The sequence below is a fragment of the Lissotriton vulgaris genome, chromosome 7 (assembly GCF_964263255.1).
Source record: "Lissotriton vulgaris chromosome 7, aLisVul1.2, whole genome shotgun sequence".
Lineage (NCBI taxonomy): Eukaryota > Metazoa > Chordata > Amphibia > Caudata > Salamandridae > Lissotriton > Lissotriton vulgaris.
The window spans coordinates 1013052164-1013124252 of NC_141695.1; positions in this window are offsets into that span (position 1 = coordinate 1013052164).

Genomic DNA, 72089 nt, shown 5'->3' on the forward strand with positions numbered 1-72089 from the left:
ACCAGCCCTGGCACACTCAGTGCACTTTACATGGGACTTCTTGGTGATACAAATATGCCAATCATGGATAACCAATTACAATATTAATTTAAACAGGCTGCACTTGCACTTTGACACTGATCAGCAGTGGCAAAGTACGCAAAGCATCTAAACCAGCAAAAACGAAATCCAGCACAGTGTCAAAAATAATGGAGGCAGGGGCAAAAAGACAGGGAAACCACACTAAAGATGCCAGGTCTAACATAAGTGCTATATAAATACAATTACAACTACAATATATGTATGGAATTTGTATGGATTTTCTGACTACATTTGACTGGCAAGATTACTACACCTTTCTCTAGGTCAATGCTAATAATTCAACATTCCTGCATTTAAAGTGCACATTAATTAATAGGTGGTGCAGTGTGTGACATTTCATGACTGATTTGGTAGTTCTTTTAAGATGGTTTTAAAAATTAGGACTATTGTTCCTCTTTTTCGTCTGGGCTTGTATGTGTCCGTAAAAAAGTTCTTATAAATAATATGACAATCCCATCCCTAGGACAGACCCTAAACAACAGAGCAGGACCGCTCAGACCTGACCCATCAAATATGTTGTGCGACCCGAAGTTCTCTCAGTTTAATAAAATTGTATTCAATATAAATTTAAATTTTAATAAATACAAACTAAATGACATATACAGTATTGCCAAACGTAACAGGTACACTTACTTGATAATGAAAGAAACTTTTATGATTGCACTACAAATAAGCCCAATTTAGTGATGAAATATTGTAAAAGAAAATATAAAATAATTCATATAACTCTTCGCTACGACTGGGAAAAGTGAATGAAATCTATTGAGGGGATAGAGAAGAGGAATTCTACAGGAGGTTCTATAATTTCCTTTACTTTAATTACGAACTTTGCGGAAGACCCTAGATCATGAGATATGATTATGCTTTATGTGCTTTTGATTAAAATAAGAAGGAAGAACAGAAATACTTGTGTAAAAGTCTACTTGACAGTGGTTTACATAGCTCAACATGAAATAATCTGTAACTGTTTATATCTTTTTTTCGGGTTTTCTTTTAATTTCTTCAATTTATAATTAGGTTTTATAACTTGTCCAATGTCAATGTAAATATATTTCCTGCATTATTGCAACAATATCTGTAACTAATGTGTTACATATTTTCCACTCTAAAGTAATCCGTGTGGAAAAAAATGCAATACATTTTTGCCTGATCACTAAATATTCAGCAATTTACAAAACAATTAACCATCATCAACGTGAATATGATAAAAACGTTGTCAGTTCTCCTAACTGTTTTGACATTCAATTAACATAGTTGCTCTTTGATGACATTTGGACATTTTTATTGCTGGTTTGTGGAAGGTTTTCACGTTCACATTTGAATGCAAAGTTAATCTTATGCCTCCTTTTCATAACACTCTCTTTTTTTATGGTGTTGTATGGTGTTTTAGGATCCGAGCGAAATTTCCCGATTCATGCCCTTATATAAGTACAATACACATTGCCCTAATATAGGCATAGTAATCATACCCACGGTGCTGGGAGATCTTAATCTCCATTTTGATTCTCCTAAGGAATCAGGGACAATAAATTTCATGGACATCATTAACATTCTTGGCCTTACCCTGATAACGTTGGAACCCACTCACACAGCAGGCCATGTTCTAGACTGCATTTGCTCTAACACTGATTGTCTGATAGTCAAACCCCCATGTGCTCAAACCTGGTCAGACCATAAACTCATCCCATTTGACCTCCTTGTAAAACATATGGCCCCGGTGAAATGTACGAAAATAGGTTCTGTCAACCGTAAACCAGACTGGATAAACTCCCTCACTCGGCCCGATCTCTTGTTGAAACTAAGAGTCAGTAAACCCGTACTAACGGGCTACACTTTGACAGATAACTAGCTATTTTGTGAGTGGTTGGCGACTTTTGATTCGTCCTTGGACCCAATGAAGAAGAATAAAAACTCAAGCTGTACTAAAAATAGAAAGAGTGCCCCATGGTTCTCATTAGCCTTAAAAATGGAGCTAGGCGAAGTGAGGTCACTTGAGTGGAGGTGGCGAAGAAATTACAAGGCGGCTGCCCATGATACATATAAATTTGCACGAAGGAAGTACCACGCCGCAATCAAGTTGGCCAAAAAATCACATTACTTAGAGGCCATTTCTTCCTCTGGCAAGGGACAGAAGGAGATTTTCAAGATTGTTAATAGCTTCACCAATCCCACAGCACTCTCTCAGAAAATTCTCCCCTCTGCAATACCATCGCTAACTATTTTGAGAAGAAAATTTTAGACATCGTAAAGGACTTCCCTCCTGTGTCATCTACCTTGACAAACTCTGAAAAGATGAGGACGGGCTATGAGATAATTAACACCACTCGCTTTGACTCATTCGCGCCCATTTCTCTAGAGGATTCACACCAGGCCATTTTAGCAATTAAATCTGGATCCCCATGTGATCCTTGTCCGCCCATGGCTTTACGGGCGTTGGTTGAGGAGATTAACCCAATCATTAACAGCATTATCAACTCATCATTGGCCACGGCAGAAATCCCATGCGACTGGAAGCGCGCAGGGGTCATCCCACTTCAGAAAAAAGCTCTACCAGACCCAACCACTCTGTCCAACCTGCTTCCTATTTCCCTGCTCCCTGCAGTGTTTAAGCTGACGGAAAAATTCGTTAATAACCAACTTACAAATGTTCTTGAGGAGAATAACATCCTGCAAACCAACCAATCAGGGTTTCGACTTAAACATTCGACTGAATTTGCACTTTTGTTTGCGGCAGAGATTCTACGAATGGCAATGGACCAAGGAAAGAAGGCCGTCTTGATTTTACTCGATCTATCGGCGGCCTTCGATACGGTCTCACACACAATCTTGGTTAACCGTTTGTGTAACGCAGGTATTGGAGGAGTGGTATTGGCGTGGTTTAAAATTTTTCTCAACCAGAGATGTCAGGTCACGGTATTAGGCAAATTTAAATCTGAAAAAAAAGTCATCAGCTCAGGGGTCCCCCAGGGCTCTAGTTTGAGCCCTGTACTTTTTAATCTTTATATCGTACCCCTGATTGAGCTAATCGCCTCCTATCAGATTAGCACTATATCATATGCTGATGACACGCAGCTGATCCTGGTGTTGGATAGGGAGCTGCCTGGTGCAGAGGAAAACCTGAAAAACTGTCTTACGGCTACATTTGAGTGTATGTATAACAATCACCTCAAATGTAACTCAGGGAAGACGGAAATATTGCCCTTTGGCCTTCAAAACCTGTTCTCCCCTAAACAATGGTGGCCTGAGGATGCTGAAGCTCCTCCTAACACTATTTCCTCTGTGCGTAACCTGGGCATCAAGTTTGATGACCAATTGTCATTTAAGCAGCAAGCGGTAGGCGTGGCTAGCACGTGCTTCCATATCATTAAATCACATAGGAAGTTTTTGACCTTCTTCCACTTGCTTATATTTTCAAAAACAAGGGGGACCCAAATAAGTACCTAAGGACCTTGGGCAATCATTTATTACGAGAAACAGAGGTCCGTAGGATTAGGTTATCAAAAAGACAAATGCAAATATAGACTCCAATCAGTACTATATTGATTCTTGTTTTCAGTACCCAGCCGGGCCTGAAATTTTATTTCAAAATATAAACAAGTTTAAAAGACCATCAGAGAGGTCTAATGCAAACGTTGATAGGGTACAAGCCTGTACCTATCCAAAATTACACTCCAAAAGGATTGAAAAAAATAGGCAAGAAAGCAAGGAAAAGAGGGTAAAGAATATCAGGCAAAAAGAACATGGGAGCCAATTGTCCCTTGCATCAGTAGCATATTTGCATGGCAAGTTCAGACAACAAATTCATGTAACAGTTTCAACACGATGGTAAGGTTACAGAATTTGGCAAAGTGTCGACGACGTTTCGATCCCCGGCTCCTAGTGAACTGGGATCATCATCAGGACATAAACAATGTTTTGCCTGTATGTGCTTTTTCTGATAAAAGTAACATTGAACAAGAATGGGAGAGAAGAGGAAAAAAAGAAATATGTTTAAATATGGCACTAATTAAAGTTGTTCTTTACAGGTATATTGCACAAATTATACATTGATCTCAAGCCATTGTGACGTTGATTTCAAACAACCTGTCTTCCAATGTGCCAATCTCATGCTTTACGGACTGGTGAGAGCCGTTTGTCCTATGCCGGTTCGGTTTTATGGCACCGTGAGTTTTTAGGCGCTAATGTGGTAGTGACTGCTGGTGTCGCTTTTGACCAGTTGTGCCGTGGTGAAGGCTCATGTGAAATTGTAGCAATTCAGGACATGCCGGTAGGAGTGCCTAATAAAACGAGACCGACCATTAGGGCTGTGGTCAAGATATTATAAGACAATCTAAAAGTGTCGGAATCATGCATTGTGTGGGCGGGCGAGGCGGAACGCTATGGGGTGGAAGTAGTGACATACGCAGACGACACACAGCTGGTGGTCGCTCTGACCCAACCTGCTGAACAAGCCGCCGCGAACTTCTCAGCATGCCTCCAGGAGCTGGCTGGATGGATGGCGAAGAACTGCCTCCGTCTTAACGGTGACAAGACTGAGGTGCTGATTGTTGGAAAACCCCCCCTCAGTCTGGTCATCTGCCTGGTGGCCGCAGACCTTGGGGCCCCTCCCTACCCCCAGTGATCAGGTCAAGAATCTTGGAGTATGGGTGGACTCAAAGTTGGACTACGACTACCACACCAGACGGGTAGCTGGTACGTGCTTTTCGATTCTACGGAAACTCCGCAAAACCATGGACCTGCTCCCAGAATCATCAAGGAAGACCTTGGTCCATGCCCTTGTCACGTCAAGACTGGACTACGGCAATGCCCTGTATCTAGGCGCCAACGCCACCAGTCGGCGGCGACTGCAGACAATCCAGAATGCTGCCGCTCGCCTGGTCCTCCGGCTGCCCAGAAGAGCCGCCTCAAAAAAATCCCTACAAACATTACATTGGCTTCCGATCAATGAAAGAATCGACTTCAAGGTCCTATGTATTGGTCACAGGATCGTACATGGCAAGGGTCCGGTCTTCCTTCGGAACCTTCTCTGCCCCTATACGCCCACCCGACAACTCCGCTCATTAGGAGCAGGCCTTCTCGCTGTTCCCAGACACAAGAAAGCCAGAATGGGAGGTAGATCCTTTCGTACTTTGGCGGCACACAAATGGAACTCTCTCCCCCTGAGCTTAAGAGTGGAAACATCGGAGCTCATCTTCCGCAGGAAACTTAAAACATTCCTCTTTCCTAAAGATTAGCCCGCCTTGTTCTGACTGACGGAGTAACTGGCTCTTCTGATAGCGCGGGGACACACTGACAGTGTAACCAGGCGCTTTACAAATTCAGAAATTAAATTAGAATATGCCTCATGAAATTAGAAGTAATAAAGGTGAGTTGCACACCTTTGCAAACGATCCTCACGAGTCTCCTATGATGCTGGGAGAGATTGTGGGGTAGAGGCTGGTGCCTAGATAAGAAAGAATAAAATAAGTCTCAGGGCTTGAGTGAGTGTGCCCGTGGAATTGTGGCGAGTGGGACCAGAATGTTACCTCGATGTCCTGTTATAATGCATATAACATGGTGGCCATTGGTTCCTTAACCAGCTATGTGATTCCGCTGGAATTGGCCGGTATATTTAAGTTAGACCGCTTGTGGTTCTGCGTTTGAAATAATTTCTGAAAATAAATAGTGGATAATTGAGGTTGAGAGGGAAGGCACCACGGGTTCGTGGCAGGAAGAGCAGACGCGATGACAGGAACCCTTACCTTCACGTCGAGACAGTGCTCCTTCACTCGCGATCCGAGCGAAGAACGGGCGGTGTGCTCAATGGCAATCCGCCGGCTTCCCGAAATTGTGGAAGTAAGCGTCAACGCAGAGACGCGTGTAATAACCATTCTCGGTCAACGAGGCAGGAGTGGGAGTGGCGAGAGATCGGAATGGGAGTGGCGAGGGGGTGGTTTCCCGGTGGCGGCCATCTTAGAGTGGTTTCATTTGCGTGAATGTTGTGGGCATGCTTTTTCCAATAACCCTAATTCGTTTGTGCGGACATTACCATTTGGCACACAGTAACACGGCATTAACAACGCGTGAATTAAGTACCAAGGCACACAGTTACATGGCATTATCAGCGCGTGAAATAAGCATAGAGGAGGGATTGCGAGGTACATCAAGGTTGTCCAGGCAAAGGCCATCTTAGAATGGTGTTGTTTGAATAAGCCTGCTGATCTCGTTGTATCCCAAGCAATTCCAGTACAGATTGCGATGAAAGGACAAAAGAATTTGGCACATATTCACATGGTTATTAAACCAGGTTCAGTTTTTCTGTTCATTTTTAGACAAGGACGAGCAGTGGCAGATAAGATGTTAATAAACCCATTACATCTGATCAGCAAGCAGAATTAACTTTTGACCCCATTGTGCTTTTTAGAAAAGTCATTAACAGTTTACAGCAATCCTGCCCAGTCCTCAGTCCGATTAAGACCATTCTGTATTGTATCCAGCAATATAATGCATGTTAGTTCCTCCTTGTTGAGAAGCTGAGCCATGCATCCTCCTCTGGGTGGTAACTTTAAAGCCTTCAGCACAGTCCACTTTAAATCATTTTCTGTGTGCTTTGCACTGGTGAAATGTTCCACAAGTGGGGCATTCTGGATTTGGCAGCGAATGCGGCTCTTATGCTGGCAGATCCTTGTTTTCACCTTCTGTGAGGTTTGGCCTACATACAATTTCAGACATGGACATTGGACCAAATATATCACATTGCAAGTGTTACAGTTTGACAGTGAGGAACTGGTAAAAGTGATGTTATTAAATACCCTGGTCTTTCCTTCAATAGTTATGTCACATACACTGCAGTTGCCACATTTCACATGTCCTACAATGGGGGACAGACCCCATATAGTTTCAAGTGTAGATGGTTGACTGGTACTAGGTAATGCGGCCCGGACTAAATGGTCCTTCAAATTTTTGCTTTTTTTGAAAGCGGATAGGGGACGCTCAATCTCTAGTGCGCCCGCATTAATAACAGGCCAGTGGCGGAGTATCATTTTTCTCAGTTTGTTTGACACTGGGGAGAACGTAGTAACACAAGCTATTCTTTCCTGTGGGGTTTTTTGATTTGGAGTCAGCAACGTTTCTCTCGGTCTGTACCATGCTCTTTTAAGGGCATTCTTGACAATGCGTCTAGGGTAGCCCCTGTTTTTAAGTTTGGCTGCTAAGATGGCACTTTCCTTAAAGTAGTCCTGCCTACATGAGCAGTTTCTCCTAATTCGCAGGAACTGTGAGAATGGTAGTGAGTCCCGTAAGGCTCTGGGGTGGCTGCTGGAATAATCTAATAGTGTATTCCGCTCTGTGGTTTTTCTAAACAGGCGCGTCAAGAGAACTCCATCCTGGTGGAAAATGGAGAGATCCAGGAAGTCAATGGAGGTTTTATTTGATGTGAGGGTAAAGTGGAGGCCACAACAATTATTGTTCATCCAGTGTTGGAAATGGCTCAGATCACTGACTTCACATTTCCAAATCATGAAGATGTCGTCAATGTATCTGCGCCATAATCCAATTCCCGAGTGGAAGGGATTGGAGGGCGAGAGTATAACCTCAGTTTCAATTTCATTCATGAAGAGTATAGCCAAGTAAGGAGCAAAAATTGCTCCCATACTTGTCCCCTTAATCTGTTGGTAGAAGAGGCCATTAAAGGTAAAGAAGTTTCTCGTCAAACAGATTTCAAGTAACTGTAAAATGAATGATGTTGGTATTGCATGAGGGCGTGGGCGTGTGTCTAGAGTTTTTTTAATCACCTTCAAGGCCGCTACCTGGGGAAAATTTCCTACGGACCTCTGTTTCTCGTAATAAATGATTGCCCAAGGTCCTTAGGTACTTATTTGGGTCCCCCTTGTTTTTGAAAATATACTTGAGCGCAAACGCTGGTTTGCAAGGGCTCTCGATTGTCCAAACCCCTAGTGGTTTTGGGTCCCCTAGTACCCCATCCTTCTTTATATCTTGCCATCCCTCACCCTGCCATTCTCTTATCCTCTCCCTTCCTTTCACTCTGCTGCACTATGTCAGGTCATGCACCACTGTATACAGATGAATACCTAAAACAACTCTGCTCTGGTCCATCCCTCCTGTCAGACAATTCAGAAATCCCCAGTCAAGAGAACACCACAATCCCGGAGCAATTAGAAAAACTCCGCAAAAAGCAAGTCCGGTTGCAACTAATGATATTAATGCTAACGGACTACCTGAAGGCAGAGGTAATTCCTGTAGGATTACAAGTCCGCAACGTGCCAGGAATCTTCACAGATAACCCCAAGTATATAACTAGCTTTAGCTACATTGGAACTACTTGTTCACGTCATTGGCTTGCACTAGGAATCGATACTGCTGTTGAGACACTGAGATCACTTGAAACTGAGATCTCGGATATTCTAAAACAGATCCAAGACTCAGGCTCTACTGAGGATAGTAAGAAACTCCTAGAACAAGTTGATAAAACGATCGCAGAGTATCAGAGAATAGAACATAATAAAAAGTCAAACAAAATCAAAAAAGATATAAAATCATACAATATAGAAGTGACATGTCCTTATTTACAAAAGGACTTTTATACCAACCGAACATATTCTAACCCTCAACAGTACAGACCCTGGGGCAGGTACAATAGACGGAGAAATTTGGTAAATTTCTCAGAAACCTCAGCCGAATCCTCCGACAACTCGGACGCAGGCGAGGGCAGTAGTACAGCTCGAAGGGGCGGGTCACACCAGTCCGGTGGCACAAATCATTTTTTACAGAGAGGCCAACAAGGCACACCTCAAAGAGGAAAAGTCAAGAAAACCCAGAGATGGGTCAACCCACCGGGGGAACGCCGGACGAGGAACAATTTCTATCAATGGTAGAGTCTCCGTCCGCAGCCATAGAAGCAATTCCAATTTTTAACATTTCCAATTACTCCTTAGGAGAAGACAAACTTTCTCTTCTCAAAAAAGGACTGACTTTTGTGCCCACTACCCCTCCCAACTATTTAGAACTACAAACTGAACTAATGAGGTTCTTTAGACGGATCCGGTTAAAAGCATTCTTTCAACTACATCCTGGCCAAGAGAGTAATGCCCTAACCCCTTTCCGTCCACCATCTACTTTCTCTCCCACTTCAGGGATGATTCCCCCTGAAATAATCACCTTCGAGAAGTTGATATTGAAAGATTTTTCAATACTACAAAACACTCATGCCTTCATTCCATACAATATTACGCTTAAAGAAAAACAGGCCATTACCACACTCAAAATGAACAACTCTCTGATCATAAAGAGTGCAGATAAAGGTGGAGGAATTGTTCTCCAAGATCTAGATTCCTACACTTCAGAAATACTAAGACAGTTGGATAATAAGGAACACTATCAAAGGTTAGCGTCCAACCCTACAAAGGAAATTCAAGAATTGATAAAGAAAATCACTATGGACGCACTGACTGAAGGGTTTCTATCCAAAAAAGAGTATAACTACTTGAACATAAAAAGCCCCAGAACTCCGGTGATATATACTCTTCCGAAAATCCATAAGAGTCTCACTGCACCACCTGGACGTCCCATTGTGTCAGCTTGTGGTTCCATTTTAGAGCCATTGGGAGCCTTCATAGACTTCTTCATAAAGGAGTTTGTCCCCTCCACTCCTTGTTATGTTAGAGACTCCATGTCCATGATTTCACTGGTAGAGAATTTACCCTTTGACCCAGCAACAGACACTCTCTGCACCATGGACGTGGAGTCCCTTTATACAAATATTCCCCAGGTAGCGGCCTTGAAGGTGATTAAAAAAACTCTAGACACACGCCCACGCCCTCATGCAATACCAACATCATTCATTTTACAGTTACTTGAAATCTGTTTGACGAGAAACTTCTTTACCTTTAATGGCCTCTTCTACCAACAGATTAAGGGGACAAGTATGGGAGCAATTTTTGCTCCTAACTTGGCTATACTCTTCATGAATGAAATTGAAACTGAGGTTATACTCTCGCCCTCCAATCCCTTCCACTCGGGAATTGGATTATGGCGCAGATACATTGACGACATCTTCATGATTTGGAAATGTGAAGTCAGTGATCTGCGCCATTTCCAACACTGGATGAACAATAATTGTTGTGGCCTCCACTTTACCCTCACATCAAATAAAACCTCCATTGACTTCCTGGATCTCTCCATTTTCCACCAGGATGGAGTTCTCTTGACGCTCCTGTTTAGAAAAACCACAGAGCGGAATACACTATTAGATTATTCCAGCAGCCACCCCAGAGCCTTACGGGACTCACTACCATTCTCACAGTTCCTGCGAATTAGGAGAAACTGCTCATGTAGGCAGGACTACTTTAAAGAAAGTGCCATCTTAGCAGCCAAACTTAAAAACAGGGGCTACCCTAGACGCATTGTCAAGAATGCCCTTAAAAGAGCACAGTGGCGGCTGGTCTATAGGGGCGCCGGGGCGGTGCCCCAATAGGCAGAATCAGCAACAGAATCACGGGCAGCAAGAAATGTAAGCAGACGCAAATCGTCTATTTACATTTCTGGCCTGTGCTTCACAGCAGTGCGTGCTCACCGCGCAGGCACGCAGGCGACGGCAGAGCAGCAGGAGTCCAGCAGACTCTGACTGCGCAAGTGTGAGCTGAGGGCGGTTTAATTTCTGCTCGGCCACTCCATTGACATTACACTAGGTATGCTGCGCATGCACAGTGTAATGCAGGAGTTTAAAGATAGGATCCTGTCGGGCGGTGACGTACTTTCGCCCGATGCCCTGTCAAATGGCAGGATCTAGCCATGTAGCCACCCTCAGTCACATCCAGTCTTTTGATTTGCTAACGTGACGTCACTGTGAGAGGAGGACTCGGACTAGAAGACGTGATGCAACGCGGTACCGGCGGTAAGTTTAAAGTTTTACTTTTTTTCATACCCTTCTCTGTTACATTATGGTTCTTTCTTTTGGGGTCAGACGAAGTTTTGTTCACGGGGCTCCGAGCCTCCGAAGAGTCTTCTGGTTTCAAAGTCTGCCCCCCTGTGACAGGTTAGGGACGGGTGCAATGGGGGTGAAGATTATCGGGAAGTATGAAGCCATAATTCCTTGATTTTATACAGCGCTACTCTGTCATTGTTGGGGCCTCGAGGCGATGGCTGCTGTCTGAAGGCAGGGTGCGTTTCTGCTAAAGATAAGAACTAGTGCAGGCACCGCCAAGCAAAAGGAAGGAGTAAGAGCTCTTTGGGAGTAGAAGGGGAGTAGGTAGGTAATGCCTATGAAGAAGATGGGGGGGGAACGATAGGGGAGACATGGCTGGACATACCGAGAAAGAGAGAGAGAGAGAGAGCTGGGAAAAGATTAAGATATGGCAGCGGAGAAGCATGAGGCTGACGGGGCGAGCAGGAGAAAGAAGTGTAGATACAAGGTGGGGGGTGAGTGGCAGATAAAGGGCACCGGAATACGGAAAGAGACACAGAAACTCAGAGAATTAGAAAAGGGAGGGAAATGGGGCAGGAGATGGGCATCAAGAAAGTAGCTGACGAGGGGGCACATTGTGGTTAAAGAGGGAATTAAACGGACAGAGATGGGTGAGACAAAGGGAGACATGAGTAGAAGAGGTGGGGATAAAGGAGAGACATGTGAAGGAGAAAAGCAAAAGGAGGAGAGAGATGGGAAGAGATGAAGAGAGGCAGACAAGGGGTGAATAAAAGAGGGGAGAGGAGGCATAGGGCAGTGACGAGGAGGACATTCATGTAAAGGGACACAGAATGAAGAGCTACATGTTGGGGCGATGAAAGGGGAGAGTGAAAACATAGGAACAAATGCAAACATTGCCGAGCAGTGAAAACTAGGAAAAGGAGAGATGTCGCTTGCATCTGCGTCACTGATACACAATACATTTTAAAGAAGAAAGATAAGACGGAGATACAGGAAACGAATGAATGATACGAGGAGACAGGCAAGAAAGTAGAGATCCGGCACAGATACGGGACAGGAGAAGAGAAAACAGGCAAGGTGAGGCGATGGCTAAGAAGCACATAAAGAAACAGAAAGGATTTAGAGGAGAGAACAAAGAGGGGCAGATGTTACGAGCAGAGTGAAAGCATGTACAGAGGGAAGAAATATGGAAAATATAAAGAACACCAAGATAGGGACACAGATGGAGGGTGATATGGAGGGGACTAAATATGCATATTTTCTCTATTAGGGGAAGAATAAGCTCAGCTCATTTTATTTTCAATAAATAAAGTTATTGTTGTATGTGCAGGTTATTTGCCAAGTATCAGGATTTATTTCGGCACTATCAATTCCATACTTCATTTTTACAGTAAATATTTGACTGGTCAAAGTAACAGTGAATATTGAACTTGGTGATCCAGAGCCTGTATCAAGAACATGTTCTAACTAAATTTAGGCTCAGAACTGCCCAGGCACTGGTTTCTAATCAAATTATGCTATTTGCAGTACCTACTAGGAAACACTGAGCAAGGGCTGCTTCTTCAGGTTTCTAAGATGCACTGTTTGCAGCTCATATACTAACTTGTGGATTTTCTGTGTCAATGTATGTGTTGCATCTTCAAAGTACGTAGGTGTGGAGTTAAGATTAGTAACTTTTACCTCTCTGTGCATCTACATAACCACATGCACTTTACTAGTCATAGTCAAAAAGGAGGTGAGCATTGGTCTAGATAAATGTTTGAAAATGCACTATTTGCCGACTAATTTTTCAAAATTTTCTCGGGGGGACAATCCCCCCTGAACCCGCCTTAAGACGCTCAATCCACGCGGTGTGCTCAACCACCAATTTTACGCCCTACCACTTTCAAATGCCACCAGCCGCCACTGAAAGAGCATGGTACAGACCGAGAGAAACGTTGCTGACTCCAAATCAAAAAACCCCACAGGAAAGAATAGCTTGTGTTACTACATTCTCCCCAGTGTCAAACAAACTGAGAAAAATGATACTCCGCCACTGGCCTGTTATTAATGCGGGCGCACTAGAGATTGAGCGTCCCCTATTCGCTTTCAAAAAAAGCAAAGATTTGAAGGACCATTTAGTCCGGGCCGCATTACCTAGTACCAGTCAACCATCTACACTTGAAACTATATGGGGTCTGTCCCCCATTGTAGGACATGTGAAATGTGGCAACTGCAGTGTATGTGACATAACTATTGAAGGAAAGACCAGGGTATTTAATAACATCACTTTTACCAGTTCCTCACTGTCAAACTGTAACACTTGCAATGTGATATATTTGGTCCAATGTCCATGTCTGAAATTGTATGTAGGCCAAACCTCACAGAAGGTGAAAACAAGGATCTGCCAGCATAAGAGCCGCATTCGCTGCCAAATCCAGAATTCCCCACTTGTGGAACATTTCACCAGTGCAAAGCACACAGAAAATGATTTAAAGTTACCACCCAGAGGAGGATGCATGGCTCAGCTTCTCAACAAGGAGGAACTAAAATGCATTATATTGCTGGATACAATACAGAATGGTCTTAATCGGACTGAGGACTGGGCAGGATTGCTGTAAACTGTTAATGACTTTTCTAAAAAGCACAATGGGGTCAAAAGTTAATTCTGCTTGCTGATCAGATGTAATGGGTTTATTAACATCTTATCTGCCACTGCTCGTCCTTGTCTAAAAATGAACAGAAAAACTGAACCTGGTTTAATAACCATGTGAATATGTGCGAAATTCTTTTGTCCTTTCATCGCAATCTGTACTGGAATTGCATGGGATACAACGAGATCAGCAGGCTTATTCAAACAACACCATTCTAAGATGGCCGTTGCCTGGACAACCTTGATGTACCTCGCAATCCCTCCTCCATGCTTATTTCACGCGCTGATAATGTCATGTAACTGTGCGCCTTGGTACTTAATTCACGCGTTGTTAATGCCGTGTTACTGTGTGCCAAATGGTAATGTCCGCACAAACGAATTAGGGTTATTGGAAAAAGCATGCCCACAACATTCACGCAAATGAAACCACTCTAAGATGGCCGCCACCGGGAAACCACCCCCTCGCCACTCCCATTCCGATCTCTCGCCACTCCCACTCCTGCCTCGTTGACCGAGAATGGTTATTACACGCGTCTCTGCGTTGACGCTTACTTCCACAATTTCGGGAAGCCGGCGGATTGCCATTGAGCACACCGCCCGTTCTTCGCTCGGATCGCGAGTGAAGGAGCACTGTCTCGACGTGAAGGTAAGGGTTCCTGTCATCGCGTCTGCTCTTCCTGCCACGAACCCGTGGTGCCTTCCCTCTCAACCTCAATTATCCACTATTTATTTTCAGAAAATATTTCAAACGCAGAACCACAAGCGGTCTAACTTAAATATACCGGCCAATTCCAGCGGAATCACATAGCTGGTTAAGGAACCAATGGCCACCATGTTATATGCATTATAACAGGACATCGAGGTAACATTCTGGTCCCACTCGCCACAATTCCACGGGCACACTCACTCAAGCCCTGAGACTTATTTTATTCTTTCTTATCTAGGCACCAGCCTCTACCCCACAATCTCTCCCAGCATCATAGGAGACTCGTGAGGATCGTTTGCAAAGGTGTGCAACTCACCTTTATTACTTCTAATTTCATGAGGCATAGAGAGACCTTCGCCACGCCCGCCCACACAATGCATGATTCCGACACTTTTAGATTGTCTTATAATATCTTGACCACAGCCCTAATGGTCGGTCTTGTTTTATTAGGCACTCCTACCGGCATGTCCTGAATTGCTACAATTTCACATGAGCCTTCACCACGGCACAACTGGTCAAAAGCGACACCAGCAGTCACTACCACATTAGCGCCTAAAAACTCACGGTGCCATAAAACCGAACCGGCATAGGACAAACGGCTCTCAACAGTCCGTAAATCATGAGATTGGCACATTGGAAGACAGGTTGTTTGAAATCAACGTCACAATGGCATGAGATCAATGTATAATTTGTGCAATACACCTGTAAAGAACAACTTTAATTAGTGCCATATTTAAACATATTTCTTTTTTTCCTCTTCTCTCCCATTCTTGTTCAATGTTACTTTTATCAGAAAAAGCACATACAGGCAAAACATTGTTTATGTCCTGATGATGATCCCAGTTCACTAGGAGCCGGGGATCGAAACGTCGTCGACACTTTGCCAAATTCTGTAACCTTACCATCGTGTTGAAACTGTTACATGAATTTGTTGTCTGAACTTGCCATGCAAATATGCTACTGATGCAAGGGACAATTGGCTCCCATGTTCTTTTTGCCTGATATTCTTTACCCTCTTTTCCTTGCTTTCTTGCCTATTTTTTTCAATCCTTTTGGAGTGTAATTTTGGATAGGTACAGGCTTGTACCCTATCAACGTTTGCATTAGACCTCTCTGATGGTCTTTTAAACTTGTTTATCTTTTGAAATAAAATTTCAGGCCCGGCTGGGTACTGAAAACAAGAATCAATATAGTACTGATTGGAGTCTATATTTGCATTTGTCTTTTTGATAACCTAATCCTACGGACCTCTGTTTCTCGTAATAAACTTCTTCCACTTGCAGCAAGGAAAACAGTGGCAGTAGCATTGATAACATCTAGTCTGGACTACTGCAACAGCCTGTACGCAGGTACCAACAAAGCAGTGCTCCACAGGCTGCAGTTAGTCCAGCATGCTACTGCCCGTCTAGTACTTCGCTGGCCAAGAAGGTCATCTGCTTCGGCCGCGCTCAAGACCCTACATTGGTTACCCATTCACAAGCGTGTCTTATTTAAGGTCCTTGTTATTACCTTTAGAGCTTTCCAGTCACAAGGACCTAAATACTTGTCTAATGGCTTTAAACGCTATCTGCCAGCACGTTGCTTGAGGTCCGCAAATCCAAATCTTTTGATAACCCCCAGATTTAGATTGGCCACTAAAGGGGGGAAATCTCTCTTTGTTTTAGGCTCTAGGGCCTGGAACAAACTGCCACCCCAGCTTTAGCTTATATCTAAGGAGAGTCACTTCAGGAAATCCCTGAAGACATGGATTTTCTCCCTCACTGACGCGGCCTGTAGGGCACTGGTGTAAAGTTTGTAACGTGTTCTGAGTTGCCTCCAGTCCACCAACCTATTCCAGCTGGGTTGGTCTTGAGCGCCAAGATGCTCCTTGGAGTGGTAGTAGCGCTATATAAGTGTGACCTTACATTACATTACATTACATTACCCATATTTGGACATGAGCAGTACAAAAGGGGGTGGTGATGGATGGAGCATCTGAACCAATCAAACACTCACACCCAGTCAAAAGATCTGGGTTTGATCCATCACCGTTCTTTAGTCCACTCTGCCACCCCAGTTCAGACATGGCTATATGCAAATCAGTCTGCCCCTGTGCCTCATGGGAACAGTCCAGCCCGAACTGCCAAGCCATGCCTTCCCTGGACCGGAAACAAGCTTCCGAGGACCGGTTTCTGGCATTCCAGCCGTCTTCAGCCCGGCTTGCTTGAATCCAGTGGCAAAGTGAACAAGGGACTCACGTCTGAGCATACCCTGCCACACTTATGGCAGCCAAAAGCAGTACAAAAGGGGGTAGTGATGGACGGAGCATCTGAACCAATCAAACACTCACACCCAGTCAAAAGATCTGGGTTTGATCCATCACCGTTCTTTAGCCCACTCTGCCACCCCAGTTCAGACATGGCTATATGCAAATCAGTCTGACCCTGTGCCTCATGGGAACAGTCCAGCCCGAACTGCCAAGCCATGCCTTCCCTGGACCGGAAACAAGCTTCCGAGGACCGGTTTCTGGCATTCCAGCCGTCTTCAGCCCGGCTTGCTTGAATCCAGTGGCAAAGTGAACAAGGGACTCACGTCTGAGCATACCCTGCCACACTTATGGCAGCCAAAAGCAGTACAAAAGGGGGTAGTGATGGACGGAGCATCTGAACCAATCAAACATTCACACCCAGTCAAAAGATCTGGGTTTGATCCATCAGCGTTCTTTAGCCCACTCTGCCACCCCAGTTCAGACATGGCTATATGCAAATCAGTCTGACCCTGTGCCTCATGGGAACAGTCCAGCCCGAACTGCCAAGCCATGCCTTCCCTGGACCGGAAACAAGCTTCCGAGGACCGGTTTCTGGCATTCCAGCCGTCTTCAGCCCGGCTTGCTTGAATCCAGTGGCAAAGTGAACAAGGGACTCACGTCTGAGCATACCCTGCCACACTTATGGTGGCCAAAAGCAGTACAAAATGGGGTGGTGATGGACGGAGCATCTGAACAAATCAAACACTCACACCCAGTCAAAAGATCTGGGTTTGATCCATCACCGTTCTTTAGCCCACTCTGCCACCCCAGTTCAGACATGGCTATATGCAAATCAGTCTGACCCTGTACCTCATGGGAACAGTCCAGCCCGAACTGCCAAGCCATGCCTTCCCTGGACCGGAAACAAGCTTCCGAGGACCGGTTTCTGGCATTCCAGCCGTCTTCAGCCCGGCTTGCTTGAATCCAGTGGCAAAGTGAACAAGGGACTCACGTCTGAGCATACCCTGCCACACTTATGGTCGCCAAAAGCAGTACAAAATGGGGTGGTGATGGACGGAGCATCTGAACCAATCAAACACTCACACCCAGTCAAAAGATCTGGGTTTGATCCATCACCGTTCTTTAGCCCACTCTGCCACCCCAGTTCAGACATGGCTATATGCTATATTTGGACATGGCCCATGCAGTCCAAATACAGGCATGGCAACTTCCACCTGTACCAAAATGTCACAACGATTTCTTGGAAAATCGGCTTAAGCAGTCAGGGACCTCCCCTTGCTTGAATATTGATTTGTCCAAGAACTCATGAAGTTTACAAAGAACTACCATTCCCTTGGGGTTGTTTACTGACATTATTATGCCTGACTTTACGTCAAACTAGGCACCTTTAAGGTATAAATATGCCTTCACTTGTTCTAGCAAACTACAGTGGTTCAGAGCAGTACGACTATCTACTTGCCCGACGCACAGGCCCAGACTGGCCATAGTGGGCACCGGGCTATCCCCCGGTGCGCCGCACGGGTGGGGGCCGGTTTTGGGCTCCTGGGGCCGGTTTTGGGCCCCTGGTGGCAGTTTTGGCAGCATAGCTGCAAAATCGGCCCTGTAACAAAATCGGCCGAACACCGGCCCCGGCAAAGAGCTCAGCAGTACCTCCAACCCCCTGTGGGGAGGGGGGGGGGCGGCCAAGCACTTTGCCAGGGCCGGTTTTGGTTCTCTGTTGGCCCTGCCGACGCAGCTCGCTACAGCAAGACTAGACTTAGGTTAGGTACATTGGGGTAGGCATATTTTAGAAGCACCAGTTGAGTACTTTTAGCCTTTGTTATTTATATATGGTTTAGAAACCATACAATGCTTTTACAGTATTATTTAATCATTCTATTCTCGCTGTACGCATTATACTTTGCAGCCTGTATTACGATTGTAGCAGTTCACTTTACTTGCATGAGAAAGAAGACTGTTCAATAAATCCTTTTAATGTAAACGCCTGTCTCACTATTTCTCTGCACCTCTGATGAAACGAAGCATGCACAATTGACTGAGTAAAATATTTATCTATTGTTTCCACAACTCAGAAGATACGTTTATTCTTGGGGAAACAAAGTTGTCATGTTTATGCGGTTGTCAGAAACTAATCCCTTCTTGTGAATTCGAGAAAGTTTCTAGTGACCTCTGAGCTAGCTGGCACTCACAATTAAGTTTAGTATATTCGATAGAGACCTAGTCGACATAAGTCCTACATCAAATCTATAGGATATATTATTCCAATGTGCAGAGCCTATTGGGAATATAGGAACTACACTACAATGGTACACCTTGCTTCTGCTAATACAGTCGGTTTATGAAAAGGAGTCCTACTTCCAGCTTTCATGTTTGTAAATCCATGATATTGCTTCTTTATGGGAATTTTCTTTCTAGGACATCTGGGGATAGCACCAGGGTGGGACTGGCCTATAGGGCAATCTGGCAGTGCCAAAAATGATGGTTTGACAAGTGAGTGTGTTGGCCGGTTTTTTGACTTGTATTTTCTGATCGGCCAGTTTTTAATGTTGATTAAACTGATATTACCAATAATGTTGCCTGCAGAAAGTACAAACGCATGCAGCACCCCATGTCTTACAAACTACCTATACAGTGTGTCTTTTCAAGTTTACAACTGTCCCAGTTTGCAGAGTGTGTGCCACTTTTTCAGATAATACAGTAATGGTAGGCCCTTTTAATTTGGTGTCAGGTCTATTTTATGTCCTAGCCTGAGTCTGGAAAGCAGAGAGAATGCTACCCAAGTATTATCAACAACTTACCATGAAAAAAGCTAGACCTGTAATCTATTGTTTTGTTTACCTTTTGAGCACATTTTCAAGGCTAGCCCTATTAGGGGGTAGAGTATGCTTAATGCCACCTTAACGTCTGAGCATCTCTCTTTTCACACTGGGGTTTGTGGAGTTCAGTTCTGATCTGTTGGGTGGTTGAGCAGAAATGAAATTGAAATGGTCGGCTTAGATTCAAAGTTTGGGTCTGCGGGCACTTCTGCGCACCCAGCGCTAAAACTTCTCTAGTCCTTCCCTTTTGTTTTGGACTTTTTTTGGCTACAAACCTCTGCTTGGATTACAACAACTAAGAAGAACTGTCTTTAGACACAAATTCTATCTTATGGCAAGTGTATAATCATTCCAAAATGTTCTGCAGTGTCGGTGAGCAAAACGTTGCTATGGACTTTTAAATGAACAAAGTTCCCCTTATAAATGTATTTAACTCCACCAAACTACATTAAACATTACAGAATGAAACATTGTTTCGGGGAATATTTTGTGCAGATTTGGGAAACAGCCGAAGTTATGCCCAATACGAGAAAAAACTCTCCCTAAATGCAAAGATGCTGTCGACGTCATCGCGATATGTATTTACCACCAGATGCTACACATTCAAATTCACGTTATTCAGCAGAACAAACAAAATACGAAGATCAGGTCCAACAATGTATAAACCTTCTGTGCAAAAAAAGTATGTTCCCACAAATGCGTCTGCATTTACATGCAGGCGCGCGCTACCCACAAACATGCCCTTTCTTGTGGAAGTAATTCCTGTCAGAAAGAGACTGTTTATGATGCAGAATATGAAGAATGTCTACGTATGCAACTGTTCCGGGATCTCTGAATGCGCAGTCATTTAATTGGAGTTGTTTGTGTGCAGGAGCATTATAATAATGCACTACTTAAACAGACTTGTCACCCTGATGGGCAGGATGTCACATCGCATTTAAATGTGCAGAATTGGAAAGCTGCCGAAACACGAGTGGACTCAATTATCCGACGGTGTCAGAAGGAGCGCTTGGGTCAGAGTGAGCAGATTTGACCTACAGTCCTCGCTTCGAAACAAATGGCACAGATGACATCTCAGACGTCTATCTTGCCCTGGGGGTTATCTAGTAGTATATCAATATGACATCTTAATGTACAGGCCATCATAGGCAGCACGAGGAGAGAGACGGATCAAGATGGCGCTCCATCAGGTGCTTCCTTCCAGGAAAATAATGCATTTGCAATTCAAATGGCAGAACAAATCGTGCCATGTTGAAATTGATAAAATGTATGCATGTCAGCGCTCCGCCGACGCAGAAAGGTTTCCTGGAAACACACGAACAGGGGCTAGGTACAAGCAGCACTCTTCCGGTTGGGCTGCGTATTGTTGCTTGCTAGAAATAAAAGACGTACACAGCATGTCCGTCCAGCACGTGCCACCCATGCCACGAAGATTTTGCTTATCTGTGCACCTAACAGTTAATCCCACCTCGATGTTGACATATCAGACCCAAGTCCCATTATTAGTGGTTAATCACTGTCCTTTTTCTTACGATTGTTCCCATCATTAATTCCTTAATGAAGTAGTCAGGCATCCATCTTTATATATAATGATGCAAAGACAAAGAGATGAGGAAATGAAAGGCGAACCCAAATATATTCAACAGCAAGGAGGATGTCTGCTGCTTGGCTGGTATTGGTTCCGGGTGGCATCAGAAGGCGCATCTGCATTTAATTTATTTATACATTTTCTTTTTTATATATATCACAGAACCCGGCCAGTAGATTGTAATGCTCCAAGGTATTTTAAAAAAAGTTTTCTGTGGTAGCTCCTCCTGAGTTTGTGGATATTTCTTGAGGAATAATTTCGTGCAGGCCTATACTGTAAAAGTAGCATTTCCTTTGAGTCTAAGTGCTGTTCCTTGTAGTCTCTCTCCTCGAAATGGTTTTTTAAAAGCTTTGGCAAAAGCGTTACCAAGTCTAATAGATGAGCACATTTTGTAGCCTAGAAGGACGTAGATGGCTACTCAGTGACCTAGAGAGAAAGGCAGTCAGTACAGAGAAAGAATAATCCGGGTGCCTAAGTACTGTTTGATCTTCCTTTTAAATGCAGTGTATGAAGAGGCATTCATGAGCTCTGAAGGGACGTTTATCCAGATTGTGGGAGCTGCTCTAGAAAAAGAGCAATTGAGGGGTTCTCCCTGGCAAATGTTTGACATTTCTAGTACCAGACCTGCTTACCTTTCTCCCCTGAAGAATTATATTTTTTTCCAGTGTTCTTAAAACTCTTCTGAGATTCTACTTGTCTGAGCTGCTGGTGTCCCCAATGCATCAGATCTAGCAATTCAGCTCCACACCATAATGGGAATTGTGCATCTTGATGTACTACACTGAGCGTTGTTGTACTCACTGAGTGTAAGATCTCTTAATATTAACCTGATTCTAAGGTTTTGGATTTGGAAAAGAGGTGGCTTTGCCATTCTGGCTGTAAGCTGTATTAACATCCTGGAAGGAAGGTTGCAAACTTGCCAGTTTTTTTTGCAGGCAATAGCTACTCTAACAGTCCTGCAAAAGAAGGATTCTGGGTTGCTAGCTCTGTCATCCAGCGTGTTGTGGGCTTCACCCCCTTTTACTCCCAAAATTCCTCCTTGGGTAACGGTAAGCATTGGAGGGATTAGGGTTCGTAGTGGGAGTGGTAGTAAGAATAGTAGGAGCTGGCTGTTAACTGAAACACAAGGTGAACAACTTCTTCATTCCCTGTGGCACCCCTTCAGCCTCAGGAACGTTTTAAGGATTTTTGGGGGCCCCGGGCCAAACGTATTTTAGGGCCCCTTGCTTTGAACAGCTTTGAATTTATGATCCAGTTTCAGCTCTTTTAAGCCCTCTTTGGCCAAGTCTCTGACAGTGCACAGGCACACTGGCCCAAATTCTAAATTTGTTCACATCTAATATCCAGGCATAGTGATGTGTGTTTTAAATATTGTAACACCGCAGCAGCTCACTAATAATATAGCAAATAATCTCTGAGAACCCCCCCACCCCAGATTTCTCATAGGTGAGATACTGTTTTGATCTATAAGAAACTTTTTATGGATGTTGCATGAAACAAACACATTTGTCTGAAAAATGTCTCAAGTAGACTCTCACACATTACCCACATTAAAATTAAATTAATGGAAAACGCTATTGCCAACAATCTTTTCAAGAATTATTCAAGGTCACCAGGGCACCAGGGCAAGACTCTCTCAAAGGGAGCTCCCTGAAAGGCTGGGGTCCTGGGCCAGAGCCCACTTTTCCCATGCCATAAAACGTCTCTGTTCAGCCTACCTCAATGAGGCAGTCATTTCAGACATGGCTGTCTGAGTTCCTCCCCTTGCTGTGATGATGGGGGAGCCTAATCAATCAAAGAAAAGTAGAAAAAAACGTAAGGAGCAGCTTACTATGCACCCTATTTTGTATTAGGGTGGTTGCTCATGCCCACAGGGCAATATAGATGCTAATTGTTCGCCTTGTCTTGCAGCCACACCTGTGGCTGAGGCCAATCACTACAGGGAAGGTAATTAACAGCTGTCATTGCTGTCAGCGAAGCCAAGAATGCTTAACTACATTTTTCCTATAAGATGATTTATGTTGCTATTGTCTTATTTTCTAGTTTAGTTAAGTTGCTATGTGTCAAGAAAGATTTTAATTTCTTTATATGAAAACAGATACATGAAACATCAGTCAAAACTGATTGCTGTAAATTTTAAGGTGACTTTTAAAAAAAAGTTAATATTAGGTCATGGGGCTAGCCAGGCTCTTGGATAGATGCTTCTGTTATACGTTGCACAGGGGAGAGGCAGTTTCTGATTGCTTTGGAAGAGTGATTGGGTTGATGGTCAAAACCTTTTTATGCAATAAAATTCACTGGATCCAGGAAGAAAAACAATGAAGAATGAAAGTTGAAATCGCTTCCAATTTCAGGTTGACATTTATTGCAGTTACCATCTGGAATGGTGTCGCATCTCTCTTCTGTCCTTATACTCAGGCCAAGTTATCACCGTGGGCAGTTGTAGCTGGTTTCAATATATGGGGTGTGACCCTCCAGTCTTTTATTGATTAGCTATTAGGGCTCCACCATGATAGTGTAGAATTTACTCAACATTTAAATTGGCACACCTACCCGGTGGCCCATAAACATGATTTAATCTTAGCTCCAGTAATCTCATTGTTGTAAACATATTTATCATTTCATTAGTAAGATTGTTGCAAATGTATGAATGGTGTCTTTATTCTTGTAGCTCTTCTCAAATGTCTGTGAACTCTCCTGCTACTGAAACATAACTGCATTGCATCTGGAAAATAAATCCGCATTAATCACTATTTTTCCTCATCTCACTGCCACCGAATGTTCACTAGAAACCTGCAGCAAAAATGGGAAAGATACAACATCAATCCTGACAGACATTAAAAACTACTATAAACAAGCATTGGCATGCAAATTGCTCGAACTTGCATGTAAAGGTAAGTGAGAACGACTGGCAATTCCCATGCTTGTCACTTTCATCTGCCTCATGAAAGAGCTCAACGATCACCTTTGCATGTTTGTTGACAAAAGATCACAAAATCAGGTGGAACAATTAGATCTGCCTCATTCCTCTTGAACTATGAAGCGCATCTCGTGTTGTCCCTGGCATCTTCTCTTGTTCTCCTACTGGCTTGAATCATCAACCTTAGAAACGTATCTGTGTCTTAAATCAGGCGCTTCCACAGATTCATGTACAACAACGTGGCTCTTCCTCGCTCAATGTTCCGAGAATGTCTTTCTCGTCAAGACTGGCTCATGCTTCCTTTAAGCAACAAGTTGTCAACTTTACATTTTGAGACTTTCTGAACCTATTCCCCTCTCTTGGCACTGTGAACAATGGCTACAGCAGGTGTCAGTGCTGCAAATGCAATGATAACTTGCAAACCATAATTATCCTGATTGTTTCTAATTAGGCTGCCATATTCAATATCAAATGGATTTCTTTTACACTCAGTCCTCGATGAACACTGTTGTAGCTTGAGTCTTCTTGGGACTAGTGGAAGTTACTGACATTGTCATCAATAAATGTTTGTTAATTTACCCCAGTCATACGTTGTGGGCAAACCAGACTTTGTGTGGATTATGAAAATATTTTCTGATCCTCTCTAAGTATGTCTGGTCCAATTAATATCAGAACAGTGCACGGATGTATGTTGGTCCGCAATGTTTTTAAAGGTAACCCTAACTTTTCAGCATCTAACTGTTGCCTGTGAAGTGCTTTCTCCATAAACACAGATTTAAAACCTGCATTTACACTAAGAGACTTAGAACGCAAGGTTTTTCACCTGATATTATCTTGCTTGCCTTTAAGCAGGTACGTGTTCATGATCGTCCGTTTGCTCCAGTTTGGGTAAATTATACCACACGGTATTCCAAAAATACAAACTCCTTCCTAATCATCCCAAAGTAAAGTTGTCCCCAAAAGAAGAGCCCACAGCAGGAAGGTAAGTTCATGGCATATAATGGTGCAGGCTGCAACCTCTCAGTTAAAGCAAATCACCTCAATGTTCGAGTCTTGAAGCCGACGCGTTTCGTGCGCCTCGCGCACTTCTTCAAAGGCAGACTCTGGAAGGGCGGACACCATACAAGGCCCCAGCGCTGAAAACATCTGAAATACTCGCTGCGGTGGGTGGAGCAAACCCGTTGCCTTCTGATCTTGGTGGTTCTTGTTGCGCCGGGCAATCTTTATTCAAGTGAATTTGCATGTGTGCAGCCTTAATCAAGTTCCACATTAAAACCCCAGTGGGCTGGCGAGATGTCTCATACATGAGAGGTTGCACAATATACCTCGCATCACGCAGCTCCCTGCTCCTTAAATGTTGACGTCGGTTGGCGCCAACAAAGACAGTGTTCCTACGGCGGAGTTTCATCCGCGGCCGGACTAGCCGCTGCAAATCCCAACATACAGTTGTCCCCAAAAGGAGAGCCCACAGCAGGAGGGTTAGTTCATGGCGTTTATTGGTGCAAGATGCAGCCTCTCAGTAAAAGAAAATCACCTCAATGTTCGAGTCTTGAAGCCGACGCGTTTCGTGCGCCTCGCGCACTTCTTCAAAGGCAGACTCTGGAAGGGTGGACACCATACAAGGCCCCAGCGCTGAAAACACCTGAAATACTCGCTGCGGTTGGTGGAGCAAACCCGTTGCCTTCTGATCTTGGTGGTTCTTGTTGCGCTGGGCAATCTTTATTCAAGTGAATTTGCATGTGTGCAGCCTTAATCAATGTTCCACATTAAAACCCCAGTGGGCTGGCGAGATGTCTCATACATGAGGGGTTGCACAATATACCTCGCAACACGCAGCTCCCTGCTCCTTAAATGTTGACGTCGGTTGGCGCCAACAAAGATCGTGTTCCCACGGTGGGGTTTCATCCGCGGCCGGACTAGCCGCTGCAAATCCCAACATAAAGTTGTCCCCAAAAGGAGAGCCCTTCTTAATCATCTTCATAATATTCAAAACACAGGGCATCCCAGTTACTGGTGGGATTACTATGGCATTCCATCATATTTCTGAAAACTTTCATCAATTTCTTGAAGTGACCATTCGTCTGCTCATTTCTTCATCCTTCCTTCCCCTTTTGATTTGGTCTGCATTGTTCTGTGTGCTTTGAGTTCCCCATTTTCCAAAAGCTGAAAGCCTTCACTTTCTTATTCAAGCCATCAGTGTCTGGAATAGAATCATCTAATCCTTTAACTAACTCTTACACCTGGCATCCTTGGTGTGGCTTCCCCATTACATTTTGCCTTAAGACCTCCTGTTTTTTCTGACTCCGTTTTCACTGGCCATAGGACTCTGAACACTTTACTTCTACTAACCAGTAATAAAGTGCTTGTGCACTTTCCCTAAAACAGGGTAACATTGGATTATACCCAATTGTCATATATTAATAGAGTTGTAAATCTCTATTACCATGTCACTACATGTGCCCGGGGACTGTAAATTATATGCTATTAGTAGCCCTGCAGCACTGGTTGTGCTACTCACTTAAGAAGCCCTTTAAACATGTATCATGCCTGCCATTGCAGAGCCTGTGTGTGTTCAGTTTAAACTGCCAATTTAACATTTTTCCAGGCCCAAACCTTCCTTTTTAATACATTTAAGTCACCCCTAGGGTAGGCCCTAGACAGCACAGAGAGCAGGGTGCAATGTATTTAAAAAGCAGGACATGTAATTTTAAGTTTTGTCATGTCTTGTTAATGAAAAATTCTTACATTCATTTTTCACTACTGTAAGACTTATCTCTCCACAAGAATAATATTGGAGTAGCCTTCTTACATATGATGAAAGTATTTTCCAAATCAGAAGAGATAACCGATTCAAGCTGATGTCTCTGGGATCACATTTTAAAATCCTAACTTATGGTGAATTGAGATCTTAAAATTATAATTCTGAAAATGCCACTTTTAGAAAATTGGCATTTTCTTACCTTAGCCATTTGGTACATGCAGCCTGTCTCTGGGTCAAACGACTGGTTGTGGGTGGCAGTTGGGCTTTGAATATTCCTCTTAGACAGCTACACACAATGTGAGTTTAGGTGTGACTAGATGGGCCATCAATGGCAGGATGGTAGTGAGGAGATGAGCACAGCCTCACCTACACTTGAATAGGCTGTGTCTTGCCTCCACACAAAGAGATGCATTCCCTCTGTAATTAGTCTGATGCCAGGACAGGGAGGGCAAGGCATCTGCACACTTCAAAGGCATGCCTATAGAAGCTTTTCCCCACTTCAAACCCACGACTGTGCATACAAGAAGGACTTCAGACGCCAAAACTTCAGTACACTTCTGGACCTGTGGACAATCTGCCAGGAAGGATTGCGGAGCTGCTGCAAGGGCTGCCACTGTGCTGGACTACTACTCTAAAGGAACTGTTGCTGAGCTGATCTGCTGCCTGCTGTCGTCTTGCCGGGGTAAGAAGAACTGGACCTGCAACTTCATCTTCAACCCAGGACTCCAGAGTAACTCAAAGGGCTTTTCTGTTGGCTTCCTGATCCAAGCCTCAGGAAAATAAAAGCCTTCCCAACCAGCTCCTGGACCCAGATGCAGTGAGTTCCTGACCCCCAAGTGGTGCCTCCTAGGTCCTGGACCCTTAGTGTGGCTCATGACCTATTGAAATCAAGCTTTTGCGCTCTTTGCCAATGGGCCAGTTCACACTGGAACTGGGCCGGTCACACTGAAATTCAGCGTGTGTCGCCACAAGCCTGTCTCTTCGTACTTCAAGCCTTGATCACCTGTGAAGGAACTCCAACGTGCAGCACAAGCCAGCTCATCTGCGACGCACGGCATGCTCTTTGAGCAATGCCAACCACCGCCTGCGATGCTCTCCTTGCTCCCCAAGACCCTCTCCAACTCGAACTGGACTCTTGGCACAAAACTTGAAAAGGTAAAATTTCAAAGGAACTAATCTGGGTCGGTATCTGACCTGTGCTCCATCGTGGGCTGCCCAAACTTTTGACTTTGAATTGGTCCAGCACGGTCAGGTAGCCATGGTTGGTGCTTTAAGCAATAGGAGCTATTTTTCATTTGATTGTTTAAAAATTCATAGCTACTTTTATACTGATTGTATTTTTGTCGTTTTGGTCTTGCTTTATTTAATAGATTCTGCTCTATTTTTCTAACATAACGTGAGATGTTTTGGTGTGGTGTTTTTACTGTTTGAAGTGTTGCACAAATACTTTACACATTGCCTCTACGTTGGGCCTGACTGCTGATTGTCAAGCTACACGGGCGCTGAGCACAGATTAATTTGGGGTTTGCTTGTGCCTTACCATGACTACACCTGTGGTTGTTGCTTCACTAGTGCTCATAACCCAGACAACCAGTAACCCGAATTCGCACACTAACTGATAATCATCTCCGTTTTTTTTAAACAGCTTAAAGGTGGTTCTTCAACAGTGAAGTGATATTTTTAGTAGATTTGCAACTTAATCTGTTAGCAGCAAGACCCCCTACCGTGATGATAATCTACCATTCATACATATGTACATACATACACACATACATACATATACACACACAATGATAAAAAGACAGATGACAAAATCAAAAGAGCATTAGGAAATGCAGAGGTTTGGTTTCTGGTAATGTGTCAAGATTTGTCCACTTAGATTGCCAAAAGGCAGAACCGGAAGGCAATCTTCTAGTAACATCATTGGCAACACAGGATTAATTGCTGGCACAATAAAAAGGGCTAAACAACTAAAGGCACTCTGGGCTAGCTCCACAAGGGCATTTTTATGGTTTCAAATGGCCTCGTTCGCAGAATCGAGCCGTTTAGAATTGAAAAAATACCTTTTCTTCTTTACAAACCACAAATTGCAATTCAGTAGTAAGTTACTGAAACACAACTTGGGTTTGCGATCCGATACCAATTTGGAATTTGTAAGAGGCATGTTTAGGACATCCCTTCCAAATAGCGAATCACAGTGGTATGCAATAACGTTTTCAGACCTAATTCCAGTTGCAAAACATCAGTATGTTACCACTTCCTCAAAGGAGATCTGCTGTCCTCAGCAGGCCACCATCTATGTGATGGTTGAAATTCCTAATTGGTTGCAATTTGCGACCCACCTCATCAATATTCATGAGGTAAGTCGAATTGTTTCCCACTAGGCATCAATACTTTGTAAACTAACCAATCAATGCATAGATGTTTTTGCAAATTACCACACTGGTCACAAAACTTCTGGTCTCACATTGCAACAACTATCTTGAGGCCAGTTCTCAGTCCCCCTTCTAATATCCCTATTTATTCACCTACTATTTATCTCTGTCCACAACTTTAAGTTTCATTTGAAGACAGTAGCTAACTGTATCATACTTTTGATATCATGACGGAAGGGGAATATTACTACTGTGACTAGCGTGCATCTTAAAGATATTTGCTTTGCTATTCCCTAATGTTATCCATCCTATTATTCTGCTTACTTATCATGCTGTTCTTATGAAATAAACAATTCTTTCATGTCAATTACAGCCAAATTGTTTCTATGAATATGCTGTGCCTTTTCAGGACTGTATATAGTTAACTATGTTTAAATATTCATAGAATTTGCCATAAAACTGTGGCCAGGCAGTAGACCCCTGGAAAAAGAGGGCGGAGAACTGTGATAACATTTCTTTGCAACCTGACTCTGTGCTGTGATAACCTAAATACTGAACGCCATGCCTCATTGTCTTTCTAAAATGAATACATTCATACTTTTTTAAACTTCTCTGAAGGTGGTTTGATTAAAATCATTTTTCAGCATACATAGATCTCTGTACCCAATCTCTAAATAATGCAAATGGCTTTTGTGATAGCTTTTGTTCTGAAAATTTATTTAAACTAACCTATACCTTTGCAATTGCCAATACATGTTCCCTGGTTGGGATATGTGTCGGCAAACATTTCTATGCTAATAGCTGCCAACCATTGAGTACAAAGGGCTGCATTTATTTGATTTCAAAGGGCCAATAAAAGCAGCAGGTACAGACATTTTAGGCTTCCAGCAGGCAGGTTTAGCCAGAGCTTGTGTCATCACCACCACAACATACCCAAAGAGAAACATTGGGAAAGCCCCCTCAGCAAATGGTTCACTTCGGTCACCACTGCTTGTAGAAAATGCTATTCAGATGTTGAATCAAGCTCGAGGAGTACTTCAGTCTAACCTTTAGTTATTGGTTATAAGGTGTGCTAGTTCACCAGCGTAATTAGTGCCTCCTATTGTAATGCATTGATAGTATGATGATGACTTGTGCTGAGCCTGAAAAAAGTTGCCTTGTGAGAAAACACTTGTCGGATGCCACCTGTTGTATTCAAGTTCGCAATCATGGTCCATATGAAATGTTTTATATTTGTGGAAGAACATTTCTGGACACTATGAATTGAATCTCTACAACTGTTTATATACTGAACTACACATCACATGGTCTTCGGTTTCATTTGTTCTTCATTGTGTGATTTTTAATCGTATAGTTCATGATCAACGCACACCCCAGTGGACCCGAGTGTGGGATACCTTGTGATAAACTGTATGATTTACCAGGAAATTATTATAGGTACTTGACCCATGTGTGGAGGTTTTGGATGTGAGATTAACCAACCACAGCTCCTGAAAAGTAGAACGTGAGCATTGCTTTTCACAACATGATATTTTTTTTCTTATTTTTAGTGTGAAATATGTCCTTGCAGTCAAAAATGATACGAGGATGCATGTTGCACTAAAAAATAACACAATTTTTGGTGGCAATCCATAATTGTGTCATTTTAGGGCTGTTAGTGTAATTCCCTCAAAGAAAATTATATGTTTTTCATACAGGCCTACTTTGTACCAAGGGTGAATTTGCTTCTAAAGTTGATGTACCTAATGGTGATTTGTGCTCCTAAAGGTTTTCTAAACTTGAGCTCATGTTTCACCAATGGTGATCTGTCCCTCATTGTGCTGTCATTCAAATGTAATGACATTTTGATGTGCACATCCTGCGCCTAATGTGACACCTTACATTTAGGCACAAAACACATTAAGAAGCAAAATTCATTTTAATTGCACAAACACAGTTTGGTGTGAAATCATCCAAGGTTCTAACTCAGGCGTAGTATAGTATCACAGTTAAATACAAAACTACTCACTACTGAGAGAAAATGTGCTAGTGTTTCCACACACATGCTGATATTGCACCAAAGGTAGTTTTGCACCACATTGAGATTTTTGTTCATACAATGTATTTGCACTTCTTTTAGTACTGCAGTGAGGGTGTGTTGGACCTGACATCCGTGGTGCGGTTTCCCCCATCTTTTTGTCTTCCATCCTCCTGTGTTTGCTAAAATTGTTTTTGTTAGATTTAGTACTCTGCACACTTTACCACTGTTAACCAGTGCTAAACTGAGTGTCCTCTCTCCTTTAGACATGATAAAATTGGCTTCCACCCAATTGGCACATTTACTATACTATAAGTCTCTAGTAAAGTGGTACTGCAATTACCCAGGACTGTACATTAAATGCTACTAGTGGGCTTGCAACACTGATTCTGACACCCACTTAAGTATCCCTTTTAAACATGTTTCAGGCCTGCCATTGCAGCCTGTGTGTGCAGTTTTAAACTGCCATCTTCACTGGCAAATAAACCTTTTGCCAGGCTTCCTCCTTCCTTTTTAATATAGATATAAGTCACACTTAGGGATGGCCCCAAATAGCCCATAGGGCAGAGTATAGTGTATTAAAAACGTTGAACATGAACTTCTTACATTTACATGCCCTGGTAGTGAAATACTATAAAATCCGTTTTTCACTACTGCAAGGCCTACCTCTTTAATATAAGAACATTGAATTCCTTTATTACATTTAATAAGTGGTAGCTTTTAATTGTGAGCATTTAAGAAGGTTGAGTTTGGTGTCTAAAGAATTATAATGTAAAACCCTCTTTAATGTTAAAGTTGAATTTCAAGTCACAATTTCGAAAATTGCACTTTTAGAAAGTTGGTATTTTCTTGCTGTTAGAAATGGGGGTCTCTAGTTGGCAGAGGTAGGTACCTTTGTCCTAATAGGGACCCTTGCTTCTAGTCAGGGTAAGGGGGATACACACTTTAGATAACCCCTGCTCACCCCCTTGGTAGCTTGGCACGAGCAGACAAGCTTATCCCAAAGGCAATGTGTAAAGTATTTGTACCAACACGCACAGTAACACAGTGAAAACACTACAAAAGGACACAACACCAGTTTAGAAAATCAAAGTTTCTTTATCTAAACTAAACAAGACCAAAATGACTAAATCCAAAATACACAGTTAAAAATATGACTTTCAAAAGGTTTCAAGAACTTGTACCATAGGAAACTATGGGTGCGTGACTTTTACACAAGGTACCTGAAGATGCATCAAAATTCACTAAGCCAAACAGCTGCAGAGAAAGGAAGCATTGGAAAACACAGCGATGCATCAGTTCCTAAGACCTTAGGGAGGCATGGCAACAGTTCTGCTGCACACAGGAGAAGGGATGCATTGAATCCAGACTGTAGGGGGAAGTGAGGCGTCGAAAGGCAAGACGGTTCTGGTCTGCGGGTGATGTGTGGAAAACTCAGTGCACTGGTACGATGCTTGACACACCAGAGGTGATGCGTTGCTTTGCGAGGCTTCGCGCCGTTGGGCGTCGGTGCTGGGGGCTGCACGGCGAACCTTTGCATCGCTCAGAGAGACTCAGCATGGCTTTGCGTCGTACAACACCGGTTCCGAGATACTTTGCACGGCTTTGCGATGCTTCGCACCAGTTCCTGCAGAGATTATCTGCAAAACTCACCTCTGAGGTCCTGTAACTGGAAGGAGGCACCTCAGACAAGCGTAGGACTCACAGATGGCAGAGTCCAGCAGCACCAGCAGATTTGCAGGAAGTCTTTTGTGTCCCTGAGACTTCAGAACAGGAGGCCAACACACTTCAGGCCCTCAGAGATCTCCTTCAAACAGACGACACAGCACACAGCAAAGTCCTTCTCCTTTCCTTGGCAGAAACAGCAACTGCATGCCAACCCGAGACACACAGCAAGGGCAGTACTTCTCCTCAGTCTCTCAAGCTCTTCTCCTTGTCAAAGATTGCTCTTGAATTCCACGAATGATCTAAAGTTCAGGGGTTTTAGGTCTAATACTTCTACCCCAAAATATCTTTGTTCTCTTTGTGCAAGGGGCTCTAAACCCAGTTCAAACCAGCTCTGGGGGCACTTTGCCAGTGCACAACAACATACTTTGTCAGTGTGTGCTTTGGGCCCAGACACACCAAAGGGGTGCGGAGCCAGCATTGTGGAAGGCAGACACAGCCCTATTCAGGTACGTGTGCTACTCCTCCCACCACTCCAAATGCAGATCAGGTCTATTCAGCGTAGTGCTGACTCATCCAGAATCCTGGAGCCACTGCACCCCCCCAGCCACTTTCAATCCAAAGCCGGACAGTCAATCCACAAACAGGCAGAGGCACACAGGATGGCAGAACAAGAAAATAGCCACTTTCTAAAAGTGGTATTTTCAAACACATAATTTAAAAACCACCTTCACAAAAAAATGTGTTATTAAATCCTGAGTTCAGAAATACTAAACTCTATTTTCAATCTTATCCCTATGGAAAGATATGCTTGTAAAATGTTACAAAGCATTCTCCATTCTGTCCTATGGGTCAAGTTGCCTTTCAATAGTGAAAAACGATATTGGCAGTATTTTACTATTAGGACATGTTGCACACTCCAGCGTATGTCCTATCTTCCACATACACGGCACCCTGCCCAGGGGGCTACCCTGGTCCTTCCATAAGGGTGCCCTATTTGTAAGAAAGGGAAAGGTTAGGGCCTGTTAAGGGGGTGTACTTGCCAAGTCATCATGGCAGTTGGCAAACTGTGAATAGGCACCACTGTGGCAGGCATGATTCATCTTTTCAGGGCTACTCATGTGGGTGGCACAATCAGTGCTGCAGGCCCACTAGTAGCATTTGATTTAGCAGTCCTGGCACACTTAGTGCACTTTATTAGGGACCTACTGGTAAAACAAATATGCTAATCACGGATAACCAATCACCATAACAATTTACACAGAGAGTATATGACCTTTAGCACTGATCAGCAGTGGTAAAGTGTGCAGAGTCCTATAGCCAACAAACACAGGTCAGGAAATAATAGGAGGAAGAAGCAAAATGTATGGGAATAACCCTGCAAAAGGGGCAATTTCCAACACTTGTCCTAACCCTCTGGTGTCGGCATCTTAAGTCCTGGATCCCATGACATGACTAGGTGTAGCTGACATTTTGTCTCACTGTCTGGGAGCAAAACAGAAAGACCAAGGGGAGTAGGTTTTGGCAGGATGGGCCATCTCTGACTTGATGAGGTGGAGGAGCTGTCACCTTTTACACTTGCACACTCACAAAGGGTTTGAAAGTTGTATATTGTGACATAAGGCAAGCCTGGGCAGGACAGGGAAGCAGACAATTCCAAACACCACTAGGTCACGGAAACCCCCAGAACCTTCTCCTACTTCAAAGTGGGCACCAAGTATAAATAATAGACCCTGAAACCCAATTTTCCAGTACACCACTGGACATGTGGAAGACTCAGAAGGACTGCTGAGCTGGTCTGCAAAAAGGACGGCTACTCTGTTGCCATGCTGCCTGGGAAAAAAAGGACTGGACCCGCATCGTAACCCCATGACCACTAGAGTGACTCCAAGGTCTCATTGGCTGGCCTCCTGATTAGAGCCACAGGGACACAAAAAGCTCCAACCACCTTAAAACCAGCGACTCTATCTGCCGTGAGTCCTGCCCCACAAGAAGGCCACCTCAGACTTGGACACATGAAAGTGGACCTGAAGGTGCTCTGCTAGCCCAGTTATGGTCTTGTAAGCAGATCAACTGTAACAAAAAGCATCTCCTTGCAGTGGCATTGAAACTGCCACAGTACAAAGCATCCCTGGCACACACTCAATGCAAGTCTTTGCATCACAAGCCCTTCATCGGTGGCATCCACATTGACAATGCAGGACTCAGCATTGCAGCCCCACTGCTTTCTCAGAACCGTTGCTGCATGATGCATCCTTGATGCGGGATCTGGCAATGCTGCACAAACCAGGATTTAAGGTCCTTTGTATAGCTGACCTAACTTGGTCCCTGTACCCAGCCAGTTCTCCATCTCAATCACCCTGAACTTGTGACTCCGGACCAGCACAACCAGTTAACATCAGTTGGTGCTTTGTGCTTCTAAACATTATTTTTAGTTCACACTTTAAAATTGTACATATTCAGTTCTACTGATTTGATCATTGTTTATTTGGTCTCTAATAAACTATTAAACGTACTATATCTTTCTAATTTGATGTGGGATTTTTATTGTGTTGTGTATTACCTCTAAATTAAGCCTGGCTGCTTTTTGTGCCAAGCTACTAGAGGGTTGAGCACAAGTTAATTTGGGGTTTGTGTTTCCACCAGATAGTTTATGGTTGCAAATATGAGTTTTGGACTCAAACCCCCTCCTTGTTCCACTTGTTACAATGTTCCACTGTAGAGAATACAATCACAAATACTGCACCTCTGAGGCTTGCCATCTCATACTAACCACCTTGCAGCAAAAATAGTTTATTGATGGGTTATTTGGATATTGCACTGAGTATCTAAACTCCTCTTGTGATCAGATAATTTTAGGAGATTACAACTTCCACTGGGATCAATATAAAGATATTCACATATCCATCCTCAAATCCTTCCTGTCAACCAGGAACCTGATACTTCATTTTATTCTCCTTATCTCCTTACCTACAGCAAGTCCAGAACCTTGAATCAGGTTTTCATAAAGCACTACCACAAAGAAATGCAGAATTCAAATCTAAATCACTCTCAAATTGGATTGGTTAGAATACTTATTCACTCCTTTCAAGATGTTATCCCCACACCAGACTGAAGACCAAAATGTGAAAATCTAGATTCTTCAAACACAGTAATGAGAATTGAAGGCAATGCTAATAGGTCTGACTTTTTTTCCTAATGACAGCATGAGCGTTTCATTTCAGATTAATGGTTAAAAAATATTCAGTAGAATATTGGTACATCAAATAAATATTGTAGACATTGTATATTTTTACACACACATTTTGGAGCTAAAATGTATTTTTTCTGGATGTAGGATAGAAATAGTCTATGAAGTATTTATCTTTCTAAGTAATACAAAATATTTCAAGTGTCGCACAAGTTTTCTTCTTGTAACTTCTGGCATATTACTCCTTGACAGTGTCTGGGATAGTTTGTGTTTGAAAAAGGTGAAAATCTCATCCCATTTTCATTGAAATGTTTGCGCATCATCTCATATTTTGAATAGTTTATGTTCTTTAAGGGCTAGTTGCAACTTAACATCAATCAAGGATTTCTTTCCAAGAAGGGTGGAGGACTTTCAACTCTTCAACTCTTAAGTAATATGTTTGTAGCAATTCTTAGACCTCTAAAGACTCTTATTTTTGGGAATTTGCTGGATGGATGCCACACTGAGTAGACATTGAATAATTGAAGAGATCGAAGGTTTTGATAAATAAATCTTAAGAAATATTGTTAAATTTATGCACCATGCAACCATAACCCAGAACGTTGTGATTTTTGCAGTGTACAAACGGGGTTGGGCATTGTAATATATCTCACCGTATTTTTAATGTAATTGTTTTATATAATTTTTGTGTCCTCGTGTGCAATAAACAAGTTAGAAGATTCAAGGATACCATTTTCCATCTGTGCCAACTTGGATCTTCCTCCAGATCTGGGAGGGATAGGGGAGATCCTTTGTTCCAACGGGCCCCTATCCTTCTATCCCATGAGGTCATGGGGAGGTCTGCACCTGATGACACCAGAGCAGTTCCCTTGCTCATGGCTTTATTCCTGGAATACACAATCATTTTGACGTCTTCCATATGTCGTAATCCCTTATATTTATTTATTTTCCTGATTCGTTTTTCTGCTGCCACATATCCAAAAATCAAGTCCTCCTAGTTTGCGTTCTACTACAGTCTAGTTCATCAACCCTTTGGACCGATGCTAGCCATTTCCTATGCGTTGAAGGGCTGTGAAGTATCCATTTTATACATATCTCTCACCTTGCCAGCAGTATTAACACAAATAACTGTTTTTTTGTCTGTTACTTAAATTAATCATTGTTCCATTATTGCTTATAATCTCGAACATGAATAATTCTATGCTTACCTCTACATCTTGCCCCATCACTACCGTGCTGACCTTACCCACATCATGCCAGTACTTCTGGAGCTGGGGACAGTGCTGAAACATGTGGATGTCTTTTGCCCTCTCTTCTCCGCATTTAGGGCAACTCTTCACCTCTTGGCTGCCCATCTTCTTCAGCTTTTTTGGCACCCAATACACTCAGTATACTGTAAATAAATGATTTTTCCTGAAAGGTGCAGATTTAATTGTATACCATAAAGCTGCCATCGATACTTGCCATAGGTCTTCTACAAGCAGTGGCTGCAGGTCCCTCCCCCAGACCTCTGCAGGCAATGTGAATTACTCTTCCCCAGCAAGCATCAGCATCCCATACCATTTTGATACTTCTTTCTTTTGCAGTAAACATCCTTATATATTTCCTCTTGTGAGCTATTTCCTGTACCGTCTTTTCCCAAGTTCTTTGCCCAGCTTGCCAATTGATAATATTTAAATTTGGGCAGATTACCCTTGGTAATTGATGACAGTTGTTCGCAGCCATTAAAAATATTTTCTTCAACCAACTGTCCCCATTTTGTTATTCCCTCCTCCATCAAGGGCATTGAAAGTGTGTCCTTCAGGTGTTCTGGGGTTCCCGGGAAGCCCCATATTGGGGCATAGGCACATAGTATGGTATTTATAGGGTTCTACTAATTTGATACCATAGTTTACAGGCAGATAGCAGTATCTTCAGCCTCACTTTTTTTTTAAGTAGCTTATATGCCCGAACTTATGGAGGAAAAAGCTACCCTCTGTCTGCAGGTTCTTAGTCATTGATTGGAAGTATGGAGCATTGGCCAGGTGCTCCATAAGTAGTGGTCTCATGTTCTTGAACTGTAATGCCCAATAGTTTTGATAAAAATCTGGGCTGGCAATCCCCCCTTGTTCTTTTTTCTTCAGAGCTTTTTCCATGCTATTCTTATTCCTTTTGAGGCCTAAATAAAGCTACTCAACCATCCTTGCAATTTTTCCGAACCATTCTAGCTTGAATTCTAATGTTATGGTGTTACAAATATACATACATTTTGGTAATATTGACATCTTTAGAAGATTAGATCTCCCAATAAATGAGATTGGAAGATCTCCCTACACTTTTAAAAACTGCCTGGTCTCAGTCATAATTCTATTAAAATTCAACTGAACTATTGCATCAATGTCCTTCAACACCAGAACTCTCCTTTCTTTTACTAAAGAATTGTTACTTTAGAAGTTCCACTCCATAATTTCGGCTTTATGCTGGTAAACTTGATAACCTGAGATTATCCCAAACTGATCCAAAGCATCTAATATTATTTGGAATGAGACTAATAAGTTACTTGTGAAAACCATTAGGTCGTCTGCTTATAGGGCAGCTATTATGCTCAAAAGGAATGATTCCTTGGGTAGCTCTGATTCCACTAGCTAAAGGTTTGATAAGTAGGTTAAAAAGCAGTGGGGACAGTGGGCATCCTTGGTGTGTGCCTCTTTCAATATCTATCTTCTCTGTAAGATTACCATTAACCAATATCATGGTGGTTGGGTTTTTGTACAGAGATATCACTGCATCTGAGAACGCCTCCCCTAATTCATACTGCTTAATAACTTTATGTAGAAAGGGCCAACTGAGCCTATCAAAGGCTTTTATTACATCAAAAGTAAGCACCAACAGAGGGATAAATCTTGCTTTATTGTGCTAATTCAGGCAAACACAGTTATGCACACATGCTCACAAATGTGTGATATTACTCCGTACAAACTGTCTCTTCTGCGCCTCCTGTGTCTGTTCGCTGTTTTGGATTTCCAACGCTTGATGCAACTAAATCAACTAGTTTTCTGAAACCTGATGGCAAATGGTAGGAGTATAAAACAGGTAGCAAATAAAGCTACATTAATGCTCAACAGAAGAGCGCCAATAAACATAATACCACTATGTGAGGCTCTACATTCGCATCATTGTTTGCAATTGCTGTTACTAACGGTGCAGAGCAGGAATATCGACGGTGAAATATCGTGGGACAAAAGTATCGCTGCAGAAATATCGTTTGGAAGAAATATCAACTACAAAAATATTGGTAAGTACTATTGATTAGAAAAATATTGTTGTAACGAATATCATTTACAAAAATATAGTTTACTAAAATATCGATTTTTTTATAATGTTATGCATTTTAGTGTTTTTAATAAGAATTGTTTGTCATTTTATTATATGTTTTAGAATTTCTCTACTTATTAATTTATTTTAGGTTTAATTTTGCGTTATTAGTGCCGTAGCGGGTTGTGGGTTTATAGGGGAATAGGGTGGGAGTAATTTAATTATGTAAAATTAATGTATTACTTAATGTGTTGATTTATTAATTAATTATAGTTGAATAATTAGTTGTTAATTTCAATTAGTTAATTAATAATTAAGTATGTTAATTGTTTAATTTATTTTGGATGTGTGTTGTGGTGTTTATATATGTAAATGGTGTGAAGGGTGGTAAGTAATTAATTTTTTATTGATTACTTATCATATAGTTTAATATTAATTTCTGTTAATTATTTAGTCATTATTAATTGTAATTGTGTAAATAGTTTTAGATGTGTGTTGTGGTGTATGTATGTAAATGGTGCGAAAGCTGGTAAGTAATTAATTGTTGAATTATTAAATTATAAAAAATGTATTTAAAATAATTCATTAGCAATCAATAATTGTAATTGAGTAATTAAATTTAGGTGTGTGTTGTGGTGTTTATATGTGTAAATGGTGTGAAAGCTGGTAAGTAATTGTTTAATTAATAAATAATAATAAAAAAATTTGATTAATTAATTAGTAAATGTTAAATGTAATTGTGTAATTAATTTTAGGTATTTGTTGTGGATTTTAAAGTGCTAAATATTGTCTTTTTTAATATTTGTTAATAATAATATATTCATATTTATATAATAATTATGTTAAAATTAGAAATAAAATGTATTGAAAATGTTGATATTTCTAATTTTTACTGTTTTGGGATCCTGTGCTTTCACTTCTGTTGCACTCACTGGAGTGGGAATAGTAATTTTTACCCCTACGCTATCCAGTGCTTTCCCTACTGTTGCACTCACTGGAGTGGGAATAGTAATTTTTACCCCTCCGCTATGCTGCGCTTTCCCTACTGTTGCACTCATTGGAGTGGGAATAGTATATTTTACCCCTATGCTATCCAGCGCTTTCCCTACTGTTGCACTCATTGGAGTGGGAATAGTAATTTTTACCCCTACGCTATCCAGCGCTTTCCCTACTGTTGCACTCACTGGAGTGGGAATAGTAAATTTTACCCCTACGCTATCCAGCGTTTTCCCTACTGTTGCACTCACTGGAGTGGGAATAGTAATTTTTACGCTCCCGCTATCTAATGTTTTAACTATTAATGTTTTTATTTTGTTATTAAATGTATGTATTATTTTTTTAATAGTTTAATGTGTTAATTAAATATAGAATATCTTAAATATTTTTTATTTATTTTTAATTATTTGTATATGTTTTTATTTTATTTTTATATAATTAATAAAGTTTATAAATTAAATAAAGATAATAGTTAATATATGTATATGCACACTTTTTTGTGTTTATATTAATTACATTTAGTTTATTTGTTATAATTAGTTAAAATATATATTAAAATGTGTTAATAATAATATTTAATTAATTTAATTTAAGTTATGTTATTTTTTAAAGTTCATATTTTTTATATCTATATTTTTTACATCAATATTTTTGAGTCGATATTACTGTACTTACCTTTTGAAGTATAGGGAGACACTATTTTTGTTATCGATATGTTTACATCGATATTTTTTTCATCAATATTTTTTATATCGATATTTTAACATGGATCCGTTACTAACACGTGCTACTAATAATCTAAGTGGCTCTGATTTTATGAATGAAAGCATACATCAGTCTATGAGACCTACACCCTGTGAAACATGCTAGAAGCTATGTATAGTTGTGTATGTAACAACATTGAAATTGGTAATAAAAATTACTCATATAAACCATAAACTGGGGTCGTGGTATGGCAGAAGAAATGGGGTGGAGTCACATTGGGGAGAGTCATGAAATGTGAGTCTGATAGTCAAATTTTCTTTTTCAAATCTCTACTGCAAATAAATTGGCAATAAAGACAAATATGACAGTAAATCTGTTCTGGCTTACTATATTGGTTACAAAGAGGCTGTGTTTTAAAATGCTTTGAGGAGTTAATGCATCTGCTTCAGAAATCCCAGGCTGCTGAACAATTTTCAGATGAAGATAATAATGGTGAAATAACTTAGGTGGTTAATGCATTTGTGGATATCAGAGATTTGTCTACTCATAGCTTTGACTCATTGACGCATAGAGAATTAATGTGTTTGCTTAAAATCACTTTGCATGATATACAAATCACAGATTTGCGTTTCAAGTAGAATGCTCAATGGTTACTGCTTTTGACACAGAGAACATTTTGTTCCTTGTATTTCATAAGTTGCAATCCTACAAACATAGCACAGTGAGCTATCAAGTGTGATCAATGAGCAGCTTGCAAACTGCAAAGCATTGTTAAATGTAAATTATAAATTGATACTTGTATAGTGCACTACTCACCCGCAAGGGTCTCAAGGCGCTTGTACGAATGCCGCTGTGGAACCCATCCTGGCTTTCCCTGTGAGGCGTCCACTCCTGGGCACCCCCAAGGTGGAGGCCAGGCATCCTTAGCGTTGTGGGGGCCGTTGTGGAGATTAAGCAAGCTATTGCCCAGAGTTGCAGAGTGGGACTCCATGATTGGAATAGGCACCGAGGCGAGAATTATCAGGTCCGTGGAATTTTATGAACCCAGAACCAGATTCTTTTTTATCAATCGGTTGTTATTCTAATGTTGCTAAAAACAGTTCCTTTTGGGTAGCAATAAAGTCTTATTAGCAAAGGCTACCTGAAACTCTGCGTTACATATTAGATTTGGAATTTGTGTTTCTCCCGACCATTCACTCCTAAAATATAATACCTACCAGTAAGGAATAAATGTGACTGCAACACCTTGTAACCCTCATTGTCTTATGATATTTTCCGTACATTTATTTACATACCTATATGATTTATTGTCTCTGTATCATGTGTGCCTGTGATGTGAAGCGCCCTAACACCCTATATTTGGATAAGGAGCACAATTAAAGAATTAAATGAAAAGTAAATTAGTAAGTGCTATTTAAATCATTTGTGTAATTACTCACACAGACAGGCACATATAACATTCTTAAAGTGCATGTACATCTCTTACATAAAGAGGTTGAACAAAGTCAAAAACCTACCTCCTAATCATAGCTTCTCTTATGAGTACTTGTTTCCATGCGTTGCAATGACCAGTGGCGACTCCTCCACTAGGCGGAGGAGCGTCGCCCCACTCACTGCTTTGCAGCAGTGAAAGAAAGGAAAATTAAATGATAATAAATTGATGTTATTATCATTGTATTTGTTCCTTCTGCAGCAGCATGAGGGCAGTGCCGGGCTGCTCTTTTCGCAGGGCAAGTGAGGAGTGGTGGACACACTGAAATGCGCATGAGCTTTGGCCAGCCGTCTCGGGCCAGCCAAACAGTCATGTTCACTTAGAATGTTCTCCAGCAGCCTGGGAAGAAAACAGCCCCAGGTCCCCTCTGAGCTCCGAACTGCGGCACTCAGAACATCACATTTCAGCATTGTGATTGGCTTAGGTGAGCCAATCACAACGCTGCACTGCAGCATTGTGATTGGCTCAGAGGAGTCTGGCTGCTTCCTGTTGGGTGGAGGAGAGATGACGTGGGACAGAGGGGTGAAGAGGTAAGTGTCTGCCAATGACTTCTAGGTGTTAGGTGCTATGTAGCTCTCATGATACTCAGACAAAACGAGGACTGATTGCCTTTTAATTCAGGTCTTTGTTTTGGGGTCAGCCTGAAGTGAAAATAAAGACACTTAGCCAACTAATGGCATCTGCGCGCAACTGTAGGCAGACAACCTATGGGTGCTGCTGAATATGTTGCAATGCAGGCAAATTACACTGGGACAACTTCAGCATATTCTACTGGGGCCAGTCCAGATCCTGGATCCGGTTCAATATTAGCTGCTAGAGCCAGAATTAATCTAAATCCCCCTCAATTCCTGCACTGGTGTGTAACAAAAACACAAGAATGCATGCAAAATACAAAGAAAGTTATGTACTTACCACAGAAGTAAAACACTGCTCCTTAAAGATAGGCCAGCATTGTTAAATAGAGAACCATTCTGGTGCACAGTTCAATTTGTATATTGAAGTCAGTCTTTCTGATACTGTGCTCTCACCTGTCTCTACTAATAATTACAACAAGGAAAAAGGCTGCGAACCAAGAGTAGCTGCACCTATCCTGTGCCCCTAAGCAATTACAGTATTGAAAATCAGATCCTATGTGTGTGCACCCACTATGAGCACCTGCTGCCAACATGCAGCCCTTAGAGAGAGGACATTCCAATGTGTGCGAAATAGAGGTGCACCACAAGTATTATCATATAAAGAAGTTCAAAAACAAATTCGAGAATATAATCAGTTCTACTCTTTATTTTCTGATTCTTCTAAAAATCGTCACCCCCTTACTGCAAAGACAGACTCAGATCAGATTTCTTCAAACGCTACTCAAACAAATGACTAAAAAAACATAAAAAGGGAATTAGTGACACAAAACTGACATCTAACCAAGCGAGAGCAAATTCTGCGGAGTTATGGCTTTCAGGCTTGTGCTTTAGGTTCTGAAGGTAACTGCTGGATGAAATAGTTCGGTATTTTACAGCACGTCTCCATTGATGTCACAATCCCCAATTAGACGCAAGATCTTTCAGCTAGACTGTGGTGCCAGTACGACACACGATCCCTTTTATGTTGGTCACAGTAAGAGTTCATTTATTCTGAAGATTACAATGAATATCATTTCCCCTCGTCTTGATGGAGAGGCTGTGAAGAAAAGTGAGTTCCAATCCATTTCAAGCCACGCTGAACTTGGTGCTGCACTTAAGTATTTGGAAATGAGGTATGTGACAAGCAAATAGCACATATGGAAGCTCAGCCTCCTAGCAAGCATCTTTGGATAAGAGGACCTGGTAATACACTCATTGCAAAACATGTGTGGGGAGGCCAGGTACATTGGACGATTCTACAATCCCACAGCACTAGAAATCTTTAGGATAGATAATACTGTGATATGTACTTGCATTATGAAAGCAAACATTGACAAAGGCAATAGGCCGTGCATATTCAAGCTGTTGGGTTTGTCCATATTTTTAGCAGGTTGCAAAGTAGCAAGGTTGTTGTGCAGAAAATAAAAGAAGCGCTATGACTTGGCCTGCGCTGCTTTTTAAATTAACTGACAGTAGTGAGGGGCGGGAAGTAGCATGTAGGGCGTACAACACAGAGGGTATGAATGCCTCCAACCCTGCCCTCCTGTCAGAAAAAAGTGCTAGACACAATCAGCCTTGGCCATATCATAAAGTTTTTTTTAGAAAAAGGAAAAATAAAACGTTCAGCTATGTGCAACATTGGCAAACGCAAAATGTTGCCTATGTAAGACGTATTGGCTTTGCACAATGCAGGCAAGCAAAAATGCATGGTTGGAGGGGGCAAGTAACAATGCAGGAGGGGTGGGGGACAAGTAATTACACACAATAAAAAACATAAATTGTGATCTCATCTTGTGTAAATCCTGTGCTCATGTAAAGCACTCCAATGCCTTCAGACCGTTTTCGTGATATACAAAAGCAAACCGTGGAGTTAGATGTGGAGGAGGAATGGCGGAAGCGGGTGTAAGACAGGAGTAGATGGCCTGCAAACACATGCACATTTATGGAGTGCTTACACAAAAGGAAAAAATGTGCTGCTCCATAAAAATACAAAGAGCAGAAAGACATTCATTTGGAAAGGAAGCCATACCTTGACCAAGCTCAACAGGCGGGACACACACATAAAGAGACAGTCAAACTGGCATGCGCTGACCAAATAAATTCAAGGAAATGAGAGTGATGATAAAGTCAACCAATGATATGCGATTGATGGGCTCTAAGCTGCTTCTAAGATAACAAAATGTGGTGTAAAAGTCAAAGCATGCGCTATCTTTTTTTATTTTTTCATTTTTTTTATAAATCTTAATATTTGCAAAATAAATAAATTAGGTGGTCACCACATACAGGGAGTACATTTGTCACACAGGCATCATTGGGAAACATAATTTGTATAGATCTTGTCAGGTACAGCATTTCTCTGGATAGTATCAATGTAGCAATAATTTACAGTGTGATCAGCTCGTCAACGGGCGTAATGAGGGGGGTTGACATAGGGTACCACGATAGTCATTCCAGTTGGACCACACAGCCATCCACTTCTGGGGACAGCCCTGGGCCACATACACTGTCTTTTCTTGTATCATACACCAGTCCAAATCCTTCTTCCAGGAACTGAGTGTTGGAGGTGTTACTGCTCCCCACAATCTTGCTATATTCCTTTTTGCAATTGCCAACCCCAACGTTACCCATAGCTTGCCTTTAGATGATAGATCTGTGGGTTCCAGATGTTCAGAAGGCACCTCTTAACCTCTGGACGCAGTTCCACCCCCCATACTTCTCGCATACTTGTGTGTACCCGCTTCCAGTAAGTTTGTAGCACAGGGCATTCCCACAGTATGTGAAAGAAAGTTCCTACCTCCCCACATCTCCTCCTGCAGAGCTCATCCTCACTTCGGCCCATCAGGAGCAGCCAGAAGTATACACTGGGCGGAGTATTTTCAGTTGGACCGGTCTCTATTTGGCTGATATTGCTATTTCCTTGGGGGATTCAAGCACTTCCCTCCTCTCCTCATCGTCAATTTCGAGTCAGTCTGCCTCCCATTTTCCATTAGGCGCGAGCAATGGGTCTGGAGTGTGGATGATAAGCTTTTTATATGTGAGGGAAATAGCCTATTCTGGAAGGTGTCCATCCAGCAGCCTATCTTTGAGAGGGGAGGACTCCGGGAGCTGAGTCCCTTGTGGGATGTTTGCCGAACCTGTAGGTATCAGAAGTGTTCCGTCTGCGCCAGGTCATATGTGTGTTGGAGCGAAGCGAACGTCACAACTCCATCAGGGCCCCACAGGTCTTTGATACGAGAGATCCCGATTAAGTCCCAACTGGGGAACCCCCTTGGTACGGCTCAACATGCCAATCTTTCCGAGGCCCATAGTGGGGTAGCCAGTGTAACTTTGTCAGCCCATCCCAATTTTCGATTAACAATGTGCCATAGTTGGACAGAGTGTTTCGCAGGTCCCATGAAGGGGTACCTGCCCGGTCTGGAATAGAGTGCCGCCTCAAAGTTCCCGCCCGGGAGGGACCATTTGTCCATCCCGTATCCAGGGTCCTTTCCATCACAGTAAGTGCCCTGATTTATGGCAAAGAGATGTGCGGCCCAATAATATTTCCGGATGTCTGGAAGTGCTATACCCCCATCATACCACCCTAGTGTGTTTCTGTAGGGATATGCGGGGCATCCTGGTCCACAATAGGTCTCTCTGTGTGGCCTAGATGGCAGCAAAATATTTTTGCGGAACTAGGTCTGGGTAGTTTTGGAGGGCGTAGAGAAACCACGGCAGTGCCATCATTTTAAAGAGCGCTGCCCAACCTAGTAGGGACAGCAGGAGTTTCTGCCAAGTAGCGGTGTCTCTCTTGAGCCATTGCAACAGTGGAAGGAGATTCTTCTCATATCTAATGGCCTTCTCCTTGGAGATAAAGATTCCCAGGTACATGAAACCATCCATGGTCACCTTAATTGGGCAGTCACGCGGGATAGATGGGGAGGCCCCATGAAGGACATAGAGGAGTGACTTTCCCCAATTACTGCTGTATCCTGAATACTCACCGAAGCTGTTAAAGATATCTAAGGCTACTGTAAGGGACTAACAAGGGTTTGTGAGGTACAACAGGATATCATCCACGTAAAGCGAAATCTTGTCCTCCCAGCCGTCAGCCTCTCTGAGCCCTTTCAGGGAGGGATTCTGTCGTATCCAGGCATCCAGTGGTTCAAGGGGGAGGGCAAAAAGCAGTGGTGAGATCGGACACCCCTGTCACGTCCCTCTTCCCAGGGTAAAATCCTCCCAGATCTTGGTGTTTACTACCACCTGGGCCAAAGGTTCGGTATAGAGGAGATGCACCCAGCCAAGAAAGTTTGGACCAAAGCCCAACCTCTGAAGAACTGCCATCATGTAGGGCCATTCAAGCATTTCGAATGCCATTGCAGCCTCCAACGACACTACAACTGCATCTTCTTGTATCATGTGGGAGCGTCCCAATACTCAGTGGAGACGGTGCAGGTTAAGCGCTGTGTTGCTGTGGGGCATGAAGCCTGACTGGCCAGGGTGGACCAGCATAGTGAGAACCGGCTTGAGCCTATTGGCAAGTACCTTGGCCAGGATTTTCGGCTTGGCATTCAAAAGTTATATGGTTCTGTAGGAGGTACTTACTTTTTTTGATTTCCCCTCCTTGGGGATGGCCACAATTGTAGCAATACGTTGGTCCCTTGGCAGTATACCTTGCTCCCTACTTTCTTCAAACATGTGTTTGAGGTGCATGCCCAGGCTGTCAGGCTTTAGCTTGTAGAGTTCAATAGGAAGACCATTGGGCCTGAGGGCTTTTCCCGGTCGTAGGTCACGGATGGCCTTGATCGATTCCTCCGTGGTAAGAGACGTCTCCAGAATCGCCCGTTCGTCATCCGCGAGGGTGGGTAGCATAATAGTAGGGCAGATGAGTCCTCTTCTGACCCATCGTACCCCCTGCTGTACACTTTCTGGAAGCGCTCTGTGAAGTTCCTGACAATCTCCCTGGGGGTTCCGTGATGACAGCCCCCCGATTCTGCCCTAATCTCGGCCACCACTTTCTGAGCCTGTTTCTTATTGTCCAGCCAGGCTATTAATTTGCCCGCTTTATCCCTTTGATCCTATAGCCGGCTCTCCCTATCTCTTGCTAGGGTATTAGCCGCGTCAGTAGCCAACATCTTGTATTCTGCCGCTTTAAGTTGCATCTGGTGCAGGATTTCTGGACTACGATCGCTCTGTGCTTACGGCGCCCAGCGATCTGGAAGAGGGCTTCTCCCCTCAGCACCGTCTTAAAAGCTTCCCATAAGACTACCGATGACTCCACGGCCCCCACGTTTTCCCCAAAATACTGATCGATTGAGGATACGTTTCCTTTTTGTCTCCTCACTACGGAGGTGCCATGCATTGATCGGCGCAACACATCCCTCTTTCCGATCCTCGATTGTAAGGTGGGCCCACAGTGGGGAATGGTCCGAGATACCCCTCGCTAGGTGTGTGACATCGCGAATTGTAGTGTCCTGGTGCATTGGTGCTAGGATGTAGTCTATGTCTGAGAACGTGCGGGCCTGAAAAGAAATTGCATTCTTTTTGTGTCGGGTGTTGGAGACGCCAGAGATCAATCAGCCCGAACGCCTCAAGGAGATTGGAAAGCCACATGTGTCCCGCCACCATGTCCCTAGGTGGGTGTCTATCTAAGTCCCCCGACACCACGACACCACGCCGTTAGAGTCCCCACCCATTAGGAGTTGCCCCTCTGGAAGGGAAAGGAGAAGCCTGCCCAGGTCCAGATATGACTGAGTTTGGAGACCCGGCGGGATATAGGACGTTACTAGGTTGAGCCTGCGCCCCTCCTATTTCCCCGAGACTGTAGCAAAGCGCCCCAGGGGAACCGTGTCTGTATGATCAATGACAGGTTGAAAGTTACGGCGCAGAAGGATCCCCTTCCCACGGGACCCAGAAGTAAAGCCTGCATGTATCACCAGTGAGTATCCCCATCTGTTTAATGCATGACACGTGTTCCCCATCAGAAGGGTTTCTTGCAGGAGGACCACATCCGGGAGGTGTCGTTTAACAAATTGGAGCACAATACTTCCTTTGAGCTTGTCACCCAGCCCATTGACATTCCAGCTAAGTACCTTTAGGCTTTTATCGCACTTCATAGCCATCACCGCGTGTAAGTTAAGCAGTTTTCCTGGGTTTCCTGATACATCTTGCTAGCACATCTTTTTTATATTGTAGGTCATCCATCTGTCTGGCGGCCTGGAGGATAGTGTCTCTGTCCCTATAGTTCAGGATTTTTGCAATGATTGTCCTCTGTGGCACCCCTGGCATGGGAGGGATTGGGGCGTGAGGCGCCCGTTCGATGGTGAAGGTGTTGGAGAGGCGCTTTGGCTTCAGATGATTGAGGATCAGGTCTTCCAGAAACTGGTCCATGCTTGGCCCTTCCGAATTCTCTGGAACGCCCACCATGCAGTTGTTGTTCCGGTGGGCCCTCCCTTCCTGATCTTCCAGCTTTAGAGCCACCTGGTGGTGCTGGTGCACAAGGTCATTCACGCGCTGTTCGAGTTTCTTTGAGGAGGCCTGGGGTTCCAGTATGTCCCTCTTGTTGGCCTTGGCCTTTTCAGATGTTTTGCCGAGGTTCGTGCAGAGAAGGTTGACCTCATTCGACATCTTGTCAATTTTCGTCTCCAGGGTAGTCCCCAAGGTCTGAATCGCTGTCATGATAGAAGCTAGGGATGGTTCTGCAGGAGCCGAATGGTCTCCCGGTGCCCCCCCCCCCGGTTTGGGGGGTCCCCAATGGGACAGCATACTTATCCAATTTGTTCGTCTGCGTGGCAGCTGTGCCTTTAGGTTTCATTTTGTAGTCCCACGCTCCTACTCCTGGCCCGTAAGGTGCCTTCTCCGGTTGGGGCCAGTTGCAGCTGTAAGCAGTGGGGGTCCAGCACCGCCGAGGTACGCCCTTTCGTCTATTCAGTGGCACTCCCAGAGTGACCACCACGTGTCTCAGAAGCAGCGCCCACCAGGCCCTGCACACAATTATGGTGCCTTCCATGTGAGGGCCGGTTCCGCCTCAGCGCCTATCGTTCCGTCATGGAGCCCCCTTTAGGCCGGTGAATGACGCAGCCAAATTCGCTGTCTCCCTCCTCACAAGTGCACCTCCAAGTGCACAGGATCTAGCCTCCAGTCAGAGGGGGGTTAGGTGCTGCAGTCCACAGGCATTGTGGCCGCCACAGAGGCCGCAGGCCAGTTCCCGCAAGGCCGACGTCGGGTCACAGCTCCGCTACAGCTTATACCACCTTAATTAGAGCCTCCTGTAATTTACTAGCAGCATCCAATCCTTTTGCAAGGTCCCGCGGGGTCAGCAGGGGCTCCTGCCCTGGTTCCGGCACTCGCTCCTCGCCCCCGCACAGGCCTCAAAACCGGGGGACTTGCGTCTATCTCAGAGCCGGGTGCCCGGCTCACCGTCTCAGGGGCAGCAAAGGCGCCACAGTGGGCAGTCGCTGCAGCTCAGCATAGCGGGTGCGTAGAGACCCCCAGTTTGTGTTCTCTGGTGCCGCGTGAGGCTATAGGGCATTCGCAGTCCCCGGAGTGCAGTGCATTGCGGACTTTGGTCAGATTCAGCGGGAGTAGGGCTTGGCTCCGGCGGAGCTCTCAATCAAGTAGCCATCTTCGCCGGCGCCTCGAGCAAGCGATTTCTTAAGGGAAGATCTGAAAATGATTGCCAGTTTCAATATACATGCATACATGCTGTTAGACTCAGCAGTTTCGGGCTGGCTAATGTGCATTGAAACCAGTCAGAATTCACCATTCCAAATAGGATGAGTATGATACACTTGTCCAATAACCTGTGCTCACCCTCATGTAGGTTGGCATCAAGCAGACAGACTTATCCTCAAGGCCCAAGTGTAAAGTGTTGACACAACACCCCCCTCGCAACACACTGCATACACTACAAAAAGTCTCTACACCCTATGTATAAAAATACTTGTCTTTGTATTACACACAACATTGATATCAACACGAGATACACATTGTATATATACTACAGTTATATGCAATTGTCCAAGGTTTCTACTGAAATCAAAACAAAACACACATTGTATGTAGATTTACAGTTATATGCAATTGTTGGACTTTTCCATTGTAGAAAGGCCAAACAGTCACCAGTCTCTGACTACGTCCTGTGACCCAGCCCCTCTGTTTTTCAACTCAGCCAGCCAATGCCACACGTTGCCCCAGATGGCGCTCTGTTGACTAGACAGTCAGAACCACCTAACATGGAAAGAAACAGTTAATTACTTTTGTCCATCCAGATTGGGCCTTAGATGTAGTTTTGACGTGGCGTGTAGTTGCCCCGCGGATTGCAACCACACGCTGAGTTGAAACTGCACCTAAGGCCCATCGTTTGCCGACCTGGACTCCGACTCCCCCGCATCTTGACAGCATCACGAGCATTGCTCTCGTATGGAGGCTGCCAGATCCATTTCATTATGCCACAAATTCTAAGGATGGCCATCCTTGTCTTCCATCCCTAAGCCGCCACCCTGCGTCATGTAATTGTACAGTGAATAGAATCCGGTCTTTCATGGTCAAAAGCGAGAAGCAGGCCCCATCGTACCGCACACACTGGTGTCATTGACTTCTCTTGCAGGTAGCACATACACACACCTGCCCAACCTATTCACAACACCACACCCTGTCACCATGGAGAACTCCGCTATAGCAAGAGAATGCAGAACCTTGGCACACAGCTTTGTAATCCCAAGTCGGGTAACAGTAACCTGTGCACATAGGACACACCAGGGCTACCCTGTGGCACACTCGATGCACTACCTCCACAGATGGCACCACCAGTGTGTCAGGCCCATCGAGCCGCATTCAGGATACATGCCCTTGGCATAAGTCTTACCTCATGACAAGGGACTTACAGCTACCACGAATCAGCCAATCATAAATACACCTATCCACAGTGTTTATATGATGAGCCCAGTGCTTTGACACTGCATGGAAGTGCCAAACGCGCCCAAGTCCTAAGCATTGAAAATGGCACCATAGATTCCTAGTGATGGATTGAGAAAGTGAAATGACCATTGATAAAGCATTGTTTGTGAAATGAATGTGAGTCTGGCAAAGGTTTTTTTTATGTGACCTTCAGCACAACCAGAACTTATATAAAGAGCATGATAATGAGGAGGAGAAACTTAATTTATGTCTGGGTGAGCTATCTATTCTGCCCCTCTTCTTCCCCAGTGGGTCGCAGGTTAGCGGCTTCTTTCAGACAAGGATGGGCTGCCATGGTTCAACCATGGCCCATTGACCCATGTTAATCATGGGACCTGTACTGTGGGGCTGGTTTAAATAGTTTTGAGCAATTATGAGTTTCCCCAATCTTTACTACTCATGCACAGAAACAAATAAACTGGAACATTTCTTTGAAAAACTACCGCACCTGTGGGAACTGTTGTAAACAAAATATTCCAAATCATAGACATCCTCTTTCAGACTATAATATCCTCTACAAAGCTTGCCTCTTCTTCTTTTATTTGCCACTCATCAGTGTGGTAAGTGCTCTTCATCTTAACATTTTTTATGGGAATGATTTATTACATTTTTTTCTTTATCACAATTTTGTTTTTCCCTTCAGGTTTTTTCTGTGTGCGAGAAGCACACTTTCCAATTATTCGTGCTGAGTCATTGGGCTTCTTTAAGCCTTGCAAACTAAGACATACTTACAATCTAGGCTTGTTGGACCTGTTTCATCTATTCTCTCTTCTCCGGGTTGGTGGCCACCTCCAGTGGACACAAGTCACGGTAACTTTGCCCGCATTTCAAGCAGGTTTTATTAATATTATTAACTAGATTTACAGGAATAGGTGGCAGCAGGGAACCTGTAGTACAGGATTTGCAAATTGTAGGTGCTAACAGTGAGCAATCCACACACTACAGCTTAATCAGTGGTCTATTGCATTGTTGATTTACCTCCTCAGTATTTCCATAAATATTACCTGGTCCAATAATTCTATGATTATAACGTCACCAGCCGACTGGACTACGGGAACACCCTCTACGCCGGAACCACAGCCAAACTCCAGAAAAGACTCCAACGCATCCAGAACGCCTCCGCATGACTCATCCTGGACATCCCCCGACACAGCCACATCTCCGGCCACCTGAGAGACCTGCACTGGCTCCCCGTCAGCAAGAGGATCACGTTCAGACTCCTCACCCACGCACACAAGGCTCTCCACGACCAAGGCCCCAAGTACCTCAACAACCGCCTGACCTTCTACACGCCCACCCGCCAGCTAAGGTCGACCAGCCTTGCCCTCGCCGCTGTTCCACCCATCCGCAGAGCCATCGTCGGAGGAAGATCCTTCTCATACCTGGCAGCCAAGACATGGAACTCCCTCCCCATCCACCTTCGGCGTACCCAGGACCATCTCACCTTCAGGAAGCTACTCAAGACCTGGCTTTTCGAGCAGTAGCGGACCCTTCTCCCCCAGCGCCTTTAAACCCTCCCGGGTGAGTAGCGCGCAATACAAATGTCATGATTGATTGATTGATAGATAACAGGCACACCTTCAATCAGGGATCCACTGTATATTTCCAAGGAAGTGGAATCCCCCCCCGTCCCATAGCTTTGAGTGAGTCATGGGAACCTCAGTTGACAATACCATACACTGGTCAGAAGCAGAGGATTAGAGCCAATAAGAGGTATGCTGGAATGACTGTGACAAAATGTGACAAGCCGTAAGAGCCATGAGAAGGGCCTAAAGACTGTGGCATAAACAGATCAGAAGAGAAATGAGTATGCAAAAAGGCACAGGACAACAGAGAGTTGTTAAGGGAAGATCTGCATTAGCTGAAAAGGAACAGTAACATTGATTCAAGGAGGATGAGGAACATCAAACGGCCTTTCTCTGAAAGTGATCCCTGTGGTGGGTTAACAGAGATTTATCTGTGATGCAGTGCTGAATAGCAGACTGAGTTTTTCACAGGAGATTGGAAGTTTCAAAAAGAAATAAACAAGGGAGAAAATGTGTCCCAGGGGCGATACTGCTGTCATGGGGCTGTGGAGTATTTCCTAGGGCACAGAATGGCACTGTTCATAAACAACTGGCCAGGAATTTCACAAGTTGCATGGGTTATACAAAAGGCTTTTCTGCTCTTTTTTCTGCCCTCTGTTTTGCCCACTTGCTTTACTTTGCCTTTTTCTGCTCGTTTCATCCTCTGCCTAGCATTTACCTCCTCCCACTGTGTACCTCCTCCTGCCACCCTGCTCACCGCCCTACTCTGGGATCCTGGGTTTAGAGTTGCAAGCAGAGTGGCAACCTGTTCAGCAGCACAGCAGTTCTTCTTCCTGGCAGAGGCCACAGGTCAGAAAGTGTAATGAAGAGTTGGGGGTCTAAGGTCCAATATTTATACCTGTGCCCACTTTGAAGTAGAGGAAGCTTCTGGAGGTTTCCAACCCGAGGTGTCAGTGATTCTCTTCTGCCTTGCCTTTAGTACCACTTTACTAGGGGCTTACACCCACTTGGCCTATTCAATTTACTTGTAAGCCAATTTTTAAGGAGAGAGCGCAAGCACTTTGCACACTTTACAGCTGCTGACCAGTGGTAGATTCCTAGAACCAACACAAATTAACTGAACAAAATAGGAGGGTTGAAGGCAAAATGAATGTTAGGGGAGAACCACATCAAGGATGCCAGGTGCAGCAGGGGTGCCTACTGATGCTTCTGGCATGGAGAAGGAAGGACAGATATGACATTGGAGGCCTTTCAGAAGACACTTTGCAACTCACAAAGAGTCTTGTGCACCATCTACCCTTAAGAGCTACTATGCTTGGATGAAATGGTGTTGCTAGGTTATGGACTAAGATTTATAATACAGTTTGGCACCTATAGTTCATATATTGTATTGCATTTTCTTTCAGAATCAACACAAGCTAAAGTGTACAGGAGTATAAACGTTTTCAGGTCTGCAATCTCTGCAGCTCACACTGTACAGATGGCTCTCCTGAGAGAATATCTTCAATAGGCTGCACACTAAATGGTGTTCAAAGATGCAACTTGTTTCCTTAGCGACAGTATGATTATCTTTGAGTTATGACTCCAGTATTTCAATTGTTCTTGTGGCTCAACAATGATGCTTTACAGATCAAGAAATATTCTTGGAAACTAGTTATGCTACTAAAGAGGATTTCTTGTCAGAGAGTATCCGTTGACTGAGCTTTGGTTTTAGTCAGTCGGCCTTTTTACTGGGAAGGAATTAACTTTGTGACTTCTAGGAGATTGATATTGAACCCTAGGATAGTGCCTTATTCAAAATGTCCTTAAAATGTGCATTTATGCACAGTTAGGTGTTTGAAAGAGTATGGGGAGAGAACAAGGCTCTAAAACCCAAGGTGTAAGACAGTTGCTTATAGCAATGAAGTTTCCATATCAGGCAATGGCCTCTCCCACCTAGGCTTTCTGGTCCAAGTGGGTAATGCAAGAAGTTGGGGTGGATCTTTCAACCTATGGTGCACATTCCTTTGGCAGCACTGTAGCCTCAAATTCATTTCATTTTAGTACAAGTTTAGATGATATCATGAGAGCTGCAAATTCGTTGGGGATTCAGACTTTAAACTCATACGGTGGGCTGCTTCCAAATTAGTCGAATAAACTCTAAACTACCAAAACAGGTCCTCCATGTCTTCTTGCCACAGAATAAAGAGTTTTCTAGACAATGTTAAAGAAAGTCTGGATTCTTTTAAAAGCACAGAGGTGATTGTATCCCTCCAACAGAAAAAGGAACATAGGTTCATGTTGTGAAAGTGACATATTCATTTGGTGTACAGTTTATTTGTTGGTAAGCATATTTCACTTAGAGATTTGAATTTGTGGACTACTAAGGTTTTTGTATCTTAGGTGGTTCACATAAAACAGAATCATCAATCTGGCTGAAAGAAGAATCTCATCTTCTTAAGTTAGTCTTTACACATATTACATTGGTGACCAAGGGAGTAACTGGAGTTCTTCACAGTAAACAAAAAAGAAAGAGATGGACTTTGTTGAGGATGTTATTGGCTAAAAGATGACAACTCCCTTGAGTTATGTTGTAAACAAATCTTTGTTTCTTTGCTGCTGATGAGTATTACATGTTGGAGAAAGCCTAATACTTACCTCTGTGTATGTAATAGAATCCTGACTTTTCTTGACACTGTGCTAAAAGATCTTTATTAAATCACGTGAGAGAATTAATGTGAACAGTTTTATTGCAAAATACATCATTCTTGGAAAAAATAAAAATTACATATAAGAGATGAAATTGCTGAGTCTCAATGACTCATAAAAAATATAAAAAATTGAATTTTGTCTACTATAATTTTATAAGAACCATTGCTCTTCAAGACATTTACCCATATTGAGTGAAGTACTTGTGGCACTTTTGTTGGATGTTTGTATTTTAGTTCGAGTTGTTTAGACAATTTCTTAGAAAAAACACATACATCTCTTTTCACATCTTCCTATCAGTTATTGGTTTGTGATTCTACTCTCCGCTCATGTAAAGTATAATAAAGAGGAGTAAAATAGGGCAAGTCGGGGGTAAGAGTTTCTACTCCTGGCTTGCAGTGTGCTTTTCCGTGCACTGCACTTGCAAATCTTGCTTTCACAGGTCAGAAACAGACCAAAAAGTAAGACGAGCTGTAGTACCCAGTCCTTCTTCTTACATTAGCATTGCACCAATAAATAGAAGGTTAAAGTTTTGAAAAGTGAGATATGGGGATAGATTGTAATCATTAGGGAGCAATAGATGCCTGGTTGCACTTCTGCTACCCTTATCACTTCGGGAATTTGGCATTCATGATGAAATACCTTTGCATAATATTTTATTTGAATACGTCAAGCATACTTAAAATATATCATTAAACTGAAACAAAATAAAATATTTTGTGAAGGTAATGCTGATTTTAGGAGATGTTTTAGGTTTTTGTTCCCTGCGGAAGTGTTTTGAAGTGTTAGATTTGTAATATGGTGAATGTTAGGATTGGAATGTCCTTGACATAGTGTACAGTCATTTTCCTCTTCAGTAACTGCCTGACTGCGAGTATCTGGGATTCTGCTTTTTGATTGTGAACCTGTCTAATGCTACTCTAGTGTGTGCATGAATGTCTAGGTTTGTCCCTTGTTATAATTGAGGCCCTGGACATTTTCTGTGACCTGGAGAGCCACACTAAGCTTCTGTGACCTCTTACTTTGGTAGCCCACCAACCACAACGCAACAGTGACCCAGACGATGGCGATGGTCCTTCGCTCACCAGTATGTACACATGCCTGTAGGATGTTGGAGGTTGGCTTCTGCTGTGATCCTCCCTGAATTATGGGTCAAGTCTCCAACTGGAACATCTCTCTCAGAAGCAAGAATTAAGTGAGACTTATGCTGCAGGTCACTGTCACTTCTAGAATCATATTCTGAGGACTACTTAGTTATGACACTGTATTCAGGCTTTAACCAAGTCTCTAGTTTTACAAAGAACTGAGCTTAAGGGTTCTCTGCACCTAAGCCTGAGAAACTTTCAACCTTAGGGGGAGACCAACATAGATTTTCCAAGAGGAGAGAGTGGTGACAAGTGGGCAGAATCAGGGCTCAGTGGCCCAAAAATCAGTAAGAGATGTATGCCCATTTCATCTGCTGCTAAGGATTAAGTTACATGTGTGTAGATTAAAGTATTTTTCTTAGGTCAGAAATAAAGAACTAGGTTGTAACCTCAGTTATTGTGCTGCTGAATGATTGTTTAGTGCTGAGTTTCCTCCCACCACACTTTCTCTCCCAGAGAAGTCTGTAACAGCTCGCAATCGCTACCACTGAGACTCAAGTGCTGAAGGTGTTGTAATTTGGCCCTGTTTGTTGGTCGGACCAAAGAGGGACTGGTCATGGGAAATCTGAGGCAAATTACCGTAACCCCATGGATAATGCTCAGTAGCACCTGCATGCCCATGCCCCCCCCCTCCCTCTGTATGGGCTCTAACAGTGAACACACCTTCTAAATTCTGGTCGTGTAGTATAGGTAGACATCTGCAGATTTCAGGCATTCCGATTTAGAAATTACAGTGGCCACATGGACGTGTGATGGTTATTCAGACATGAGATTGACTAACTGGAATTGTTTGGGTATGTTGACATTCAAGATAATGAACAAAATGAATTCCAACAACATTTGAATTTCTATTTTCTTAGTCGACTTTCAGAACTTTGACATTCTGAATGAAAACGATCTGCATTTCAACTGTGTTCCTCATTTGGCATCTATCAGAGCACACCTCATATTTGAAGAGGTTCATGGGCAAAAAGAGTGATACCAAAGCCCGAGAGATTCTAAAAAAAAATCTCTTCTCTCATTCTCCATCTTGCTGTCCTGTATCTCTCAAAATAGTGTAATTGTGAATAATTTTATAATACCTAAAATACTCATTTGTAGTATGTACAAATATAAACTCAATGGAGTAATTGACAATTTCCTAATCTATTTTGTGCTGCTTCAGATCCTGCCGCCATGAAATGTGCTTCTTTCTTTAAAATTAATTCATGCTTTACTAATTCTACAGGCAGGTGAGTACTTAGTGCTTAAATGTGTTTGAAGACAGCTGTTAGGGAACACAATTTGCTGACACAGTCAGTGGAAAATACAAATGGCCCATTATCCATACTTTCTATTAATATAATTTTAGTTTGTTCTACCTGGGCATGCAACATCGCTCACAGTTTGAGGTAATTCAAAGGTGGATTAAAAAGGATGAAGCAGCACTTAAAATCATCCCTAATCATACCGGCTTAGCGCCCTGCTCTGGCAGAGCAGTGAATGACATCTGAGTGTGTGTCTGCCATTTACTTCTCCATGGAGTATTACAAGTAAAACCAGAACCCGAAAGACTCACAGCAATAGACGTTAGGCGCAGCCAAGATGGTATATGGCCTGAGGAAAGGGAAAATGACTTTTGCTTTTAATGGGACTGGTGGCCAGGTTGGAATTTGAACCAGACCCTTTCCCCTGTGAGCTGTTTTGGGGCCTTTAGACAACTCAGACTTTTTATCTCCGCCTCCTTAATCTGGGTTGGATCCTGACCACCCTTTTGGGAGGCCCCTCTCCGCCACGATACAATTTGTGGACACTCTGGTGCTGGCCCTGAGGTCTGCCTTCTCAGCAAGCTCCCTGGAGGCAGCAAGCTTGATATCAACCAGATGTTGGTGCAGCTCTGGAAAACAAGTATCAAGAATGATCTCCTTCAAAAACAAGTTGCACTACCCTTCAAACTCATTAACTTTGCTGCCCCTCACCCAGCCCTTCAGTGTCTCACCAGCATAATTTAGATCAGGAATTACATCTTAATAGTGTAATAAGGAATTCCCATTGCTGGCATATGTGAGGGGTAGGCCTCACAATACTAAAAGATTAAATAATCTATTGGTCACTACCAGGTTTCCAGGACATGCAAAAACATAAATGAACATGTCCTACTTGCATAGCACCCTGCCCATAGGGTCACTTAGGGTCTACCTTGGGGGTGACATATTTAATAAAAGGGGTGCTTAAAGCCTGACAGTTGTTTTAGATCAAACACAAGGAGATGATGGACGGAGTGCTAAAACTTTTCAAACACTCACCCCCAGTCACAGATCTGGGTTGAATCCATCATCGTTCTTTAGCTCATTTTGCCACCCCAGTTCAGACTCAACTATATGCAAATCAGTCTTGACCCTGTGCCTCATGGGAACAGTCCAGCCCGAACTGCCAAGCCATGTCTTCCCTGGATCGGAAACAATCATCCAGGGACCGGTTTTGGGATAACACTCCTCATCAGCCAGGCTAGCTTGAATCCAGTGGCAAAGTGCGCAAGAGACCCATGTCTGGCCATACCCTGCCAACTTAGGGTGAACAAAGAAAACACAAGGAGATGATGGACGGAGTGCTGAAATCTTTCAAACACTCAACCCCAGTCAAAGATCTGGGTTGAATCCATCATCGTTCTTTAGCTCACTTCACCACCCCAGTTCAGACACAACTATATGCAAATCAGTCTTGACCCTATGCCTAGCGGGAACTGTCCAGCCCAACCTACAAAGCCATGTCTTCCCTGGACCAAAACCAAGCATCCTGGGACCGGGATCAGGGTAACACCCCTCATCAGCCAGGCTAGCTTGAATCCAGTGTCAAAGTGAGCAAGGGATCCTTGTGTTTGTGAAGTAGTTTTAGATGCCTTATTGAAGTGGAAATAAACTGAAAACACAGGCACTGCAGTGTCAGGCCTGAGACAGGTTTGAAAGGCTACTTCTATGGGTGGCACAATCAATGCTGCAGGCCACTAGTAGCATTTGAAGTATAGGCCATGGGTATATGGTATACCACTTTACAAGAGGCTTACACGTATAACAAATATGTCAATCAGGCATGCACTACGGTCATAATGTTTAAGGGAGAAAAAGTACATGAACTTAAGCACTGGATTCTTCCAATCTATTAGAGGAGGCACAGTAGCCACAGGTTGGCACTCATATCAGTAGGAAAGTGTTGCCCGTTGAAACAAGGCATGGCAGAAGATTTGTTGGGCTAAGGTAAATTAAATGAAGCAGGTCTTAAGGACCGCTTTCAAAGTTTAAAAAACGACGGCATGGAATAAGAAAAAAAGCATTTCCAGCATGTTGTGTCATCTAGTGGTATTAAGTAAGTAAGTAAGTAATTTTTATTTGCATAGGTAATTAAACCATTGCAATACAACCTTTAAAATTTCATCTACACGCAAGAACGTATATCACTACAAACATGAACATTTCATCTGTATACATAAAATGATATATATTCTGTTGAAATTTTCCCTCTTAAAATCAATAAAATGGCAATTTTTTTGACGGTCATTATTAGAATGAGGTATAACTTGTGTTATAATGTCATTTAAGGGACAATTAAGAGTCAGATTTTGACATTTTCTTTTCCACCACCTTCATAAACTTCACAAAGCTACAGTTCAACTGCAGGTCATTGGGTGAAAAGCAGGCAAGAACTGCTTGTCTTCGTGAGCGTATTCCTCGCTGGTTAAATTTGTCGCAGGAACACAACAGATGCGACATATCCTCAGGCGCCATACCACATAAGCGACAGAGGGATACCGCCTTATCCTTAAGCCAGTGTGGAAAATGGCGAAACAGGGTAATAGGCCCAATCTGTACTTTAAGAATTTCAACTTACCAGTTTTTGAGTAGCCCAAGTCAAGATAGCTCCGTTGTGCTTGTGCAGAATATGAGTTTAGGGTCATCCATCCATGAGACCTTTTCGCGAGAGATGCCTTGTCTTCAGTCCATGAGAGATGTTTAATTGTTTTCTTTACCAATTTTTTAACTTTATATGGTTGGTGGGGGTATTCCAAAGCTTTTGCAAACCGAGATTCGCCAGACACTCTTTCAGATACTTAGAGGATGGTGAGGCTGGGTTTCGCTCTAATTCTGAACATAAATAATCGTTTAAGGTACCCTTTTTGGCTTTCCGGACTTTGTCCCAAACAGTTATGTACTTTGTCCCAGACAGTTATGTCTTGCCAGAAGATGTTTCTGGCCACCTAATTTGAGCCGGGAGGTGTATTTGGGCAGGCTGAAAATAATCCTATATGCAGCTGTAACTGTATTGTCCACAATCATTGCATCTCTGCCTCTCTGTACTTCACTCTCATAAGTAATTGTTAGCAGGAGCTTGGCTCGTATTACTTGTGACAGGGGCAGGAGGGGGGCTGGTAAGTTTACGATTTAGTGCTTTTAAAAAGATAGCTACAGCAATACCTTTACCTCTAATGCTAGCTTTCTGAGTAGTAAACTGGCCGCCATTGTCAATTTTGATTCTGAGGTATTTGTACACTCACATATCCTCAATACAGGTATGGTTCCAAAACCAAGTGTAGGAATTTCTCCTTTTCTTGTTAATTGACATTGTCTGAGTTTTCTCCAGATTTATTGTCAGTTAGTTTGCAAACCGAATATCTCTGTGTAGCATCCACAAGGTGTTGCAGCCCTACTCTTGTATAGCTGATTAGGACTATGTCATCTGCATACAGAAGACTTGGCAATGTTAGCCCTCCTAATTTGGGTGCATGAGAGTTGCAACTATTGAGGATCGGAATAAGGTCACCTAAAAACTAGTTAAAAAGTGTGGGACCCAAAACACAACCTTTTTTGAGACCTTTATTGGCTGGAATACGTCTTGACGGGTATGAACCATCACCCAGCTTTACCTGGATCCATGTCTCAGTGTGCAAGTTGATCAGCAGACCTAACAGTGGCCTTGATATCCCCCACCTCTTCAGTTTGGACCATAATAGGTTCCGGTTAATGTGATCGAAAGCAGCCTTATAATCTATAAAGTAAAAGTGGATGGGCATTTAAGGTGTTTTGGCCTTGTCAATTAGCAGGCCCATGGTTAAAATGTTGGTAGTTGTCCCAACCGATTTAGCAAAGCCAGTCTGTTTAACCGGAATTAGGGATTTCTCTGCGGCCCAGGCCTGCAATTCCTCCAAACGTATCCCAGCAAAATACTTTGTCTCGTTGTCCATAAGGGCGACCAATCTATAATTTTGTGGCAGAGACTTGTCCCCAGCTGTAAAAATCAGAGAAATTATAGAGCCCTTCCAGGAGCCGGACAATCTATTGAAGAGCTTAATTTCCCAAAAACGTGGCTCAAGTGCTGCAGCCCATTCATTTTCCTCCTGTTGGTAATGAAAAGGCTGAATTTCATTTGGGCCTGGCACCCCCACTTATCTTCCTTTTTTAATTTGGCGCTTTATTATTTTTTATGAATTTGTTACTACATCAATGGTTGGTGGTATGTGGCCTTCTTGTCTGCAATGGCTCCTGTACAGTAACTTTGAGTTGTTGTTGTCAGTTTCTGTCTCCCAGTGGAAATCTCTGTCTTGATTAAAGTGATTTTTAAGATGGTTTGTCCATACGTCTTATGTGATATTTGAGGGGACTCCATCATGCCTAGGTTTTATGAAGGAATTTATGGTTTCCAAAATTTCGCCCCATCATTCTATTTTATATCTGCATGTAGTTTTGCCCACACGTTATCCTCCACAGATCTGGTCGCTTCCCATTTTGTTTTTTTCAGTGACGCCTTTAATTCCCGTAGAAGATCGTATTTTACTGTATCCATTGGGTTACGCCTAAGTTGTCGCATTGTCTGATAGATTGATTTTTTTGTATGCCTGATCTTCTCTTTATGTTCCCTTGTAAATTGTTTCATGTTGCTACGGATCAGTCCTCTTTGCAATTAAGGATTTGTAAGGTAAGCTGCCACAGTTGTTAAAAAATTCTCCAATTTCTCGATTTCGCTAGGATCAGTTCTATCCTCAAAGTGCTGCTTAGCCGTTACTATACATAAAAAATGAGCATATACCTGATAAGTAATATGACTTCTGTCCGTCCGGACAGGATTTATTTTTCAATATGTGCAAAAATAAAAGGATTTTCTGAGAGAGAATGTCAAGCGGGCACAGCCGTGACCCTTAACATGCAAGACAGAACAACAAAGAGACAATATTAGACAAAGCAAGCAAGTAAGTCTGCGTGCTAGTACTACAGTAGGGCAGACATTAGGTATCAAAAAAGCACTCCATTGCAATAGAAAGTTACACATAGAAGTTTTTGCATATCCGGACGGACAGAAGTCATATTACTTATCAGGTATATGCTCATTTTTTATGTATATTGACTTTATATAGGGACCACTGTTCTTTGTAAAAACGTAATGCCCAAGGTCCCTATACTATACCTTAAGGGTTCCCTTGTTCTGTTTACGCTTAGCCGTTACTAGCATGCTTTCATCGCTCGCTGCTGAGTACTTGATCCTTTTACAGTTGATGGTGTAAACTGAGTCATTGGGTACTGAGGTTTGCTCAAATTTTGGTTTGCTAATATTAAGAGCGATTTCTTGGGGGCAGTGATCACTGTCAGCTTTCTCCCCTATCTAAAATGAGGCCATTTGTTGGAATAAGGATAATGAAATAAAGGTGTAATCCAGTATATTATTGGTTCTTGTTGAATGGAATATAGTCGCTGAGGGGTTGTCTCCAATAAATCTCCCGTTTAATGCTCTGATGTTGAAAGTTTCGATATTCTCTAATATCTGTCTGTCTAGCTTGGAGTGTTTGGATATGTGTGGCTTCTCTTGGAGTGGTAAATCCCAGGCTAAATTTTGAAATAGATTCTCATCATCTGTCGAGTTTCCCATGAGATTAAGATTAAATTCCCCAGTGATCATAAGGTCTGTTGACATAAGATCACAGGCACAAATATGGTGACATTCACATAGAGATGCTGCAATATGCACCTCCAGACAACAAATGGCATCAGATTTCACTTACACACTCCTCCAGGAACTTGCATAGTTCTTTCGCCGCCTTTGATTTTCTCTTTGGATGAATGTAGACATGGATGAATGTAGACATTGATGAATGTAAGATTTATTCCTCCCATGCCTGGTTGCATAATGGAGCGGTTTACTGCCATTGACTCCGGAGAAGTTGGTCCAACTTCTTTGAACACATAGGCACTTGTGGCTGAAACGTAGGTCACAAGACCACCTTGAGGGTGTCCATGTTTTGATGTCCTTGTTGCACTAGTAAAGAAACGCAAAAATCCATGAAGGTGCGGAGGCTCTGCTTGCCACGTTTCATGTAGTGCCACAATATCAAAAGATTGTATGTAACTGACGAAGTCTGAATCGGACATTTTGGAGGCCAGGCCATTGATGTTCCATGAGCATATACTAAAATGGTTACCCCCACTCGATCTTGAGAGTGTACTTGTTTGTCAATTTGCATGATTGTTTATGGTTCTGGCGATCCATCTTAGATTGGTTAAAGTTGAAGTTGAAGGAATTTGGAGAGCGCTCTACTACCAAGCGGTTTCTTGGCGCTGTAGAAGGAACCCGAAACTGAGGGAAAGAGGGAAGGGGTGTTTAAGAAAGGGTAGGTGTTAAGAAGAGTAGGCGGAAAAAAAGAGGTGGGTTTTCAAAGCAGCCCGAAAGTCAAGGTAAGAGGGGGTGGATCTGATGGCTAGGGGGAGGGAATTCCAGAAGAGTGGAGCAAGTGTCGAAAACCTGGATCCACCCGATTTCTTTTTGCGGAAGCGGGGGACTTGGAGGAGGGACAGGGTAGAGGAACGGAGGACTCTGGTTGGAGTATAAGCAGTGATTCTAGATCTGATAAATGCAGGGGCAGTGCTGGCAAGGGACATGAAAGTCAGTCAGCCCATCTTGAAAAGTGAACTTTCCCTGATGGGAAGCCAGTGGAGGGTTTTAAGCAGGGGAGTGGTGTGGCTGGATTTAGGGAGCCTATAAATGAGGCGTGCCGCTTGATTCTGGATGAGCTGTAGGCATCAGCACTCATAGGCAGGGATGCCTACATAGAGGGCATTGTCGTAATCTAGGCGAGATAGAATCATTGCCAGGGTGATGATTTTAAGGGCTTCGGCTGAGAAGTAGCGTGAGACTTTACGGATGGTTCTCAGGGAAAGAAAGCAAGAGGAGACCACCGAGCTGATTTGAGGTCGCAGAGAGAGATCTTGGCTGACTTTGATGCCCAAGGTTTTCGCAGAGGGAGACGGGGGAGAACCAAAGATGGGGGGCCAGAAAGCGGAGGACCAAGGATTAAAAGGGCCACCGATCAGGACAAGCTCCGTTTTATTGGGGTTTAGTTTTAGTTGGTTGAGATTCATCCAGTTATAAATGAAGGTAAGAGTGGAGTGAACCGTGGAGATAGAATCAGAAGAGGGGGTGAGATTGAAAATAAGTTGGAGGTCATTGGCGTAGTTGAACGCCGTGACCTCCATGTCCTGTAAAGCAACAATGAGCGGGTATATGTAGAGGTCAAACAAGAGGGGGGAAAGTTAGGAGCCCTGTGGGACTCCACAGGAAAACGAGCGAAGAGGGGCTATGAAGCCCTCAAGGCGAACAGCCTGAGAGCGGTCTGCCAGGAAGGAGGTGAGCCAGGCCAGAGCCGATCCTCGAATGCCGGCGCCCCTGACACGATCGAGAAGGATGGAGTGGTCGACCGTGTCAAAGGCAGCGGAGAGATCGAGGAGGACTAGGGCCTGAGGGGAGTTGGTGTCAGCACTACGTCTGAGCTCATCGACCACCGAGAGAATGACAGATTCCGTCGAGTGAGCCGGCCTGAAGCCGGCCTGGTGGTCAGTTAGAAGGTGATGAGTCTCAATGTAGTTAGAAAGTGAGGAGGTGATGTGGCTCTCCAAGATTTTACCTAGGAGTGGAAGGGGTGTGATGGGCCTAAAGTTGGAAGGGATGGTGGGGTCGGCGCCAAGTTTCTTTATGATAGGAATAACCGTTGGTTAGTCCTGTTGGGGATGATGCACCATCGTGAGTACTTCAAGTGGCTAGTAGATGTTCCACATTTCTTGCACCGTCTCTCCCCATTGCTCCTCAAAGTACTGATATTCCGGGTCTGTTGGCAGAGTTCTGTTGTCCGTCTGTTCCTACTGGAATTAGTAGTTCCGGATATCTTGGTTTTATATAAGGAGCTATTGTTATCCTCCAATTTTTGAAAGTTTAAGCCTGTGCCAGTATTTTGTGTGCAACTAGAGATGTTGTCCAAGTTGCTTTTGTTTTTTCACCACTTGTTCCATTGTTAGCTATGAATTTGATTGAAGCAGGGTCCAAAGTTCTTACACCTGCCAGAGAGGGAATATGAGACAGTAGTCATAAAATATTGCCTCTATTCAGTATATCGTGCCTACCTTTTTAAATATAGTCCGGATAGAACCATATAGTGTTTGTTACATTACTTGAATCTTCGGGGCTCCTGATCTCTTTATTGACATTTCCTCCTTGTATGAGTTCTTAGCCTTGTGTTGCTGTCAGTGTTGCTTGATATGAGGAGAAAGCTGCTTCGTTGCACACTTCTGACAAAATATTTGTTGTCCTTTTGTGTTTGACTTTTGGCCCTCCTCTTCATGCCCGGGGGGCAAATAACGTGGTTCCCAGATCCAATACGTGTGCCTGTGTTTCATTTCTCTGGTTTACCCTGTGTGTAGATGTAGTCAATTGTCTGATGGGAGCCAGTTCGCTGTCATATGTCTAATTAAAGTCGCACCGTGTTGTATTTCCTAGTTTAGGTAGTGTACGCTGCTCGCTTTCACTCTCAAGCTTTACTGCCATAGAGTGTGCAGTGTTTGTTGTTTTATTGGTGATAGAACGAGTCATGGTGTTGCACTTTTGTCGTTTCTGGACTGGCTCAATTAATGTGTTTTCTTTTTTAGTTGGTAGTGGAAACAAGCTGGTCCCTTCCTGTTTTAGGAATAGCATTGCCAGCCTTATCATTAATAAATAGTGTAACTTTACTTAAAAATCTAAAAGAATAAATATTGCAACACCACCATGGGGCCTTGAATAAGCACATGGACATAGGGAATAATGACCCTTTTCCTTCAGACAGCCTGGGTGTTGGCCTCTCTGTTATCAGTGGCAGTGGGTGGGGTCACTTGATTACACTGATGTTTCCATGTCAGTGGGAGCCGTCCCTTAAAATGTCAGCTCTTTATCACAGATTGCTATGCTGTAAAGAGTACAATGAGGGTATTCAACAACCACATTTAGACAATGTTTTTACAGGCCATAATGTGGGTATTGTATTTGGGAAGAAATTGTAGATATTGGGGATATCTGCCTAGGTATATTGTCAGACCCAGTTCAGGGAGGGGAACAGGAAAGCTAGGGATATGGGCCACATCCTTGGTGCTTGGTGTTGTTTGCACTGGTGTTCTGAGACTCATCGGCAGTGACAGTTCTTGTCCTTAAGACTGCAGAATTGATGCACATGTTTATTGGCATGACATTTCTTACATAGTCCACTACAAGAACCACACTGTGGGGTACTGGATTACCCCTCATGGCACAAGTCAGTCCCTGCAATGGACATATGGCGAGGCTTCTCCTCATGTACAGTCTCTCCTCCTGCAGGGACAGGTAAACTCCTTCACTCTATGAGCAGGCAGGGCTATAGGTACTAGGCAAACCCACAGCTTCTCGGGTGAGTTATACATATTTCATGTGGAGAACCCTCACCTCTGGGAAACTTGATTTCAAGCAGACACCAGCCCACGGTCTATCAGCTGCTGTTAGAGTACTCTGTGCAACACTCCATTCCCTAGTCATAAAGAACATGGAACTAGAATAAAGTGGGATGGCGTAGGTCCCACTTTAATACACATTTTCCAAACAGGGGATGTTGAGCCACTGCCTACGTTCCTGCAAATAATTTGTGGTGGTTACATTTCAAATGCCCTTTCTGACTGTAGTGCACACACAGCCTATGTTCCAGGTGATGGCTCTCACAGCAGGTAATGAATCTAATGATGCTGTCTCCAAACATAAGTACTCCAAAACAATGTTGTTTAGAAATGTTGATTGCTTCTTCAGGAAGGCTGATGATAGCTAGGTGTGGAGAAAGACAAAAGGGCATGCCTACCCTGGAAACGTCCCCAACTTTAACAGGCAAATCTTCTGACTCATCCCCTCTCCCCTCCAATCCACCAACTAGCAGAGAAGAAGAAAACGTAATCTGTAATCCTTCGTATAAAGGCCCTCATAACATCATAACATTTTATGGGAACCTTCTCTCCATTCTCCTTCACTTCAGAGTCTGAGTCTTCACCGTATTGCTTCAAGATTACAAGCAATACACTTCCACTGTATGGGAGAATCTGCATCCATCCTCCGTCTTGCTCAAGGGGTTATCCAAAATAGATCCCATTGGTCCCAACAAACATGCCCAAGTAGCACTCAGTCTCACTGCCCTGTATGTTCCATTCAAAGTACATACACACTAAATACACAGAGTGAATGTCAGCAGAAGAGTCTGGGTGCCAAAAAGAAAAGAGTGTGCCCAAACAACTCTCCTTGGGTAAACGTTCTGCTTCCGACACAGAGAAAAAGGTCTGGTCAGAATTATTAATTTATATAAATAAGGAAATGTCCACCATAGCTTGAGGTCAACAACCCAGTATCATGTCCTCTTGTGCACCTCTCAGTGTCAGAGAACCATTTCTGGACTGTGGCATTACCAAGGACTGGCTTAGGTCACAATAAACTCACTACACTAGCGTGTCAGCGGCAGGATACTGATTTGACATGCAGAAGGGTCATTTAGAGCAGACGTAGTGCTGTACTCCATGCGGGGGTCATTTACATCCCAACATATGCATACATCTCCATCCATCCTCGGCAAGGAGGTTACTCCAGAGAGTGACATCAAACTGACCTCTTAAAATGAGCATTCATATGACCTTTTCGTGCACCTGTGAAGAACCAAGAGGTAATGGAGAGGAAGCTTCCTAGCACATTGAGTTGGAGATTAATTATTTCTTGGAATCCCTCTCTATAAGGCCTTTACTGCCAGGCAGTTCGATTCCTAACCAATGCGGGTGGATGGTGATTATTGAGTACTGGGGTTCTTAGTTTATTACATATTTATAAATGTTCCTAAAGGACTCTTCAAGACAACATCAAAGCAGGACTGGCATCTGGGCAATTTCAATGCAATCACTGGCTCTTTTGTTGTTTTGCACACTCGTGTATCTTTGGGATGATTGATGTCACAATTTCTTTGGTTACCTAGGAGACCTGATCCAAATAACATGCCTATCCTACAAGCGGAATAGTGCTTCCATAAGTGATTTGGTAAAAGGTGCTTTACTGATCTGCACGTTACACACAGATTATCGTGGGTTTTCTAGTGAACCGCGGATTCTCAAAGCTTACTGGAACGATTACTAAACGTATGTAAATGCTCAAGCAGAATTTAAATCTTTTTTACCCTCTGTATATAACTAAAAACTATCCAGCGAATTATTTCACACAAGACAAGCTCAGCTGGAGGAATGCTACATCTGACTGTTTCTGGCAATGGAGCTCCTTGTCACTTTTTTTTAATTACTTTAAAACACATAGCAGAGGTTACTTTCCCTCATAAATCTTTGTTGATACAGGTCGGGGAGAAAGATTTATATCAGGAGCTGTGAGTCATAATTTCCTAAAATGTCTCTGTGTCTGCCTCTATGAGCTCTTGAAGGATAGACGCTGCTTCTCTTCTAAACCTGGCTCTGTGCTGCAAAGGCAGACAAGTCTCGGCCAGCTAGGCTTCCAACTATGCTATTTATTAGCTAATGCGAACAAATTGTTATAAATATTTAGCTATAAGAATGGGCAACCAGACCAGGGGAACTAGACAACAACCATCCAAATAAAAAAATATGGATGAAGAATAACAACACTTAACCATATGTTGATGAGAAACCTATTTAGAACAGTCCTGGAAGATGTCGTTGTTGCCTTTGCTATTATTGTAATGACATCAGCACATCCTGTGAATGGTTCTCACTTTCAGTACATAAAAATCCCTATGCCACATTGCCACACCACAGACCTCCAAGTGTGCTGTAAGGCAATTAATACATTGAATCTAGCTTACGTAGCAAACAACCGGCCAATAATGGTTCAATAATGTAGCCTTATTTGTAGATTTAGGTGCACATGCATCAAAATAGGCAATCGCAATGATATAATTACGATTTTTAAGGAATAGTAATTATGGAATCGCAATTGCCTATTCGTGTAGGAATCGCAAAAAAATGTGTGATTCCTACACATTCCTTAATTGCGACTAGCAAATTGCGAGTTGCAATTAAGGAATGGCTTCCCATTCATTCCTATGGGCTCGAGGCCTTTAGGAATGAATGGGAATTGCAGGCGCAATTTGAGAGTACCAAATAGGTACTCACAAATTTAAAGGGTGCCAAAAGGACCCCCTGTTGGCCCCCTGAAATTTCCATGTTACCACATGTTGTGCACATACATGCCCCAAGGGCATATGTGTGTGTGTGTAACACGGGACTTAAAAAAAAGCACTTTAGTCCATTTTTCAAAGAAATCGCAAATTACCATCAACTTGAGATTGACAGTAATTTGCTGTTCCTATTTGCCAAATCGCAAATATTTTTTGGTTAATGCATTGCATTTAAGGAATCATAATCTGCGATTCCTTAAATGCAATCGCAATTTATGAAATTGCGATTTTTGCATTTGGGATAATGTATCCCGAATGCGAAAATATTGGTCGCAAAAGGTCAGATTCTGTGAATCTGCCCATTTGCAACCATTTTGTCGTTGATGCATGTGGCCCATTAGACCGTAGCGAAACAGGATGTGTGCAATGAGAAGCGATCCAGTCGAAAGGATGTGAGGCCGCAAATTCAAAGGTGCTTGGCCGATTAGCTGCTTCTAATAGTTTTAGGTGGAGTGATCATCATTTCGCTTTGTCATTGAGCAAGAAAAATATGACCCCTCAATGCTTCGTCTAAATATCATAATTTGAAGATATCTTTCACCCCACTATTATAGCAGGTAAAACAATCTTTGCTGTATGGCATAACGGAAAGATACATTGTCTAGTAATGATTACATACACATCACACAACCCCATCCATCCTTACATCAACTGTCATCCGCTAATAGGGAATCTTTGACAGAACTAATGCACATACAGCAGATATAGACGTTTGTCTGGGAAATGTCATCTTTCGTTCGTTACGAACTCAAGCGAAGCTAAAGAGGGGAGCTTTCCCTCTGATTTGATAATCCACACCTTACAACTGCAAAGCAGTGTGTTGAGTTTCTCCAAATCGTAAACACGTTTTTGAATCATACAAATGACAAACATGAAGGGGCGTGAATGGGTTGTATCCCTATTCTTTGGGATTCACAATGAAAGGCACCAATGATTTGTGACCACAACTACAGTCACAATCCATAGACAAGCTAAGTTGATGTTGTCACTGATTGCAAAGTGGAAGCTGTTCCTAACGGACAGCTTCCACTCTGAGAATCTTGTCAGGAAACCTTGGGGAGAGCAGGAAGTGGTCACATGGACCACTGCCGGCCTTGCAATGTCTTCAAAATTTGCAACCTGCTTCGATTAACATTCATTAGGCAGCTCACTTTGCAACTCTCTTTGACTGGACAATTTGCATTGTGACTTATTAGCACGTAGGCCGCATCACAAACTCCATTCCTTTTAACAAACCAGGTGGTTTGCAATTTATA